A 71,376-nucleotide genomic window follows, 5' to 3' on the forward strand; every position below is an offset into this window, starting at 1 on the left:
CACCTGTTCTGGTCAACATCCTTTACCAACCGCCTGGGTCACCCTGACCCCTCCAGCAGCCTGCCAGCTCTTGTATCCTGAGCTCAGACTCTGCCATGTGGAAGGACCCCATGGCACCCTCACTTACTTAGGAGCAGTGACAAGCTATTCTCAGTATCGAGGACAAACCTGGACAGGAAAGAATTCTTCCAGAGGCCAAGGAGCCCTTCCAGATTTGAATCATGGCCCACCCTGCCTGTGATTGACAGCACAGCAGTCTCCAAGAAGAGATGCAACCCCTGGCAGAGTCTTCCAGGCATGACTCACCATACCAACCCATACGTGGAGACGTGAATGGGATGGGAGTGGGTCCTTTGGCATCAACTTAGCCAAGTGCCAGACTGAGGTCTGCCCACCCAACACCCATTCCTCTCAGCTCATAGTTCACAGCTGTCAGCAGCCAGTTCCTCCCTGGATGCCATGCCTAATATCTTGAAATTAAATGAAGACCTTTTGTTTTTTTGTTTTTTTGTTTTGTTGTTTTTTTAATGAAGATTTTTTATAAAGGCGAATCGTGTCCCTGGTTAAAAGCTGAGTCTAGAAGGCAAGGCCGTGTTTGTATAGAACAAGCAAACTGAAAATTACATCGTAATACGCATTTCAATTGTGTTCTCTATAAAAAAGATCTAGGAGTGTAAAAAATAAAAAGCATCTCTAGAGTTCCAAAGCACGTCATCCATGCGGTAAGTAAAATTCGGACCCTTGTCATTCTCTACAGATAAGATACGAAAAACGTCAAGGCCACAGCAGAGGAATCTCAGGACCTGTCAAGACAAGATCTAGTGCAATTACTTACAGGTGGGGAAACTGGGGCTTGCAGGGGTAAAGTACCCACAAAAATAGAGACTTTTGTAGGAGACGAATCCTAGGGTGGTGGTGCTATGTTTTCTTAATGGGGGTATCCATGGTACCTCCCCTTCCACTTAGCCAGCCTGCCTATCCTTGACGCCCCATTGCTTTCCCTCCCCCCACCCCCCAAGTTTGAGGGATATACCCGATGTGTCCCCAGGCCGGCTTCCCAGGCTCGGTGGAGGTAGTTAATGTGATTCACGAAGAAAGGGAAAATAATCTTTCAAAATCGACAGAGTGGATCAAGTATTTCTTGGGCAACATGAAAGTGGTCTGGAAACTGAGGAAGAGTTTTAAGCCTATCTGGTTTGCTTAAAATAAGAAGCACATGAGAAAGAAAGTCTGGAAGGAACCTACCAACTCCCCCCAGCACTGTCTGCATTGAATTGCCTCGTGTTAGTCCCTGCTGGCCCAGCGCAGCTGGTGTGGTGTCTCCCTCACCCGGAGCCTGCGTTTGACCTTTTCTGGTTTTGTCTGTGAGCCCCACTCGGTGGCTATGTTTGGACTCTTCCGTTTCTAAGCATAACACATCTTTTACCCTGAATAAGTCCTCAAGAAGTACTAAAAAGATACAATCTCTGAAGTGAATGAAATTCATCGACTTTGGCTCGGAAAGTGACTTCTTCAGAAATGAGAGGAACTTTTAGACGGCCGAGACCTTAAGAGAAGACAGTCAGTCTCAGGCGGAGTCTGCGCCCGCTACGTGTGGACTTTCCCCCAAAACATCCACCTCTCTGGGGACCAACTTGACCAACACTCCTCGTCCAGGGCCAGTGTGTTCTGGACTCTGGGAGCAATCTACCGAAGAAGCCTCTTGTCCCCAGCTGGAGCAGAGGATGACCTTCTATGCCAGTTGTATTTTGAATCCCACATGTTAAAAAAAAAAAAACAAAAACAAAAACAAAACCCAACCATCCTACATCTTCCTAGTTAGAAAAGGAAACGAACAGTTCCAACCCGGCGGGCAGAGGCTCCGAACACTGGTCATCGTCAACCTGCACGGCCTCCAGGTTGGGTTGGGAGAGTCTGTGTCACCAGGAGCAGGTGCGCTGCTACTTCCCAGCAGTGCCCTTGGTCACAATGTCTGCTTTGCCTCGTTGCTGGCTTGGAGGTGTTTTTACCTCTCAGCCCGGATTTTGTATCTGAGGACGAAATAGGCGATGAGCCGTAGGGAGATGAAGAAGATGCCCAGGACAATGAAATCCAGGTACAGCTTCGCATTCTCCACATCCAGCTCCCGCAGGATGGCCTCCGACTTCTGGAAGTGGCACGTCTCCGAGATGTCGCAGTGCAGGTCCTCTCGGTCCAAGCCGTAGATGGACAGGATGACCCCCTCGAAGCCGTATCTAGGGAGAGGAGTGCCAGGTGTGAAGGGCAGTCCTGGCTGAAGGCCACTAGGCTGGCTCTCCACGCTCGGCGGGCCCCTCCCCTGCACCACTTCCTGACTTTATGGGAGCTTCCTAAGTTGGCCCTTGATCGGATCAGCCTCCTACCTTTGGTCCCAGTCCTGTTTCTTCCAAGGTCACCAGAGAAAATACAAAATGGAATGAACCTTGCTTAAGGCATTGGAGCGATAACTAAATAAACCAACAAACATATCTGGCTTCCTTCAGAGCCTGCACACCTTTTCACTGTTAGGTCCTGTTATGGGTTTGGATCTCCTGGCAAGAACACTGGAGCATTTAAATAAAGCCTCTTTGGACCAGCCTTGTTTTGCAGAACAAAAGGAGGGATCTTCAGATGAAAGGCCCTGGTGTCCAGTTTCCCAGGATTGGCAAGCACACAGGCAGCTGAGACTCTGCACAACGGCTTTGTGTCTGTCTTGTTCTCCTAAACAATGTAGTGGGGTCTAAGCTGACACTCTAGGAAAGAAACACTTGTTCCCAACGTGGACCTTTGTGGCTCAGGGAAAGAGCTGCAGCTGAGGGTCGGGGAGGAGGACACAGGCCAAGTACTAGGGGGGCAGCCATTGACTGCCCAGGGAATGCACAGTGTGCAGAGCCACTCAGCAGAAGGATAGAACTCTTGTAGACCCTGGACCCAAGTTGTCAGAAAATTCTTGTTGGAAGGCACTGGGGGTGTTTCAGAGAGGGCATAAGGTACCCTGGGTGCTTTGTTCTGGTTTTATAACCAAGACCTCATTGTGACACTTTTTCCATAAACTACAGACACTCCCTTGGGAAGCCCCCGGAGTATGAGGGTATGCCATAGCATCTTCAGGGTATGAGACTATATTGTGCTTGTGTGCACTGGAGAGGCACAAAACAAAGAGAAACATAAAGATTTTTTGTAGTCGGGATGTTGACTCAGCTCCATCACCGCTCAGTTCTTGGACCCGCCCCCTCCACCCCCATGCCCCTGCCGCCACCACCCAAAGGTACCTGACGTAGGAGATGTAGGACATCCACTGTAGGTAGGCTGGGATGGTGTCAAAGCTGACAAAGAATCCGGAGAAGAGCAGGACAGGGATGGCTGTCACGGGACCCACAAACGTCGCAACCTGGAGTGAGATGCAAGTGGGACGTGAACAGCGCTCACTGCAGGGGGAGGGATCTCCCACCCACTCAGGTGACCCCAAGGAAATCCCAGTGGCTGAAAAGGAAGTGTGTCAAAGGGCCAAGACCAGGATGGTGGCCAAGAATTCTGTTTCCTGGTAGGGCCAAAAGTTGATCTCCTGAAGAGAGGCCCTGAGACCCCAGCTGAGGAAGGGTGCCCAACACAATAAATAGCATTTCCTTAGGGCAGAGGCCATTTTCTGGGAGTAGTCTCTGAGGAGTCTTAGTGAGCAGTTTATAGCTGTCCCTGGAGCTGACAATTGAGTAGTGCCACCTCTTGGGGGGGGGGGGTCCCACCTAGAGGCAAAGATGCTGTCATCAACCTGCTGTGACACCAAATGCCAGAGACAGGTTCCAAGGACCCCATGGGGACCCACTAGATGGACCCCTCCTCTGGGGTCCCGTTGTCCCCTGAGAGCGAAGAGCAACACCCAGCAGGCTGGCAAACAGTAGCTCTGACTGGCCAGGCTCTGCGGGAAAGACTCTAAGGTGTGGCTGTGGTGTGTGTGTTATATGCTGTGTGTGTGGTGTTCATCGTGAGCTAAAAGATATCTAGCACTTAGTCAGATAAACCCTCTGGGGTCCAAAGCTCTAGGGGAGGCTCTGAGAAGGTGAGATGGGGGGGGGGAGGTGGAGAGGTCAACATTAGGGGATAAAGCCATCTACGGAAACAGCATGGCTCTCACGTCTGTGTGGGACTGGCAGGGTGCATAGGTCACATTGAGGTGAGAGGTCAACATGGCGGTGACAGATGCTCTTCCATAGGTCTGATCTGGGGCTGGGATGTCCCACCCCCTTCTCTGGGGTGCTGTCTTTGGCCCTTATGACAATAGTATGAGACAGATACCAATGATACCTCTGAGTGAGGAACCTGGACCCTGGAGGCCAGGAAGCCACTGTTTGGGAATACTGATGGGGATACTGAGATGAACTGGAAAGCGTGTGGTACCCAGGAGCTCTTAGAACATGGCACAGGACCTCAAGAGCCTCCGATGGCTTTGGTCTGTAAGGGTGGGGGTGGGGGCAACTGAGGATTGGAGATGAGACCAAACTCAAGGACACAGAGAAGAACTATGTGAGGCTCTGGGTGAGGTGAAGAGTGGGTATCTACCATTGGTGTGCCAAAGGGTGGCCAAATGAGTCTACTGAGGCGAGGGTAGAGGTGTGGAGAGCTTGGCCTCTATGCCACTTGTGTGATGCCAACCAGTCAAGGCATCTTTGGTCCTAAGTCTTCCCTACCTTTAAAATGGGGTCTTGAGGTGTGCTTGGTATGGCAGGAGCTGACATTTAGAACTCATGTCTAGGCATGTGCAGTGCGTAGGCACAGCCACCCTGCAAGTCCCTATTGTAAGGCGGCCATTCTGATTGTTGAAGGCAACACTAATTCGTACCTATGAGAACAGCCTAGTGAAGACACCTAGAAACTAACAACAGAGTTAAGGGTCCAGGGGACCCCTGAGCCCCATAGTACCACATTAGACCAAGGAGACAGACAGAAGCCCAGCGCCGCTCAACACTTCCTTGGCTGTACCTGCAAAGATGTGGACGCGGCTCCAATCAGTAGGCCTAAGGACTGGGCCACCAGCGAGGTCATGGTGCCCAGAGCGGCAAACAGCACAAAGCGCACAGCGTCCGACGGCTGCGACGTCATCCAGTACACGATGCTGCAGTAGGCCACGGGGAACATGATCTGCAAGTACAAACTGTGTCCCTGGGGGCTCTGCTCGTCTCCCACCCCTGCGGCCCTTTCTCTTGCAGACTCCACAGATCCCAACAAATCCTGCCTCGCTTCTCAGCACAACACTCGTGGAGACCGGTCCCACCCAGCTCTTTGGGGTGTGGAGAATGTCTGCTCCCTCTTGCAAGTCACTGGTGGCTCGCATACCTGAAAGGGGACATCAGCCATGGTCTTTGCCAGGTAGTAGGCCTTTAGGCTGTACCAGTAGTTCAGGTGCTCTCGGAGGAAGACACTCATCTCCAGGGGAACTACAATAAAAAGGCAGAAGAGACTGGTTTGGGTAGGTACAGCCAGGGATTCAGATACACACATGGATGACCTTGGACTGAGCCCTGGCAGTTCTGACCTATGTCACAGTGTGGGCCCTCAACACTCCAGTACTCAGACTTAAAAAAAAAAAAAAAGATGAAACCTAAATTCACTGGTCTAGGGAAAAAAAAAAAAACCCACCAGCTGTTTCTCGAATCTCAAGAGTTACATCTTTAATCCTAGTACTTGGGAGGCAGAGGCAGGTGAGTCTCTGTGAGTTCGAGGAGAGCATGGTCTACAGAGCGAGTTTCAGGACAGCCAAGGTTACACAGAGAAACCCTGTCTCGAAAAACTGAAAAGGTATGTTCCATGATGGTTTGAAGGAGAAATGTCCCTTGCAGGCTCCTGTATGTGAACACTTGGTCCCCAGTTGGTTGTGCTATTTGGGGGGAAGTTATAGAACCTGTAGGAGGCAGAGCCTTTGCTGGAGGAAGTGCATCACATGAAAGGGGGTGGGGCTTTAAGGATTGATAGCCTTGACCCATTTCCTGTTTTCACTCTCTGTTTCACATGTGCAGCCAGCTTCCTGTCCCTAGGGGCACGCTGCACCTTCCCCACCTTGACAGATGCTGGCTCTGGGACTGTGAGTCTAATAAACCCTTTCTTCCCTAAGCTGCTTTGTCTATGATATTTTATTATAGCAGCAAAAAAATTAAATCAACCCAAGTGGTCCCATGAAGACCCAGAGTGGACCAAGTCTCTGAGAACACCAAGTATCCTCATGGTTGCTAGTGGGGTCATTCTGGCCAGCCCTACCTCTGATGGACACATCAGCTCTCTAATACAAAGTAGCCAGAGATGGCCATCCAGGCTATCTGAATAGCTGAACTCTACTGGTTAGGTGAGCACAGCCAAATTGAGGGATCTTTTAAATAGAAGACTTTGGGGGAATTACCTTTCACCATGCCTAGCTGCCTTTCATTGAGATTTGATCATTTGTGCTAAACATAGTATTTGTGTATTTGTGTGTGTGTATGTGTGTGTGTGGCAGAGCCCATAAACCAGAGTCACTGGATCCCCTAGAGCTGAAGTTACAGGTGGCTATGAGCCATTCAACACAGATGCTAGAAACCAAATCCAGATCCTCTAAAAGGGTTATATGTTCTTTTAACCACTGAGCCATCTCTGGAATCTACTATACTATGGTTTCTTATCCAAGAGTAAATACAACACAACCCGTTGTGTCAACATATAAAGGTTAAATTTGAAGAATCAAGACACTGTGGGTCTGTAAAAGCCACGCATGGTCAAGGCAAGGCCTCAGCCCCCAAGCCTGGGCAGGAGTCCCAGCTAGAAGGGAAGGGACACTCACAGGTCAGGACGGTGGGCATGAGGGCGGCAAACATGAGGAACAACATGGAGAAGAAGAGGAAGCCAGAGTTGCTCAGAACCTTCTTGGCTTCGTTCCCAATCCCCAGGTACAGCAGGCCGATCAGCAGGCCGATCCCAATGTGTGAGGTGATTCGCAGGTGTGTCAGGACCTAAGGGCAGGCACAGCTTTTACCCAGTGCACAGGAGAGAGAGGTCAGGGCCAAGGCCACCAGAAGCATCCAATTCTGACTCCCAAGACAGCAGGAGCACATGCACACACTTGTGCACACACACACACTGAGCTCATGTACTTCTGAAACAGAGATTATTATGTTTTGCTGCTTCTATTCAAATCTGGCAAACGAGGCCAGTCTCCCTGCAGAGGAGACCCTCACTAACTGTACCTTGGATTGCTATGAGCATATGAGGCCATATGATGAGCTGCAGGTCTTCCAGCTCAGGGCCCTGAGGCTATATGGGACTTCCGGCTCCCCAGGCAGGCTGACTAGTGCCCACCAGACCACAGTGTTATCAAACCTCCATCATCTCCTGCCTCCCTCTCTGCATGATCCCAGTCCTCGGTCTCCTTCTAGAACGTTCCCATAGGTTCATACTGGAAGTATCCAGTTTGGGGTTTGGAGTGAGAAGAGAGATGAGGCCAAGCCCACCTCCACCCTACACAGCACACGTATGACACCAGCAAGACACACACTGGGTCTTGCGAACCCAAACGTCTTGGGGCCTTTTGTTACCGCAGAGCAACAGTGGTAGCTGACTGATGCAAACTGAGAAACAGCAACTTGAAATCGTGCTTGGAGGAAGGGGGCGAGGAAATGGACACCCTTACCGAGTCCCGCATGATGCTGAGGAAGGTCCTCTTGAAAAGGATGCAGAACTGCGTGAGGCAGCTGGCCGAGAAGCTGTGGCAACCTTCCATGGAGGCAGAGTCCTGAGGATACCCAGTGGAGACGGTGAGTAAGCCACTTGCTTGCCACACCCTCCTTGCCCAGGAAGGGCCCTTATGTAGTAGGGGCACCCACAGGACCCATCTCCAGGCCTCTCCAATCCCTTCGCTTGCTTTACCTCTTCAGCAGGTCGGTGCCAGAGAAACGGGTTCACATCCGTGTCACCTCTGAGATCTCTCTTATAGTCAGAGTCACACATGCCCTCCTGCACGGCTCGCACCAGGCGACTGTTCTGATCCCCATACTCCCCTGATGCCACTTCCATGACTGCGGGAGACACAGAAGGTGAAGTGAGGCAGGGGCTCCTTGGGAAGAAATCGCCAAGGTGCTGGGGACCGAAGCTATCTATCATTTGGTAAATAGTACAGCCCAAATGGCAATGGGAAAGCTTTTAAATGAGTTATGGTGCTGGCTGACAGCCATAGAAGCTGGTTGGCAACTGATATCTGCTCACAAGCCCCCAGTAAACCATTCATGGTGTCGGGATGCCAGAAATACAAACCCACAAATGTGCATGCATCTACACCATGACCACCTATCTGTACAGCATACACCGAATGCTTGCTCTGGACCGGCATGGGCTGGAGCCTGAGACCAGCAGGAGGAAGCAGGGCTCCTTGCTTAAGTGCTGAGTATATAAAATGGTCCACAGTAAACAGCTGGTCATAGCACTCTGAGTCTCCACTACCCTGAGGCTGGGGACCATGGCCTACACCCCTCACCTCCCAGCAAGCAGCTCCTCTCCTGGCTTTCCTCACTCACTTCCTCTGCCCTTTCTTGGACCTTGTCCAAGTTCCCTCCGCCTAGACTTCTGTGGTTGACTAGGCTGACTGTCCCCACTCGCTCCATGGTGGCGACACTTTGCTGCTGTCTAGACACCGCTGTATCCTGCTCCATCCTTCAGCACCTCCCTAGGCAGCACAGCCCTCATCTGAGTACCATTTTGCTGATGTCCAGACATCCCTCCTTCCCGGTACCCTTTATTAAACTGGTGACTGCTTTTCTAAGTGCACACCAAGTGGAAGCCAGGGCACATCTGGACCAGAGCCCTGAGCAAGCCCCCAGCACTGCCCAGTCCATCTCCAAACTCCTTGGCTATTCACATCACTCTTAAGTGCCACCAGTCCCATCTTCCCTGCAGAGGACCATCAGGGGAGAAGAAACCCCTGCGAAGGGGCATGTTCACCTTACCAGATACCTGCCATCTTCCCATAGGTCCACGTTTCTCCCTCCTCCTACTTATCCTCCTCTCTCCGATTCCATCTCCCTCCAACCCCTGCTCAGTGGTAATCATCATTGCTGCTCTGTTCTCGTGTGAGGGAATAAGCCAACTGCGAACAAGGCCTTTCCCTTGGCTTTGAAATATGCCCAGTTCTTCCCTTGAAGGGGGGACTTTCACCCCCCCCCCCCGCTTCCTCTCCTCCCCACTTTGTGACAGTCTGCTTCTAGTTGGTAAGGAATTTTTGACCAGGGCCAAGGGCCCCAGGACACAATTTGGGAAGTGACATATGGAACCCCAGGAGCTGGGTGGCCAGATGTCTGAGAGAGATACAGATATAGGAGAAAAGCCATAAATGAGGGCTGTCCTAGCTGGTTTTGTGTGCTAACTTGACACAAGCTGGAGTTATCACAGAGAAAGGAGCTTCCGTTGAGGAAATGCCTCCATGAAATCCAGCTGTAAGGTATTTTCTTAATTAGTGATCAAAGGGGGAGGGCCCATCATGGGTGGTGCCATCCCTGGGCTAATAATGTTGGGTTCTGTAAGAAAGCAAGCTGAGCAAGCCAGGGGAAGCAATCCAGTAAGTAACGTCCCTCCATGGCCTCTGCATCAGCTCCTGCTTCCTGACCTGCTTGAGTTCCTGTCCTGACTCCCTTTTGGTGATGAACAGCAATGTGGAAAGTGTAAGCTGAACAAACCCTTTCCTCCCCAACTTGCTTCTTGGTCATGATGTTTTGTGCAGGAAGAGAAACTCTGACTAAGACAAGGGCTGTCCAGCTGGGACCTCTTGGTTGCCCTGAGTAGCAAGGTGTTTATACGGAAGCAGTCACGGATGTAGGGTTGGTCCTAAGTTTAGTGACCCGTGTCCACATAGAAGGGTGAGGCTATGCAAAGACAGGGCAGATCTTGGTCATCAGGCAAGTCTTCCTGGAAGAGAGGACTGCCTGGAGTCCTCACAGAAACTACCACAGGATGGGCCCGCCTCATTGGTTAAGGCACGGCGGTAACTCCAGATTCACACATCAGATCAAAGTGGGACACACAAGACTGTAGGAGATCCCCTTTCCTTCCACCTGGGCAGGATCTACTCACCAAAGTCTGCCGGGTTGTGGTAGGTAGGGCAGTTCAGACCCAAATCCCTCAGATACGGCACGAGATTCGAGACCTTTCCCCGGTATACGCATTGTCCTTGACTTAGGACATAAAGCTGAGAGAAAGCAAGAAAGAAAGGCATCAACTACATCCTTCACCTCTGTAGAGGAATGGTGGCTCTCACTCAGTCAGTCCTTCAAGCATGTGGCCAGTGATTGATTGATTGATTGATTGATTGATTCAGTCAGTCAGTCAGTCAGTCAGTCAGTCAGCCTGCCCATGAATCAGCCAGCTTGTCAGTCAGCCAGTCAACAGTTATTCAGTCAGCCAGTCAGCTAATCACCCTGAAAACTAGTTGAAAGAATAAAGATCCGGGGTCTAAGTTTTTCGAGCTATGTCTGCCCTGTCAGGGATCTTAGGATGGAGTCTTGGGTAAAAAATCTCAGGTAGGTCAAGCACCCGGATAATAGAGGGAGCCATGTACCTGGTCAAAGAGCTCAAAGAGTTTGGCGCTGGGTTGGTGGATGGTGCAGACGATGGAGCGGCCGCCCTGGGCCAGCCCTTTCATCAGGGACACCACTTGGAAGCAGGAGGCGCTGTCCAGGCCACTGCAAGTCAAAGACACCATGAAATGCTGAGTGTGAGGGGCTAACCCAGAGCCCCAGGTCTTGAGGAACTGGGCAGTCACTGCTGAGAGAAGACTGTAGCTGCACCCCTGAAGGCCGGGCTCTTCTCAGCCCCTGTAACTGTTCAAGGGTGACACTTGGATAGGGGCTGTGTGCGCTGGATGTTATTTCTGACAAGAATACAGGAACCCAGAAGACTTGAAAAGGCCTGGCTGTGGGATGGGGGAGGGGAATCCCCACCTGTCTTGGCGAGAGACATCAGAACTGTCTGGGTAAACAGCTGGCCTCCAAAGTAAACAGGGAGACCTGGCAGTCAGTGGTCGCAATGCCGCGCGCTCGTGCGCTGAGGCTATACTCCTGATGTTTTATTGACTCTATTGATGCTTTCCATGGGGAGGCAGAGCCCTGAGGCTTGCAGGGTTTTACTACTATCTGGCACCTCTGAATGAGTTATCTCCTCTCCTGCTTGAACACTCCCAAGCCTGTCTTGCTTCTACTAAGTAACTCCCAACAAGGGGAAGGAGTCACGGTGGGCACCCCCTAAGCACTAGTTCCCCGCCCCCCCCCCAGGGCAGTGAGCCTGTGAGAGGCAATTTCAAGGGTTCTTGAAGTTGTTTTTTGGGCCCACTGTGGGCCAGACATTTGGCTGGGCTGAGGTAGCTGTGAGCCTCCCTGAGATGCTAGGGATGGCTCTCAAGTTCACTGGGCATCTATCTGCGAGACGGGCACCCAGCAGGAAGGAGATGAAAAAGTCCACATGAAGTCAGTCAGGAGCAGCCCTGTTGGGAATGCCTGAATACAATGTGCCCGACAGGAGGGCAGGCTGATTAACTAGTGACCAGTGTGCCCTGGAGCCAGGACTTGAGACCAGCATCTTCCCACATGTAAGCAGGTGTGTCTGGGACAGAAGTCAGGATTCACATGGTCACACAAAGGCGGTGCTTCACTGGAAATGGGAGGGATTGCTAAAAACATAATACTCCAGGCCCCTTTCTCAGAGCACCTCGTAACACTAGCCTTAGGATGCTATGCCATCTGGACTGCTGACCAGAGAGAGAGAGACAGGAAAGAGTCACTTCTGGAGTCTGTTCTGAGGTTTTAGAGGTGGCCTTGCTGTCTTCTTGCTGACCTTGGAGGAACTACAGGAGACTCTTCTATTTGTGGGATGGCAGGACAAAGCCACTGGTCCAGACACCAGACACAGGCTTACCTGGTGGGCTCATCAAAGAACATGACAGGAGGGTTGTTGACCAGCTCCAGTGCAATGGCCAGGCGTTTCCGCTGGCCACCTGAGAGACTCCCCGTGCGGGTGTTGGCACAGGGCAGCAAGCCCAGGGCTGTCAGGATCTCCTTGACCTATGGGCAGAAAACCAGAGTCTCTATTAGGAAAACTACCTTCCAACTTTATGGCCATCAAGAACACATGCTGAGAGCCCGGCGGGATGTCCTGCCCTGCTGGGTATAAACTTGACAGTTCATATACACATGTCTACAGTGCTAGGCTGTCCCAGGCTACACCAAGTGAGTGGCCCTGTGTGGAGAGACAGGCAGAACTGTCAAGAGGCAAGAAGTAGCGTTGAGGGGTCAAGCCAAGGGCTGGAGTCTTCGCACATCCTCTGACTGGTGACCTAATATCATTCTTTCCTTCTAAGCTGAGCCTAACACCTGACACGAAGAAACATCCTATAAATATTTGGTCAGTAGATAGATTAATGGACACACGAGTAGGTGGATGATCAGGCCTGTGACCAGCACCGATGGTCACTGACTATCATGCGGTGACGACCTCAAAGTGTTTTGTTGAAATACTGGGCACACAGTAAGTACCCCACCCCCAACAGCTACCTCCCCAGTTTCTCATCTCACACGAAACATACGAGCAATTCCCTTGCAAGTTTCCTAACATGCACCCGGAGCCAGCTGTGTCATGAGGCCACTTACACCGTGCACAGGTAGATAGCTCAAGGCAGTGATCAGATCTGTATTTTAACTAGCACAGTGGCCACCCCATGCCCAGGGCCCTGGGATAAAGGCTGAGAATAGTATCAGATATGGTTAATTATACGTAGAGTCCTCTGATTGGCCCACGATGGTGACCTAGTATTGGCTGAGGGAAACAAACGGGTCAGCAGGCTCTTGGGAAACAGAGACTGACCCAGCTGCCACATCTCTACCAGGCTCCTCTCCAGGGCACTCAGTGATTCCCTCCAGAATTTGCCCAGAGGCAGGACATCTCTGAGGCAGCCAGGCCCTGGTGGCCATAGCAGGAGATTGGCCAATGGCTTCTCTGGGGAGATGAGGTCATCCAAGAAGAGAAGAAGGCACAAAGGAGAAACTTTCCACTCTGGACATTTGAATTGTTTACTCGTGGTTGGTACAAAGTGAAACGCTGGTGGGAGAGCCCCTTAGAATCCAGTGCTGGTGGGGCCAGGGACCCGGGTTCAAGTCCCACTCTGCCTCTTCTTGCTCATACCCTCAACCCAGCATCATGGTCTCCTTCTGGAATGCCATGGCTCTGGGAGATGGGTGTCAATTTGGGAACAGCTTCAGTGTGGCTGTCCAGGAAGTGCCAGAGAGGCATGGCCAGGATAGGAAGCCCTTTCTTTTAGGCATTTTTGCTTCTTGCCGCAGTGTCTGTTGATTTTCTCAGCACAAGGCTCTTCCGGACAGCTAGCGGATCCTGCAGGATGGCTATGGTGGTTCCCTCTCATGGGGGAGCATTCCATACACAAAGTGCACCCTGTTTTCTTCACTTTTGTGACAGGGAAGTAAAAATAGAACCCACCGGTTGATGGCTGTCCTTCTGACCACAGGATGTATCTCTACAACTATCAGGCTTGGTCCGTTCTCTCCAACCTCGTCTTAGAAGTGACACTGTCTGTATAGGTTGGTTTTGGTATGAAAGTAGTCATAAAGAAAGGAAAAAAAAAAAACCAACAACTCCACAGGTTCGTTTCTATGTTTCCCTAAATAAGCAAACAGAACAATACAAGAGAAAACAAAAGTCCCCATGGTCACTTGAAATCCAAGTCTTCCTGGAGCCTCACCCTCTAGGGATGGTCTCAGCAGCCTAAGACTGCCCATGGTGATCTCCCGCTCAAGGAAGCAGCTGTACCAGAGAGCTCCTCAGGGCCAAGGTATCTTTTCTGGGAAACAAAGCAGGCTACGAACAGCACACTCCACGATGTGCTAGAACATTCCATTCCATTGTCCTTCCACACCCTATACACAGCATTCAATGAGGTGCTGCAAGGCCTGATGGGAAAAGAGTCAAGGTAGTGTCCTGCTGCAAATCTGTCCTTGAGATGCCTGTACGGGCTCTTGGAAAAGGCAAGAGCTCTATTCATCCGAGAAACCCCATAGCAAGTGGAATTTCTGGTAACGCACACATGCCGGACACTCGATGGCCTCCAGCCTACATGGCTGGCTTTCTATGACACGCGGCACGAGCTGTGATTGGAGGACCAGTTTGGGCTTGGCTCTCTCAGGGACCTTTCTTAGGGCAGAATAATGGAGACTGGGCACATGTTGAGAATCCTGTCAGACTGAGGCCTAACGATGACTTTTTCCAGAAGGTTCCAGGCTTCTCTAAAAGATGCCACTCCAGCAGCAGAGTAGGCTCCTGGGACCCTGACCAGCACCCAGAAGAAGGGTTGAAGCTAGAAGTTAGACTCCAGTGCCAAAGAGCATTAGAGGCAAAGATGTCACAGGAGGCCCAATGCCTGCCTCATGGTGGTCACCTGCTCAGAGGCCTGAGTCCAGTAAATTCTACTTCCCCAGGTGCATGGGAAAAGGTTGGCCACAGAGCCACGGCTGTGGAAAAACAGCCCGCCTCCATCTCTCCATCCTACACTCACAGTGATCTTACCAACTTGAAGATTTGAACGATACTGTCTTCTTCAGCCGATGCTGCCTGAAAGATGGCAGGGCCCCGAGCATGGGTTACATAGGCTAAGTTATCTAGAGAGGGTCAGAGAAGCCAGGGCTAAAGAGGCTGGCCAACTGTGTGGTTAGCTCTAGTTTCCCATAGGACCCTCCCCTTCTGGTCTTCTCCATCTCCACGCTACGAGAGTCCATGGCTGGCCCTGACCTTGAGTTTCTAGTTTGAGTCCAAGAGATGAAGCACCTTTCCCAGCCGTTTACCCTCTAGAGAGACCAGCGTCTTCGGCATCAGGGAAGACAATCAACACAGTCACTATTACTTTACTTGGTGGCAACCATCAGATACTGGTGAGGCATCACAGAGGTTAGATGGTGCTTTGGGCCCCTGTGGAGCCCGACAGACTGGTAGATGGGAGGGACCAGGGATGGGGGGTGGTCCCAAGGCTACCACAGTCTTCTGATAAGTCACCAGGAGCCTCAAAGGAGAGAGCTCCCTCTGGACTCGCTTCTGGCTTCTGCCAGGTTCACCATTGTTCCAGCATGGGTGGTTTTTCCTCCTTGCCAGGGTAGACAGAACAGAAGGCCAGAGAGTGCTGGGGCAGGCGTCAGATAAAGGACAAAGGACCCCATTCTTTGGTGTAGGTCATCTTGGGCTCACCTTGGCACACCATGTTCTGACACTTCTCTTTCCTTCTTTTTTATTTCTAGAGCTTTCTTTTGTCATCCCAATGGTTGCTCGACTTAAGTCAGCTCGGGTTGCCATGACAAACTCTCCCAAACTCAAGGCATAGACACTGGACATGCCACCTTAGAGTCTGAACACTGGTTGGTTGAGCTCAAGATATGGGAGGTACTGGTTCTCCCAGCCCCTCCTGACCCCTCTCTTCCCGGCTTGCAGATAGTGTCTTCTCCCTGGGCCCTCAACAGAAATCCTTCTGAGTGAGCCTATGTTCTGACCTCCTCTTCTTGTAAGGACAAAGTGAGATTGGATCAGGGCCATGCCAATGACCTCTGCAAACAGCCTGTTAAGTCTGAAGTACTGGGCTTAGAATTGTAGCATACTGTCTTGGGAGGTCAGCCCCTAAGCCTTGTCTCTTCTTGAAGGAGGGATGGAGGTAGGTCTGGGGATGGGGAGTCAGTGGGGACATGTGGTGGTCCCTTTCTAAGTCACATGATTTAGAGAAGACGAGGGGACCACAGAGGCTCTGGAAGTCCATCCTACAGGACGAGGTCACAAGCCCCATTCTATGATCACATGGGGCCCCTGTGCTTTCTGTATTTTTGTGTTGGATACAAATGGTCCAGCATCTTCCCCTCCATCTCAGAATGAGAGAATTCCACAGGAAACATTTTTTAGTAGTTCCAGGGAACTGTTTTCACCTCAGAAACAAGTTCTTTGTCTCCATAGTGTTATACCTCACTACTGTGACAGAGAACCCCAGAGTGTGAGGGTCCTGTAAGAGAGGAGAAGTGGGGACCCTCAGGCTGGCCTTTCCATAGCCAGCCACTGCAATATACATTGAAGTAGCCATTCTCAGCAGTGAAGGGGATGGGGCTGAGGGCGTGAACAGAAGGGCAGCAAATACTGTCCCTGGCAACTGCCAGTCAATAGCACTACCCCCATTGCCTGGCCTTGGAAGGTGACAGAAGGCACAGATAAAATCATGTAAGGGGGCCTTCTGTGACATCTCTCTTCGGCAAAGCATCTCAGTAGCACTAGAGACAGGGAGGGGGAGGCAAGACCTTCCCTAGGTGGCCAGTGAATACGGACTGAGAGGCATTCCCTCCACCCCACCCCCGGGGACCTACTGGGTATCCTGCTGAGTCCTGCCTGTTGCCTTCTCTACTCCTTGGGGACTGGGGGGGGTGGGGTGGGGACTGGTAAAAGGCAGGAGAAGAAGCCTCAGCTAGGCTGAGATGTTTTTATTTTCTTTGTAAACGGCTGGTTAATAAGACGCAAGAGCCCAATTTCTCCTTGCGAAGGTATGTGGGTGGAAGGGAGTTATTTTTAAACCAATGACTAACCACCCCCATTGTCAGTGCTTCTTTAAAAAAAAAAAAAGAATAGTTTGATCTAAAATATATTAAATACCCAAGGAGGTGGAGCCCCCAGCCAGGCCCTGAGGTTTGCATCTTCTGGTTATTGGGGGATGGGGAGGGGCTAAGGCTGCAGACTGCTAAATGTAAAGATTAGTCTAGCCCCAGAATCATCTCTCCTGGACTCCAACCACACATGTACCTTACCACACATGTTCTGATGCACCGCCCCAATACACACACACACACACACACACACACACACACACACACACACACACACACTCAAGGGGAGGCAAAGAAAATCATGGAATAAAAATCCAGAAGGAAGGAACAAGTCCCCTTCCCTTACAGTTCATGTGTGCTTGCATCAAGCTCTAGGCCACGTGTGGCTTGGAGCAGCAAACTCACCATCTCCCGTCTGCCTTCGTCCTTCTCCTGCAGCTTCAGATGCGCCGACACCTGTGGGCAAGAGAACACCAGTGAGGCGGTGTCTTAGGGTTTTACTGCTGTGAGCAGACACCATGACCAAGGCAACTCTTACAAGGACAACATTTAATTGGGGCTGGCTCATAGGTTCAGAGGCTCAGTCCATTATCATTAAGGTGGGAACATTGGCAGCATCCAGGCAGGCATGATGCAGGAGGAGCTGAGAGTTCTACATCTTCATCTGAAGGCTGCTAGCAGAATACTAGCTTCTAGTCAGCTAGGATGAGGGTCTTAAAGCCCATGCCCAACAAGGCCACACCCACAGTGAAACACCTACTCCAACAAGGCCACACCTCCTAATAGTACCACTCCCTGGGCCAAGCACATTCAAACCACAACAGGTGGCTTCAGGAAGTATGAGGCTCACAAGATCCAAACAAGGTCCACGGCCACACTATGGTCAAAGTCACACAATGATCCACAGACACACCACAGTCAAAGCCACACCATGTTCCAAAGCCACACCACAGTCCACAGTTCACAGTCCCATTAACTTTTGAGCTACGTGATGGATTTACAAGCCCCAAGAGCTTCCCACATCCATGGCCTGATAGAGGTGGGTGTCCTGGGAGAGCCATATGGGTCTGCTATGCTTCTGGTTTGCCCATGAGATAACCCAGATGCGCACAGCACAGAGACAAGGAAACCCGAGGCAGTAGGGTTTGGAAATGGCCTGGAAGGGGACTAGTAAGCACACTCAGGACCTCCACGAATCAGCTGATAAACCATTGCTGACTTGAAGTTGTCACACTGGGAGGATCCCTGTTGGGCAGGTATGGGACAAAGGGATGAACTTCCTGTTTACCAGGATAGTGGGGGGGGGGGTCCCCAGCCTTGTTTGGTTAGACCCTGAGACAGACACCCCTAGCCCAGGTTAGCCCAGGTTCAGCCCTGTTTAATTTATACTAGATTCTGTGTTCTTGGGCACACCTGGGCCTCGGTTTCCCGAACCAGCATGACAATACGTTTAAAATCTACCTCATTAGTTAGTGAACTTGCTGAAGGGGTCAGGTCAGAGACTGAGAGGCAGGGGAGGAGACTAAAGAGGCCCTGGGCCTCAGAGTGAGATAAAGGTAGTCCTGCACTGCCTCCACAAGGCCAGCTGCCCATCTTGTGACACTGAGTGTTGCAAGAGCGTATCAGGATGGTCATGAGTAAAAGAGCTACATAAAATTGTCTAACTGCCATAGGTTGGCAGCCAGCGGCCAGGAAGCAGGGCCCCTGGCAGACAGGACCTCTAAGTGTCAAAGGTTAGAGAGAAACATTCCAAAGGTGCTGTGCAAGTCCCCAACTGTTTATGTGATTACGACAACATGTATTTCACATCAAGACCTGAAGGCGACACGGTCACCACAGAAAAGGACAGTGAAGGAGCTGGAGAGTCAAAGCGACCACACAACCCACCAGTGCCTCACCAAACACTCTGTTCAGGTCACCCAACACACAGAGGGTCACTCAGGGACTCATAAGAGTAGACAAGTATGTGAAGAACAAGCCCAGAGGTGAGGGAGACCTTCTCAGTAGGCTGCCTGGCCCCGTCTGTGTGTAAAGCCTTTTGCATCCTCTGAGCTCACCAAAGCTCCACTAGAGGCCAAGAAAGCAGGCAGATCTCCCCCAAAGCCACTGCTCACAGAGACTGGGTGATGGAGACCGGTGTCCCCTTACCTAGTACTAAGGCAGAAGAATAAGTTGTAACCCTGCCGGGCCCCTCCCTTTCTCTTTCCCCACAAAGCAGGTAGAAGAATAGATCTCAGATCTGAAATCTTAACCCACTTTTCTTTATTGATCTACGACTCCCCTGGAGTCACACAAAGTGCTGTGTGGTGGCCACTGTCTGGGCTTTGCCCGATTCAAGTCGTGAACATGAGGGCAAGACGTCTCCATGTAAGGCCACCAATAAGAGCTTCCCATCTGCTACCAAAGTACAGAGCTTCTTCCGCTGACTTCTTCAGGACCAGGGGAGGCACAATCCTACTGAGACTCGACATAGTGACAGGAAAGCAGAGGGACAGCACCAGCTAGGCACAAAGTGAGCCGTGACGGGCAGAGGCTACCAACCAGAGCTCAGTGCTGGTTTTTAAATCGCCCATTAATGAGAGACACTCTAGAGGCTTCTTCTACCGACAATGAGATCATATGGGCTGTCACTGCCTGTGGAGTAGGCCTTTATAAAATAAATGGCCCTAGAGGCCTAGAGTTCCTGCATTGGTGGGGACACAGTCTGTGCAGAGAGGACACCCTGGTTGTTCTGGAAACCTATGACACAGGCTCCATCTGGACACTTGCATGGTCCTAGCAGGGAAGGTATATTTAAATTCCTCCCGGACTTATGCACTGGACTCTCGTGTGAAGATATAAGAAGACACAGGAGAGTGGAGATAACCAGGGCAGATGTGTAAGGACAGCATTGATGAGCCACAAGGTCCAGGTCTTCCTGCACTCCTTCCTGTGATGTACATCACTATACCAGTAACACCAGGACAGTCTCACAGATGAGGAAGCCACAGCCAGGGGGTTAAAGAAACATCATGGAAGGCACATGGAGTTTAGATGGGAAACTCAGAGACCCTGGAGCCAGAGCTCCGCCCCAGAGTCCCCACATGGCTTTGGCAGACCTGTAGCCCTGCCTCACAGCTTTGTTCTTAGTCGTTCTGCTCCTCCCTGCTCCCTAGAGCCCAGGCAGCCTAGACCTTGTGGGTACCCGACAATGGCAGTGGCTGACTCTGTCTTTTACCTGGCAGACAGAAGACTCTGACGAGGATCTCAGAGAATGGTTACTCCACCAAAGACAGAATGGTGCAAGGACAGAGATGGAGGGTGCGCCTGCTAGGCTATGTCAACCTGAAGTAGGCTAGAGCCATTCAGAAGAGGAAACCTCAATTGAGAAAATGGTGGTCAGATGGACCTGTGGGCAAGCGCCACCCCCAAGGCTGGTGGTCCTAGGTGCTAAAGGAAAGAGGCTGAGGAAACTATAAGAAGTAAACTAGTAAGGAACACTCCTTCACGGCCCTGCTCTAGTTCCTGCCCCAAATTCCCAGGATGATGGACTACATTTGTAAGGTGAAATAAACCCTTTCCTCCCCGCATTGCTTTTCTTCATGGTATTTTATCACAGCAATAGAAAATGCTAACTAAGCGAGGGGGGAGGGGCGGGAGAGGAATTGTTTAGCCAATGTGGAAAATAGGAAGGGGGTTACCATGGAAACAGTCATTCAACTTAGTGACCAATGATCTCAGGAACTTGATTGTGACTTTGCCAACCAAGATCTATTAGAACACTGTGCAAGCAGCAAGACCAGGGTTGAAACTCTGGGAGAGAGAAGAGACCCGATGTGGCCACGTGAAGCGGGTCTGGGTAGTTGTCAAGGGCAGGGGTGGCTCACCATCATGGCCTCCTGAACAGTGAGGTGAGGCAGCAGCATGTCATCCTGCATGATGTAGCATGACACCTTCCGGAAGCAGCGCAGGTCCCGGGGCATGCCATTGATAAGGACTGCCCCCTTCATGCCAGTCTCCCTGCCAAGATATGAAGAAAGGTGGCCATCAGCCAGGTCCTTCTGCATCCCACCTCTAGGTAAAACAAAGCAAACAAGAGAGGGGGCCTCCCTCCCTCCTAGACTCTTCCCAGTAGGACCATTCACCATGGCAACAGGATGGAGCAGAGGGACCAAGTGATGCAGAGTACCGCACTAGTACTCTGCCGGGAGCAAGCGATCAGCAGGGAGACAAGCCACACACCAGGCCTCTCCCAGATGGCGTGTTTATCACACCACTCGGAAATGGCTTTTCTTTGCCTGCTACACAAAGATGCCTGGGGAATGTTCCTCAGTACAGCCACTGGGCAAAGATGAATACCAATGGCTACTCTACCTGCAGCCCAGACTACACAAACTGCCCCAGGACCACAAGTGTACCTGGCAGGTGCCTCAGGCTCAGGTGGGTCAGAGACGTTATCCCAGCCATGACAGTTAAGCCCCATGGCTGGTCCAAGTGCAAGAGCAGGACCTTATGACTGCTCATGAGAAGGTTGGGAGCCTCCTGTATCCTGATAGAAATGGAGGGCCACCCAATCACCCCAGAAGCCACCCTGTCAGTTCCTCTTGCATATGTCCATTGGGCCTGCTGCCTCTCAGGTACTTCTAAGCACCAGAAGAGCTAGCTTCCGGAGGCCCTGGAGAACAGCAGCTTTATGGAATCTGTAGGGACAAATAAACTCATTCTGGATTCCAGCTTCCCATGGCTCACTGCCAAGGCCTGGGGCTTTGTAGTGGGTCCTACTTTGCTCCCAGGAAATGGACAGCTCCCTTTGGCTTCCCCTGGGTACCCCAGCATGGGAGGGCTGACTCTGCATCTCTGAGATACACAATTACCCTTGGTCTTCTAGGAACTGCTGTGGTAGTCTGAAAAAAAAAAAAAACAAAAAAAAAACAACCCAGCCAAGCCCAAGAAACTATCCCACTCTGCTCCCCTCCCGTCTCAGCTCTGGGAGTTGAGAAGTTGGCTTTGATCTTTAAATGTGGATGTCATAAAGAGGAACATATAGTGACGATTTCGAAAAAAAAAAAAATTTCTAGTATTAGGAAACAGTTCAGCACTCTAAGAGGTGAGAATTAAACTTTCTCCCCGTTCCCCCAGTAATTGAAATCAGTAGTATCACAGGTGTCCATTATTTTTCTCAGGAACTATACACTATATTCTGGCTTGCAGCCGAAATGTCTCCCACAGGGTGTGCTTGAACTCTTGGTCCTCAGATTGTGATGCTGATATAGGAGGTTGTGGGGCCTGGGTGGACCAGGGCTCTGGGGCCTGGGTGGTAAAGGAGGGTCGCTGAGGATAGGCCTTTTAAAGGCTCTGCCTCTGGCTCCACTCTATCTGCTTTCTGGGCAGTGCCAGAAAGTGAGAGGCCTTCACTTGCAGAACAAACCCAGTTGCTTTGGCTGCTGCCATGCCTGCTTTCCCACCACTGTGCCTTCCCTCTGAGTCTGTGAGCCAAAACAGATCCTTTTTCCCTTGAGTTGCTTCTGCTACAGGGATTTGGTCACGGCAACAAGACAGTAACTGACACATATCCTAGGCAGATAATGAAACCACACAGAATGTTTCTATGTATATCATATGGATTGTGATTTTTCCTATGCTATGTGTATGTGTGTGTTAAAGCATAATTTATAAATTAAGCATGGCAAGAGATTCATAATAACCACTAATGGAACAGAACCATTACCATGTGTTGTCTAATAGTCTCGTCCTCTGGGGGACATGATTAAGGAAAACAAGGGTCCTGTGATGGCTTGTATATGCTTGGCCCAGGGAGTGGTGGGATTAGAAGGTGTGGTCCTGTTGGAGTAGGTGTGTCACTGTGGGTGTGGCTTATAAGTCTTCCATTCTAGCTGTCTGCAGTCTTCTCCTAGCAGCCTTCAGATGAAGATGTAGAACTCTCAGCTCCTCCTGCACCATGCCTGCCTGGATTCTGCCATGCTTCTCTGCCTTGATGATAATGGACTGAACCTCTGAACCTGTAAGCCAGCCCCAATTAAATGTTGTCTTTATAAGACTTGCCTTGGTCATGGTGTCTGTTCACAGCAGTAAAACCCTAACTAAGACAGGCCCCTTGAACAAAACTTCACATCACTCCAGCCTGTCTGATAGCCTAGACAGTTAATAGGCATAGAGTGCCGACACACTGATGCATGTCTGGAACAAATATGGCATCAGATTTCATTTAAAAAAAAAAATGTGTGCAAGTAAGGTTTGAATCCTTGAGAATGAAATTTTAATTCTTTCTGATCACGGTTAACTATGGATTACTGCTGCTGCTACTCTTTGCTCTAGTTACCAAGCGGACCCTGTGAGAACAGGATTTTTAGAAAGCCTTTCTTAGGCATGTCAGTATCATTCACACATGAGCAACCTTGGTGTGACCTTGGTATGACCTTGGGGATGGTGATTCCCCAAGTCCTGGCAAATTCAAGCCTTGGACATGGCAGCTCCTCATTCTCTTCTGTCTAACTGTCCAGCATGCTGTCCTTCTGGCTCTCTGTCTTCTGACCATTGCTTCTGACCAGATCTTGCCCTTGGTACATTTTTTTTTTTTCTGTCCAGAAGGTGAGCTTATTAGGAAGCTGCCTTGTTCATCTGCCTATGGTCTCTTCTTCATATCCTTTGCTTGTGCAGCCATCAGTAGGTGCAGACTTTCAGTATTGCTTCTCTGTGCCGTTTCCTTCATGGATTCTCAAGGATGCAAACACACACACACATACACACACACAGAGGCATGCAAGCACGCATGCACGAAGGTACTCATGCACACCCGTGGCTTGCCATTAGCCCATGTGAGCGGAGCTTCTGGTAGCAAGCAGTTGACAGAAGGTTCTCAGGGACTGCACAGAGGCAGCTCCATCCCTCGCCCAGCTTTCTCTGCTGGCATCTGCTCACCTGTATCCCGCCAGAATGTTCATGAGCGTGGACTTCCCAGCTCCAGAAGGACCCATGATGGCCACCAGCTCTCCACTGTTGAATTTCCCAGAGATCCCTTTCAAAAGGGTCTTGTATCCTGCAAAATGCAGATTGGATTCATTTTTCTAACTGTTGCGTGCTTTATTTGACCCCAGGGCTGAACTGCTGAGGCCAAAAAAGCACAGTCTCCCACCGGCGCCGCATGAAAGACTTACAGCGACATTTGAGGCTAGAAGCAGAATTTGTGGTTATTTTATGTACTGTCTGTTTCCCAGACTGACCTCACGCCTTTTATCCACGATCACAGCACATGCATCTTGCTTAAGGTTTTCAGTGCCCATGTCCAAATGGCATCCAGGAAGATCCACCATTCCCAACTCAAAAGGAGGACTGACAGATAGAGCCTATTTATCCCTGGACCAATGGTCATCTCCTTTTCCCAGTTTGGTACACATGTGCCTGTACTAACAAGTAATTAGCTCAGCATCTCATCTGTAAGTTGTTTACCTACCCCTTATAGACTTACACAAATACAAATAATTGGCATACAATTTATAAACAATCACTTTGTGATCCAATCATAAATCAAATGAATTGTTGGTTGGTTTACTGGGTAATCGAAAGGGCTTATTGTCACACAAGTCACACCAAATGTCTAGGGAACGTCTGGCAAGTGTCTTCTGCCTGGATCTTTAGAAGGGGGTGCTGGGAGTGGGGTGGGGAGCCACACATCCGAAACAAGCCAGAGCACTCCAGCATTCAAGCAGACTGTGGAAATGTGCTATAAATGATAAATGAGAGTGACTGGTTCAGAGATAATGGTGCCAGTTCAGTCGTGGTGTTTGGTGTGGTGTCAGATAAGAGCCCACCCTAGCTCCACAGGCAAGCTCGGCCTTCCAGTTCCTGTGCGTAATGCCTAAAGAGACCTCATGAGCCAGCGACATGTGGAGAACTTACCTGTTTTCCCCAGGCTCTGGCGAGCACCCAAACCTCCAGGTCTGAGAAAGCTGGAGCCCAGGAGAACGCTCTCTACATAGTCTCACTGTTTTTTCACAGATGGGACACTTGGACGTTCCTACCTGTCATCAGGTGCCACCTTAATTTGGATTTGGAATCCCTGGAGCCTTGTTTAAGTGAGGCAGAGAGAAACGGAAGCTAGAACCAGGAAGCCTGATACTCAGAGACTGAATCATTAAGCAGAGGAGGCTGGCTGTCAGCTGTCACCCCAGAGGGCTGAGAATCATCCCAGTGGGAAAAGGGGACCCTGGAACAAAGGGAAGGGCACTGAGGGAAGCTCTAAGCTGAGGAGGAACCAGTTCCCTAAACGATGGCACAGGAGAGCAGAAGGATGTGACCGAGCGGGGAAGGACAGCTAGCTGTGTCTGCCTTTAGTGAACAGACAGAAGAGCATATGTAGACAGAGCTACACAAGAGCCGGGGATGGCAGAAGCTCTTTCTGTACACAGCCAAACTCCTGCAGGCTCATCAGACAGAGTTCTGCTCCTTGGAGACACATGCGGACCTCCAGGGGCCCCAAATGACATCACCAAGGGGGTAGTAAATGCCCAGGTGCCAGCTCATTACTATACTTATCTGCCAAGGCTGGAGTTGGGGTTACTGTCGAGCAAACATTGTCTTATGCGGTTTCCACTCCAAGATGAACCCTTACCCTGTCCTGAGCCCTTAGGAGCTGGGAGCTGCTCAAAGCTGGAGACAGGTCCCCGAGATGGCCACCCGTTGAATGAAAGGTGGTGCAAATTCTCTCCGTATGGCTCACAGGAGAAAACCACAGACGACTGGACACAGCTGGGCTTCCAGCCCCCAATTAACAGATGGAATGTGTATGATGACATGTAGAAGCCCCTCCCCCTGGACCCCCAACACTTCCCCTGACATAGCAGGCAGCTGCTTTAGAGTCCCGGCTTTACACAGACAGGGCAGCACCAGACAGCTTCATCTCTTAGAAGTCAAGACTACATACATTCCTTTGCCTAAGGACAAATCAGTTCTTCCTCTTTTCTCCCCCTTTACCCATTTTCATGTGCATGCCTACATACATGTTTGCATGTGCACAGAGGAGTGCATGTATGTAGAGACCAGAGGTGGATGCTGGAAATCATTCTCCATCACTCTTCCACCTTACTGAGGCAGGATCTGTCAATCACACCCAGAGATCACGGACATGGCTTGTCTTGTTCAAGCTAGCTTGCACCAGGATTCCCTTTCTTACCTTCCCTAGGCTGAAATTATAGGTGGCTCCAGCATCTACATGGCTTCTGAGGTTCCAACCTCTTTCTTCATATTTGTAGGAAGTCTTCTGACCACCAAGCCATTTCCCTAGCCCTTTCCTCTTTAGACAGGAAGTTGCTCCCTAACAATCCCATGAGCCTCTGCTTGCCACTCAAGCCTCTCCCCAGCTGAGCTATATCTCTCACAGGACATCACCTCTGAGATGAGCTAAAGCCAGATAGCAGGAGGCTGAGCAGAACTGGAATGCAAGCACCGTTTCCCTCTCCTGTGCTGATGGCGTTTCACAAACTTCTCAGTCCACCAAACAAGGGGACGCCGGTGGTGTGACTCAGTATGGGAACTCCCTTTCTCATTTTTTTTGTGGAACAGGACCTGTTTACTGTCCCAGAGGGCAGTCCACTTGGGTTGGCCAAGGCGTCAGCTTTGCCCACACTGTTGTTTGCCTAGGGTGTTCTTCTGTGCATTGTGCACACATAGAAGGATTCAGAGAGGGCTGGCAACTGCCAATGCCACCTAGCAGCCCAGCAAAGGAGGAACAAGGTCCCATAGCTTCAGCCAGCCTGAGGCAGTCCTCAAACCTGGGGCCGCCTGCACCTCTGCCAGCCTGGGCAGAGCAGCCTGCCACTCTTCCTCAGACTCCTGTGAGCAGACTCAAGTCCTCACAAGAGTGTAGCTGCTCAATCCAGTCATAAAACATGCTCTGTGTGTCATTCCCTTACTCGCGGTGCCTTGTGGTCAGAGGCTACGCTAGGGCATTGAATGTCAAGGGCCTCTCTTCATTTCAAGTAAAGGGATGATCACTCACGCCCGTGTGGGTTAAGGGTCCTGTCTGTGTCTGGGGTACATGCAGGGCAGCAGCACCAACAAAGAAGCACTCACAAAATTGGACAGCTCTGATCCAGCTGCTTAAGCCTGTGGTCATTTTCAAGGAGCCAGAACCATTCATGGGCAGCCTGAGAGTCACGAGGACTTTTCTGTACAGAAGGCTGTCTGGAAGAAATCTTGTCCCCAGCACCTGCCCTGAAGTTGATCTGTAGCTGTGAGAACCTGCCACTACCACAGTGGATGGACACTGTCCCACAGGCCAGTGTCTGCTGACTGGCACTGCAGGGGACCAGCAGACAGAGGTCACCCCATATGTGGCATCTAGAAAACCTACCCACAAGGAAGGAAAGGGAGAGGTATGTTTTGACAGCATGCTATTTGCAGCTTTGTTGGTGGAGAACCATTGTAGATTTCTCAGGCTATTCATAGGTGGAGTGCAATCTATGACCTCAGCACCCCCAGGGGGTGAAGCAGAGAGCACTGCTTTTCTGGTTTTTTTTTGGGGGGGGGGTGAGGGAGGAGAGGGAGAGGCTGTGGAGGTCAAGAGAACTTCCCGAGCCTCAGGGAGGAAGTGTCCATACTGCCTCTGGGTCCAGCTACCTCAAGGCAAAGGCCACTGGGCTCCACCCACTCATCCTGGGACAGGCAGACAGATTGTCAGAAGACAAAAGCTCCCAAGGGCTGGATGTTAAACCCTAGGCAGACTCCCGATGGAGCCAGACAGTCTGAGGTCATCTGCTAAGAGGCAAGTGAGTGTAGACCCCAGAGCCTCAGGGCCTGGAGCTGGTAGAACCTGAAAATGGTTGGGAAGGCAGGACCAAGCATTCCTTCCCTAGGCAGACAGGTGGCAGAGCCCAGGCTGAAGAAAAAGAATGCAAAGAAAACAAAGAGAGGCTGAGGATTTATTTCTTCTTATCTAAATATCTCAGACTCGGTGGGGGAGCAGTGGCAGGGTCGGGGGGGGGGGGGGGGGGGGGGGGGGGGAGAAAGAAACAGGCATATGTAAATGCTAACAGCACTCCAGCCTATCCGGACTGCCAGCATGTACACAGGGACATTCTCCATCTATACATGAACACACCAAGTGCACTCACATACCTGCAGTTTGTCATAAACGCCATAGGGGCAACAACCTATCCTTGCTACGGTGTATACCTTCATCCATCACAGACAGGCACACACCTGAACCAGATAAACCGTGTACACACAGGGTAGGTCCTGAGATCACAGCCGGGCTGGCCCTGTCCCAGCATGCATAAATCGGTCAGTCCCTCGCATCTGCCTGCAAGAAGCAGCTTTCTATTAACACAGAACTTTTATGCTTCTAAGAAAGCAGACGTAGTCTGATAGGATCTGGTTCCAGAACACATTGCCTGACTCTTCTGAAGCAAAAGACCCAAAAGACAAAGGAACACATCCTCCTCCTTCTCTTCCTTCTCTTCTTCTTCCTCCTCCTCTTCCTCCTTCTCTTCTTCCTCTTCTTCCTCCTCCTTTTTATTTTTAATTCATCATTTTATATGATGAGTGTTGTGCCTGCATGTATGTCTGTGCACCGTGGTGCCCACGGAGGCAAAAAGAAGGGTTTAGATCCCTTAGAACATGTAGTTGTGAGTGCTGAGAACTGAACCCAGGTCCTCTGGAAGAGCAACCAGTGTTCATTATTGCTGAGTTTTCCAGCCCCAGAGGTATACAATCTTAGTACCCGGTAGCATTTCTTTCCTACCTTCTTTGGGGGGCGGGGAGCTTCTCCCCCAATGCCCAAGGACTTTCTGAATTGCCAGTCAGCCACAGTATGAGACAAACCTAAGCCTGTCAATCAAATGGATGCTCCTGGTATTCTGTGCTTCCTGGAGGACAGAGGGGCTTTGAAGCACTGATGGTGGTGGCCGTGGGGCCTGGGACATTTTGTTCTGGTAACAGAAATGTGAGTCTGAAGGTACCAAGGAATCTAAGAAACGGGGAACCAGTACCAGAGGAAGACGTTGTGATGTATTCCCAGATGTGCGAATAACACACAGCTCCATTGCCTGTGCCTCTCTTTGGAAGAGGCATAGGAGATCTCCTATGCCAGTCTATAGAGATCCACCAAGGGCTTATACCAGCACTGTGCTCTGTCAAGCAATGCATAAGTACAGAGCAGGGAGCCCTGTGTCCCTCTGTACCCATATCTACTTTACAGGCTTAGCTGGGGTCACTTGCCCCCCCCCCCCCCAATTCTCTGTCCTGGCCAATGATTCCCCTTTCCTTCCCCTCACCACCTCCTGCTGTGGATTGGGGTGGGGGAGCTATGTGTATGCAGAAGCCTTTTGCCCTGCTAACCCAGATCCAGGATGTCTAGTTGTACTATGCACAGGGTGACATCAAGAAGAGAAAGGGCATAAATGTGTCGGTAAGCATGAAGGGAGATGGCCTCTCTTCTTCCCCACACCCTCACGAGGCAAACACACCCGCCTCGCTTCTAGCCTTCCTCTATCCCTAATGCCAACAGCTGGCCGATCCATATAATTGCCCCCTGTATGTCACTAGGCAGCTTCCATTCTGGGTCCTAGACAGAGAGGCCCATGGGTGTTGGCCAGGTCCTCTAAACGCCTCTTTCCCTATGAGGCTCCATACTGGAGGCCCAAGGCCCGGTGGGTACGCTTCAATGACATCATTGATCTCCAAGGTGACTCAAGGGCTCTTTGTGTAGAGGTCCATGGAGGAACAGAAAGTCATAGCTACTAGACTGTGCCTCGTTCTGGGTCTTCCCAACTACCAGCTCTCCATGGTATCTAAAGGACGTGCTGATTCACCTGGCCTGGGCCAGAGCTTCTGGTCTGTCCCCCCAGCTCAACAAGTTCTGTAGAACAACCCTTTCCGTAGTTCAAGACCCACTGTGGGAAGAGCATTCCCTCGATTTAAGCCAGGACCCATGTATGCCCTGAGAATAGCCTGTGTCTTACCAGCCGTTGGTACAAAGCCAGCATTGTGAACATGCCTTGCCCTCTGCATGCTGAGACTCTGGTAGCCTCTGACATGGCGTGTCAGGGCATGGAAGGTACCCTGCAGCACTGTGGTGGCGGCTGCTGGCCCAAATCTCCCTTCTATGGCAACACTGGCCCTGGCTTCCCTGTCCTATCCTGACACACTTGGCTTGCACTGACATTGGGGAAGGTGCTCTCCTCTGACAGCCTGCCCAGATCTGACAGCAAAGCAGGGTTGAAATCTGAGCGGTGATCTGGGCTTGGTAGCACACAAAGAAAAAATGAGAAAAGAAGATCATAAGTTCAAGGCCTGGCATGGACATCTTAGTGAGACTCTGACTCCGAAGAGAAAAAAAAAAAAACAAAAACAAATGAAAGGGGGATGGTCTCAGTGGAAGGGTGCTAGTCTAGTGTGTGTGAAGCACTAGGTTCAACACCCAACGCTACAAAGAAACCACTAAAAGAGAAACCAAGTTCTACGCTTCAAAACTCAGAGGCAAGGCCTCGGGAGGAAGGCCAGGCAAGATTAGGATGACCTCCAACTGCCAGTCACCAAGCCAATTAGCTCCTTGCATTTCTATGCCTCTCTGCCGTTGAGTAGAGGTTTGTCTTGGGACACATGTCAGATCTGAGTGGCATCGGAGCTACATTCCACTGAAGAGCAAGAACTATGGTACAGCTTCTAGAAGGAAGCCTTGGCTGGTAACCACCAGCCATTATCATGCTGGTGGCCCTATGGGTCATGCCTTTTCCTTGTAACTTGGAGACAGGGATACCTACTTAGCACCTGGTACTACTGAGCCATGGTGGGATGATTATAAACTGCTTTACATATGGCTGGGCCCTACAACCCCCCTCTCTCAATAACCACAGCAGCTCCTTTCCTCTAGGAGAGAGGGGCCACTACATCCATCTGTCCCCTTTGTGTCTTGGCCATTTCATACCCCTTAGGGAGCCCAACTAATGTGGTGGTTTGAGTAAAAATGGCCCCCATAGGTCCACAGGGAGTGGCACTATTAGGAGGTGAGGTCTTGTTAGAGTAGGTGTGGCTTTGTTGGAGAAAGTGCATCACTAGGGGGAGGGCTTTGAGGTCTCAGATGCTCAAGCCACTCCCAGTCTGGCCTTCACTTCCTGCGGCCTACAATCCCGATGTAGAACTTTCAGCTACTTCTCCAGCACCATGTCTGCCCGCACACTGCCATGCTTCCTGCCATGACAATAATGGGCCAAAACCTCTGAAACTGTCAGCCAATTAAATGCTTTCCTTTATCAGAGTGGGTGTGGCCATGGTGTCTCTTCACAGCAATAAAGTTGAAGACAACTAATAAGCCATATAATGGGGCCAGGTCATAATCTCACCTCCCACCTCCAGAAAAGGTCAAGAGGAAGATTGTGGGGTGTGTTTGCAGTCCTGTAAGTGAAGACACGCAGGACAGCCTGTGCTGGGATCCACTATGGATTTATGTCCCTATACTTCCTCTTGTTACCAAAAGAATAATTCAGTAACTACTATCATCAGGTCTTTCACACACTCCATGGATACTGCTGATTTAAATCATGCTCATTCCTGGGCTAGCCTTTGGCTACATGCTAGGAAAGGGCATAACTGTAAGAGAGACAAAGATAGCCTACTTGGGGCAAAGGCTATTGAAGTGACTTTTCTGGAAACAGTACAAGCCTTGATACCTGTTGACCTGGCACGTGTGTGTGTGTGTGTGTGTGTGTGTGTGTGTGTGTGTGTGTGTGTGTAGAGGCCAAAAATTAACTTTGAGTGTCTCTTCTCATGTGCCACTCACTTTCTTTGTAAGATATGGCCTGTCTTTCACTGGTCTGGGGCTTGGCCACTAGGCAAGGCTAGCTACCTGACAAGCCCCAGGTATCTATCTGTCTTGAAATGTCTCCAGCACTTAGACTGCAAGAACACGCCACTGCACTTTTGTGTGTGTGTGTGTGTGGTTTCCAGGGCTCAAATGCAGGTCTTCATGCTTGCATGAAAAACCATCTTACTAAATGAACTGACTCTCTAGCCCCTGCCTGGCATAGGTTGCTTTTCTGAGATGCCCAGTGTCTTGCTGGACTTATTTTTCTATTGGCCTGACAGGAGGCTTGAACTCCCAGGTCTGGCAGCCACAGTGTGCATTCTAGCTCACTGGATCACGGAAAATGTTTTAAAGGTGGCTCAGGGGCGTTTCATGGAGAACAGATCAAGAGCAGCCTGAGGACATCTTTTTAGTCCAGCCATGGCTCTCCCTGCAGGTGCTCATTGACTGTTACAGTTCAGTGCTCCAGTCCCTTACTGTTAGTGTAAACCAACATCAGTGTCACTTCCGTGGTTCCACTAATATGAACCATCTCTCTGCCATTGTCACCAAGCTTCAGACACTACAGAGGGAAGAAGAGGGTAGGGTCTCAGGAAAACAGACCAGAAAGTTTAAAAAAAAAAAAAAAAGATCCTGAGAAATTTAAAAGGCTCAAGAGGCTTCTCCCCGAGGTTATAAAAGCAGTGATCGTCTGCTGAGGAAGGAGGGAATCTTAAGTGGAACTGTCCCCCAGTTGTGCAGGAACCTCCAGGGAGGCAGCTTCTGTGGCTTGTCACACAGGATAGGGTGAACATTTAATGATGCTGTTGTCTGGAGAATATGGAAACCCCAACAAACTCATTGGCTCACCAGGTTGGTTTGTTCTGATGTTAGTTCCCTATCTGAGACATCACCGTTAGTTAGCTGTAACTGTCAATTTGATACAATGTATCAACTGTCAATTTGATACAATGTATCTGAGAAGGGAGTCTCAATTGAGGGAACGTCCAAATCAGACTGGTCTGTGGGTATATCTCTGCAGACTGTCTTCTTAACCGATGTAAGAGGGTCCAGTCCACTGTGGGTGGCACCATTCCCTAGTCAGGTAGTTGTAGGCTACATAGGGAAACAGGTTGAGGGTGAACCTGCAACCAACCAAGCATGCAGTGTTCTTCAATGATTGCTGCTTCAGTTCCTGCCCTGACTTCCCCCAGGGTCAGGCTACAACCTGGAAGTATAAGCCAAACAAACACCTTCCTCTCCTAAGTTGCTTTTGTTAGAGTGTTTCCCCTCCAGCAACAGGAAGGAGACTGAAACACAAGAAGAATAGTGTTTGATCATGTCTCTCCAGGAAAACTCAAGCGGCAACCATCCTGTCTCCAGTCCGAGACACCCACTCAGCCTCCTAGGCCTCATCCCTTCCTGATCGCAGTCTCCAATTCTGGCCCACACTTCACTTCTACTGGATTTTTTATTCTCCTGGCTTTTTCCTCTTTTTACTGCCTAACTATATTCATCCTTAAAGAATTTGAATAATTTTTTGCATGCTTCTGGAATTTATAGAAATGGTGCAGTACTGTCTGTCCCAGGGCTGTTTTTCTCCCTTGGTATTCTAGAATATTCTATAGTGAGTGTATCTGTGGTTTGCTAACTAACTCCTCTTTCTAGTGATCACACATGGTGTTGTCCTTAGACTGGGGCACTTCAGCAGCGGAAGGGACCACTGTTAGGCCACTCCTCAACCACGAGAGTCACCACAGCAAAAAGCTCCATCTGTCTGTCCTTGGGCTGTATCCCCATTTCTCCTGCTTGGGACACATAGCCCACTTCAGGCTGATGCTGGAAGCCACCTGCCACTTAGTCCTGCATGGGCTACGCTGTGCCTCATTGTTTTCTAACCCGCTGTGTGTAAATCTTCACCTGGTCCCCATGGAGACTCTCCTGCATCTCAATCAGCTGTCTGCCTCCACATTCAGGGTAACATCTCTATAGCCGTGTGACATCTACTAATATTAGTAATTAAAACAGGAGTAAATAAAGGAAGTTAAAGAAATGGCCCAGTGGCTAGGAACATCTGCTGGTTTTGCAGAGAGCAGAAGTTTGGTTCCCAGCACCCAGGTTGGAAAGCCCACAACCACCTGTGCTTCCAGCTCCAGGGGACCAGATGTCCTCCCCTGGTCTCCGTGGGTAGCCACATACAGACACATACATGAAAATAAAAACATGTCATTAAGAAGAGTAGAATAAAGAAACTGGAGCCTGCCAGAGGTCATAAAAGATGAATTCTGCCATTCTTGGTGAATTTAAAGGCCATGAAAGTAATGTGACTCGTAATTTACTGTCAACCGATAGATTTCGACGTGTAGAAAGATACCAACATGTCCATCTATGCTCCTGACACTGGACTCATAGCACTTTATAATCTACAAAATGAGCATGGGTGGGCAAGGGCCTTTTCTAACTTACGGAAATATTCATGTTATAGACACGGCCACGCACGCGAAGACACACACGTCACTGTACCATAAGATGACATTTCTTACTAGCTACAGGGCAAAATGGCAAAGAAATTGAACTGCTCATGGGGTTATTTTTCAGTCTCTCAGGTCAGTGAGTTAAAGCTATGACTGAATCAATTTCTTTCCTCTACTCCATCCCCTCCCCCCTTCCCCCTCCCCCTCCTCCTGTCCTCTCCCCCTCCTCCTCTCCTTCCCTCCTCCTTTTCCCCCTCCCCATTCCCCCTTCCTCTCTCCCTTTCCTTCCCCTCCCTCCCCTTCTTTCTCCCTCTCCCCCTGTCCCCCTCCCCTTCCTCTCTCTCTCCCTCTCCTCCTTGCCCTCTCTTCCCTTCCCTCTCCCTCTCCCTGTCTCCCTCTCCCCCTCTCCCCTCCCCCCTCTCTCTACCCTGGAGCAGAGCTGCCCTGGCTATTGTTTATGCTTATGGACTGAGGTTGTTTTATGAAATATTTATTAACAAGTAAATTACCAGAGCAGCATAGCTGCTCTGTCGGTATCTCTCAGAGCTGAGAGGCTGCCTTGATAATAATTCTTTTCGGAGCTGTTCTAGACCTACTGAAGACTCTACAAAGCTGCTTCCCGTGGACACCCTCCTCCTCCGTAAGAGTCCTCCAATTGGGTTCTGTGGAGTGCTCGCATGGCTGATTCACAAATCCAGAGACCCTGCATCTGGGATGTGAAAACCACACCCCACCACATTGGCACTACTTCAGGTAGTGATGGCCTCTGCTTCAGCCATCCACATCTGCCCAGAGTCCAGTCCCTGACCTGAAAACAGGTTGAGTATGGTTGAACCAGCCCTTTTGCTGGCTCCATCCTGGCCGTTCCATCGACAAGTCTCCAGAAAGGATAGATCTCAGGAACAGATAGGAAAATGCATTGGAGATGCTAGGTTGTCCCCAGGATGGGACAATGACCGCTCTGCCCTCATCTCCACTTTGGGCTGCTCCTTCCTCTGGCTCTGGTGAGGCTCCCCACACGCTTATCCAAGCTCTGAGCCTCCCCATGCTTTCTTCTCATGAATGACAAGCCAGCTTCAGTCTCGTTTCTGTTCTGTTACCTGCCCTCCTCCTGTCTTCACAGTTGGCCAGGGAAGCTACCTGGCCTGTGTTCCATTGCAAGCATCAAGAGCCACTCACACACACTTACAGAAGGCTCGGTTGGCCCAGGAGGGTTCCCTGGGGCAGCTGCTGGAGCACACGGGGTTAGGAGTCTCCCTTTCCCCAGCTCTCTCATGCTGAATTCGGCTGCTTTCGAATTCCTTAAGCATCTGTATAACTGCAATCCTCAATCCATCAGTTACCTTATGGACTGAGTGGTGGGTCTGTACATGGACCGGCTCATTCCTTTCCTTTGGTTGCCTAATCTGTTATCTCTCAGAGGTTTTATGACACGGGCATTTATTTCATCTCACACACCTTCTGGTACAGAGAACAGCCACGCAGACTCCTTAGGAGACCTGGGGTTGCACCAAGGTACCTAGGGTATACCAAACTGCCACCTTTCCTCCAGGTACCTGGCACCTCCCCCTCACCCACAGAACAGCATTGGGCGAATGACTGAGGAGCACTGTTGCCAGACAAGGGGTGTTCACACAGTTTCTCACCCACCCCTCTGAGTCGGACTCTAATAAGTCACCTCCTGGTACCCATCCGATCCTGTGCTAGGTTCTGTATGTGAGGATACGTCGCTAGGCAAAGGTCACCTAGAGCCTCAAGTGGGTGCTTCGCACACCTTTCTTGGTAGGGATATGAGTTGCTTGTGAACAATCCTGGCCCTCCATCAGCAGGAGTAATAAGCAGCCTCTGTGGTCCCCTCCCCCTGCACACTAGGACCAGTATAGCCATATCTACGCCCCAAGTGCAATCTTTAAAACTGGGGGATTATGATCCTTACACATTAGAATCTGTCATTATTTAAATAAGGAAACACTGAAGTGTGTTTACCTAGGAGCGAGAACTGAGAAGTTAGATAATATGGAAACCGGGCTGCAGGAGACACAGGAAACCAAGCATCTGAGCTTCCATTGTAACAATTAGCTTCACTGGACCCAGGGTCTGTGCCTGTTACAGAGGTGTTCTACCATTGACCCACACCTCAGCTCTGTCTGTTTCTTACTTGATCCTAAGACTGGAACAGAGGAGTGTGGAAATGTTTAGTGCATTCTGTCCTGGCCCATTATAATCAAGTTCTGAGCAGCTGGCTCAGTGGGGCTGGGCACTGAGAGAGGCCAGTGAGGCATGGGGTCTGTATGCCTTCTATTCAACACCTGCCAGCCCCTGCCTGCGCCCCATGACACATTCCTATTCTAGGGCCACCTGGTTATGTCATTTCCAGTGACGGAGGGTAAGTTTTCTTTCAGCCAAAGATAGAGAGGGTTTACGGATGAATACAAAGAACTCCCTGGTCAGAATGGGTCCTTCTTTAGACTTCCTTCCTGCCTCCTTCTGACCGGACAGGGCTCTGGAGTTCTGGGACAGATGAGTGTCCTCTGTTCACAGTACATCCTCTGAGGCAGTCCTTGGTGCTAGCTGTTAGGCAGGAGATCAGAGCTGCCTCATCTGGGGATTCAGCAACATGTTTCCCAAACCGGTAGATGGAACCCCATCTCCAGTCTCCCCGCCCACTCTCCGCTAAGCTCCACCCTCATCCCACCAGCCTAAGGACCACTATGTCAGCTCATTCAAGTCCATACAAGGGGGAGTTAGAATGTATCTCTGGGGTCAGTGAGACAGAAATCAAATACGCCCTGGATTAAATAATAGTAGCAGGAATTGCTGAATCCAGGAGTTTTGCCCTCCCCTCAGCACCAATGTCTACTGTCCCTGATAGATGCCCTGGGGCAAATGATCCTCATCCCAGAACCCCAGGAAGGAAAGGGACTGAGCATCTCCTTGGGTTCACAGTGGAGACAGCACTGGGCCCTCCCCTCCCTTGGAAGGCACCTTCTGCATTTCTCTCCGATCCTCCAATGCTTTCTAGGGTGGAGGAGCCACTGGCATGGAGGGTCTGCCTGGACCACTGTGAGTGGTTCCCCCACCCTGGGGGCCTCCAGGGGAAGGATGAGCAGAGACGCTTCCTGACCCTGCTTTTCAAAGGATCATGTGTGGGCTCCCAGGTGGCCATGCACCCCTCACGGATCTGAACCAGCAGTTCTCAAGCTGAGGTCCCCCACAGACCAGATCTGCATGGGCAGGATGATGGGAATTCCCACTGCTGCCATGTCCCATATCTCAGACGCACTGGGGCAGCACAGAGTCAACATCACACCAGCAAAAGAAATATACAACACACAAACAACGTCATGGGTCACTACCCCGTCATGTCCACTCTGAAGGGCTATAACAGTGGGACTGTAAAGCAAACTGAACGAACTCCTGGGGGCCATGAGTCCTCCCCAAAGAGAGTTCACTCTGTTGCTCTATTAACATCCATAATGCTCACTTAGCTTCACTGTTTCATTCCAGGGTCAAGATTTATCATGATTGGCCCAACCTCAGTGTGTGGCCTCATGCAGCCCAGGATAGCTATGCAGACAGCCCAGCACAAAGTTGTAAACTTACTTGGAACATTGTAAACTTGGGGGGGGGGCGGATGTATAACTTGGTTATGGTACTCTCCAGCAACGTTATGGCAATATCAAACAGTTGCCCACATGCCTGTGAAGTGCCTGGTTCGGCATCCCATCTCAGGGCCCAGGTTTGAAAAAAAAAAAAAAAAAAAAAAACAGTTTTCTATGTGGAAATCTAAAAGTCAAAGTATAGGGTGAGAACGGCATGCATCTCCAGAACTTTCTACCTCATTCTTGCCCCTCCCCCAAATCCTGGGACTTTTTTTTTTTTCTTCCCCTGCTCCATCATTGATAGGCAGGTCTATGGAGCGAGCACAAGGCTGTGGCCTTCATTTTCTAGGGAATACACAGGCCTCTGGGTCTGACCTCCCCGTGGAACATGGCCAGCCGCCACATCCCCACTCCCACCTGTGGCAAGCTTGCTGCTATCCTGGGGATAGGAGGGAATCCACTGCACCCGAATGTCTTGATCAATGGGTGCTGAGAGGTGGTAGGTAAGCCTGGTGCTCCATCAGCATCCTGAGGGGCAGCTGCTCTACCTAGGCTCAACACTCTCACCACATACCTATGGAAGGTTTTCAGAAACTCATATACTCCCTGACAGACCGAAAGAGTGCTGGGGTGAAGGCTGCGGATGCCAATGCCAGCCAAATTCCTTCTGAGCCTGCCCACAGCCTGATGCCCTCTTAAACCTACTCCCCATGCCCTCTGTGCCATGGGTGGATCTGAAGGCCACGCTGGCCAAGTGTGAGTAAGCCTGGAATGTTCTGAGCGTGGTTGTTTGTTCTCTCCAAGCATGGCTTGCAGGTGTCACCTGGGGAGACCTGCTTGGGGGGGAGGGGTCCACCCCTTGAAACATCCCAAGCTTGTCAAACCTGTCTCTAGACTAACTGCTTCCCCCTCACTGAAAGCTACTGGAGGCAGGAAGCACATGAGTGTTCAAGGTCCCTGGGTGGCCCTGATCCTTGGTGGTCACTGACTGTTTCATGTGACCTCAAGGGTCAATCTGGAGGAACTCAGGGATCACGTCATGCTGGGCTTTGCCTTCAGGGTCCCTCCTGTCATTAGCAGGGTCTCTGATCTTCATGCTGTGGTCTCTTCTTTGACAGGATGAAAATGGTGTTTACCGGGTTGCTGGGGGCATGGTCTGGCTGGCAGCCTATCCTGACCCAACACTGCACCACCATCCTCAGCTGCCTTTCTCTCCTACCTCATCTGGCTCCCCTCACAGTCCAGGATGAGCACACATAGCATTCTCACCACCATAAGAGGGTAACCTGGTACAGAGGTGATAGGGTATCATCACCATCCTACACCCCCTTCTCTGGGTCTGATTTGAGGAATGAGGTGCTAGACACCAGAACATCCAAATGACTAGAAGAACCTTCTAGAATAGTCTGTGCAGCTCCTTGATTCTGAAGATACCATTTGGCCAAGGCTCTTAATTTGAGTGCCATGAACATCTGTCTGCCTGTGGGAGCTGTTTGGAGGGCTAGCCAGGCTGAAGGATGTTCTGTTGCCAACAATGGAGGCCACCCTAGAAGTACATATTACACACAGACATGTTGAGGTAAAGTTAGAGTGGAGATGTATCCAGGGCTTAGGAGGTGGCATCCCAGGTCACTTTGGGCTCTACCACATACAGACCCGTGACCTTGATTGATCGGTCTTGTACAAATATCTTGTTATAAAAGCAGTAGTGACACACAGGGACTTTGAGGACACATGGCCCGGGAAAGGTTGAGCCAGCATCTACCAACGACCATGCTCTTTGGCTTAGAAAACCTGGTATCACAGTAGACTTTCTTTTAGAATGACTACAGGGCTTTTAATCCATTTTATTGATCCTAGTATTATTGGTTTCTAATGTCACACACAATACTGTTTATTCAGCTATGCCTGTGGGACATAACACTTTGTAGGTGTCAAGCTGTTTGACCCACTAAAATATGGTTTATTGCTGTTCTGACGCTCTGTTTTATAGGGGAGGTAAAGACTCCTCCAGCTCCCTGCGAGTAGAGAGTTTTACACCTGCATCCCCCAACCACTCAGCACTTCCTTTGGTCTTTTCCTTTACTGGAATGGTCTTAAATGGTGTTAAGACCTGGAACCATTTTATTAAGAGACAGAGAAGCGAAACTGAAACTAACTTCAGAGTGTAGTTTAATTTATTTTACGCACCCCCCTCCTTTTGAGAAAAAGAGAAATGCATTTTCTGTAAATGTAGAAGACCACAGAATTTACTGTAAAGATTCACAAACCCAAAAGTGTCGTGTGCACTGGGCCTGGCCTCGGGGGCTACGGCTGCTGTCCTGCCCACAGAGCCGCTGTCCCCATTGCCAGTTAGAGCAATGGGTGCTGTTCTCTCATGTTCGATCATGAAGATCCAGCCACAAGACAGAAATACACAGGGCCCGATAGTCTCACATCCTCCCAAGATGACCTACATTAACCTCTCTCAGAAGGCAAACTCTGAAGTGTAATGTTGCTTACCCAGCTCCGTTTCAACGGTGGAAATTTCCACCCAGCCACTCACAAAATGCCGATGCCTCAATATAAATAGTCTCCAAGATGCAAAACTCATCACCCAACGACCTGAGAGTTCTCAGAGGGCCTCTGTGGGAATGACACAGCTATGACCTGTCCTGTACAGGGCAGGGCCAGGTCCTAAGGAAGACATGTTTATCAATGGCTCTGAAATGAAGGTTGATTCCATTCTGATATTCACCACCAGGGAGACACAAGTGTAAGTCTTAGGAAGGCAGCAGTGAATCTCTGAGAGATACATCCCTGGTGGTCCTTACAAGCCACGCTTAGCCACCTGCCCCCAGTATGCTGATTAAAGAGAGAAAATAATAGTGACAGTTTGGAAAAGGAGCCTTACTCTATGTAGCCACATCGGGAAGAACACTGATATGTTCCAGAACCCTCCAAGTCTGCCTTCGGGTGCTGACATGAGGCTCAGGTTTAAGTCGAGGGAAGGGTCTCTATAGAACTAAATAGTTCTAGTCAAATGTCTTCCCACCCACCACCCACCAAGACCCATTATTGTCTGGGCTCTCCTGCAAGGAGGTCTAGTAAGTTATCAGAACCCTGTGAAATCCAGTCCTAGGGGACAAGTTCCTCTTTGGCTTTTTCCTCCCCCCCCCCCGAGATTCCTGGGGGAAATTCCAATGACTTGGGGACTATTATTAAAGTCAGATGGCCAGAGGGAGGGTACAACTGTCTAGAGTCCCGTGTGGCTTGAGGCTCCAAGTGTCAACATCTCTGTCCCTCACAAGATGGAGCTAAGGGCACTTCCACATGGGGAGACTGTAGTTATCACAACATGCACACTTCCTTCTTTTGACAGAGCTTTCCGCCTGCCTCCCCCCCCCAAAACCCCCCAGGAAACAGAAGAGGTCTTACAGTGTCACTGTTACTTCCCTCCACCCATCTCCAGCTTGCTTCTATCGTCTCTCTTGCAAAATGTTAACTCTACCATCACAAAATGAGGTGGAGAAGCAAGCAGCAGGAAAAAAAACCCACAAGCCGAGAAGTCACCAGCCCCAAGGGGTCTCCTTGCACTGGGCAGGAACCCCAAAGGTTGAGCAGTCCATATGTATGACAGTACTTAGCACTTCACAGGGTGCCTAAATTAAGCCCAAAGGAACCATCAGGCCAGCATCTCAAGAAGGCCCTGGTCCCCAAGGAGGACATGACTTGACACCTCCTGTTCCGCCCTGTCCTGGGCCTTCCAGTTACCTAAATGAGAGAAATCGTGCTTTTCCTACACCTGTGAGCTCACAGACCTACAAAGTGCCCTCCTGGAGTTGAGCTATTGTTCACTCTCTGCAGTTCCCAGGATGGAAGTGACTCAGTTGGGGCAGGGAGGCCCTCCGGATTCCAGATGGCTTAGTGGATCCACAGACCAGTCTTAAAGGGAAATTCCAGGGTTTGAGAACCCACCCTGGTCCTTTTCCAGAGCTGGTCCAAGAGAAAAGGTCTGCCTCTTATGCCTTTCACTGCTCTGAACATGAAGCAAGTAAGATCATTTCTAAGGAGTCCCAGACCCGCAGTGTCTCTTGGGAAAAGGTGTGACCTGGAGCCATGAGCTCTTTGACTTTAAACAGTAGTATAGCACGTGCATGCATGCACACTCACAAACTTCAAGGTCATAGCCAGCACACAGAGAAGGCTTCAGCCTTCTGGTATCTGCTGTGTTATTCCCACTCAACCACATCCCCCAATTAAGCTTAAATAGGAAACAACCATGTGCATCAACACATTCATCCGGTAATATGTCCTGCTTCATCTGCTTCAGAGTCTTCCTGTTGGAGAAACTCTGAAGTTTAGGGTGTCTTTTGGACCTGTTGTGGAGAATGTGACCAGGGGCTTTGCCCTTCGTAAGAAGGCTGAGCATCGGGACCTCTTGAGCCCCCTAGAGCAGCAACATCCTCTTAGCAACAGTGCCAGCGCTCAGCCAATCGCTCAGCTCCCCGCTGCCGCCAGCAGGAGGTTACTAGCGAGCATTGACCGATAGTAACCCCGGCGCGGGCGGGCGGCACTGACAGGCAGGCACACACCGCGCCTGCGCAGCAGCGCACACCTGCCCCGCCCGCACCTGCATACAGGAGGAGGCAGCTCCTTGCTGCATCTCCTTCCAGTCAGTGAGAAGTCTAAAGAATTCCTGCAGGCAGCCTCTACCGAGCCTGCAGCCAGGGTTACTTGTGAGCAATGGAGCCGGTGCGTCCTGGCCGCCTGTAGGATGCTCACAGAACCACAGAAGAAGGGAGAGGGAGTGCTCTAAGCAATAAAAACCCATTATGGGGCTGTCACTTGGCCAGTGTCTCCACAACTGGGCCATGTAGATGACAGTTGGCTGGAATGAACTATTCTCTCATTCGTATTTCTCTCTCTCTCTCTCTCTCTCTCTCTCTCTCCCTCTCCCTCTCCCTCTCCCTCTCCCTCTCCCTCTCCCTCTCCCTCCCCCCCTCCCCCTCCCCCTCCCCCTCCCCCTTCTCTCTCTCTCTCTCTCTCTCTCTCTCTCTCTCTCTCTCTCTCTCTCTCTCTCTCGCTCCCTCATTGGGTGAACATATGTAACTCCATCTTGGAGAGTGAGCAGAGGTCTAATGTGCCCAGCAGGCAGTGGTGCAGTTCTGGATTCCATGGAAGAGGTCAAATCTGCCACCTGCCCAAGCCTGAAAGACCCCCACCCCACCCCAACCTCCATTGAAAACAGGTTTAAAAAGGTCTTTGTGTGGACACCCACAGTGTTTATCTCCTGAGCAAGAATGTAATGCTGGTCATCGTACGTGGGTCTGGGCCTCCTGAAACATTTTGAGACAGAGAGTTGAAGCTCTGGGGTAATGAGACAATGTGGGAAAGGAAACAGCAAACATTAGCTATTTTTAATTGAAAATAAGTATGACTCCCTCCAAAGTGGGAGAAGAGGCATCAGACTGAGACCTCCCACAATGCATGATGGGATGCCTGGCCCAGGGGCTTCTGGGCAAAGCCACCAGTTGCCACATGACAGATACAGAACAGAAGACTCACGCTGCATCTCAACTGGGCTCTTACCCTTACTAATAACAGAGAACCTTCCAGGAGGCATGCCTGTCAGGAGGCATGCTACTCACAAGTGTCAGTGTGCCATGCAATCTCAAAGCAAACCTGGGCCTCGTCTCTCTTGGCCCGTATTCCTCGTGTCTCCCATCAAGGCTGCTCACCCTGACAAACTTGGTTACTGTTTTGTCCCTGGTCAGTCTCTTATTCTGTCCAGCTTGTGGGCCCACTTCGAGACCAAGATGACTTGTTCCACAGAGTCCAGAAGCAGGAGCTGGATCAACTCACGCACCTTACCCAAACACTGATGTTTAGCTCAGAAGCATTTTCTAAGAACAGACCTTGTACGAGCATAGCCATGCTCTCCCGGGAGTTTCCCAGTGACTGCAGTAATCAAACAGACTGACTTGTGGGGAGGGATAGTGTAGATAGTTGGCCCCAACACGTGGGAGTTCAGACTAGGGCAGATCCAAGGCTCCTGTTGGCGCCAAGATCTAGATTCTAAATATAGGTCTCAGCTGGACCTAATCACAGCCTTGATAGGCCTCCTGGTGTGTCTTACTTTTCACACTGAATGCCATTTGCCCCACTGCACAGAGAGGTAGCTGACAACATGCAGCGAATGGCGAAGTGATGGCTTTGGGTCATATGGGCTAGAACAGCCATATCAGTCACCCCTGGAAAAGCCCTTTAACACGTTTTCTCACAGAAGCAAAACACCAGCATCAGACATATTGGATCTGAAGGTAGCTTTTTCTATACACTTGTTTCATGAAGAATGTGCCTTGTGGCCATCACCTCGACTTGTGTGGTGTAGTCTTAACTATTTAACTTGGCTCCTCATGGTTACCTCTTTTCCTTAAAGAAGCCAATCTGTTGCTGCCAGAACTCAATGGGAGCAGGTGTACGGTTACTAACCACTATTCTCCTGCCAGTCTGTAAACAAAAGGAACGGTTTTGTGTTCGGCAAACTGTCAGCTGTCGTTATTTCTTGAACCAGGAGAGTGGGCTTCTGTTTAAGAGGCCTTTCCTCTCAGAAGGTGGAGGTTTCTGGATGCAAGCCTGCTGCTGAGGTGCTAAATGCAAGCAGGCAGGTACCCAGGACACCAGGCAAGCAAGCATGGCAAGAATGTCCTTGGGAAATTAAATAGTGACAACGACACCCGTCGGGCAGCTGAGTACAGGCCTGCAAAGCCATCCTGCAGAGGCCAGATGGCTCAAGAACAGGGGCAACCTTGGGAAAGTGACAAGGTCACATAGCCAGATAAAGAAACTGCCAGACAGAGTGCGCAGAAAGGCATGAACCCGGGGACAACGGCATCAGGGCATCTAACCCATGTCCAGATGTGTCATCCCGAACCACACAGTGCACTGGAAATGCATGCCTCTGACTCCAGAGCTCAGCTGGAGACAGCCAGCTTCTCATGTGAGGGGACTAACAAGAGAAGGCATGCCAGCCAGAGGAGGGGAAACAGGAGAGGATGGATGCTGAGAATATACTAGGAAGTAAATGGCTCTTGGCACTCTCAAGAGTCACTCCCCCCCCCCACGGTTGTCAACAGTTCCTCAAATACTATTTTTAGACTACCAAAGAACTTCTTTATCATGAAGGGTGCTGCTCTCAAGACCCTGAACCTATGGCCTACCCATCTGCCCCCGGGAGTCACCAAATACTCAGAGAGCAATTACTGAGGCAAGAGACAGCCACTGCCGGTACTCTTTAAAACCCTTGAGCCACAAGAAGTCTGCAAGTAGCCCTGGGGCTATACACTGCCTGAAAGGGTTAGCTACCATCCTAAATAAAGCAAACCATGTATTAAAAGCAATCTCCTTTGAGGCCCAAAGGGAAGCCTAGCAGCACAAGAGAAGCCAAGGGGATCAACAGAATTCTTCCATGCTAAAGGGAGTGAATTCCCCCTTAAAACCTGAGCAACCCATCACCGGTCCTGGGGCTCTCTGAAGCTTTTCTTTGCCGGGTTGGGTTCCCCTTCCCAGCGCTTGGTTGAAGTCCAAGTTTCCTAATGGAATTCCTAAAAGGGGCTTATTAATGGCTCTGTCCACTCATTTCAACCAGCCTGTAATGACAGGCCCTGTGAGAGGGCGATGGAAATTAAGAGAAAGCAAACCTTAATTTGAGAAGGGTGTTGGGTGTTCAATGGCCTTTTATAACTCAGAAGCAAGCCAATATATATAATCTGGCTTGGAGCTCATCAGGCTGCTTACCTCCTTCCTGGTGTTTTGTTGTTTTATTTGGGGTGGGGAGGGGCAGGGCTGAGAACTGGAAGATTCTGTTTCCCCATAGGCTGTAGTGTACTCTACTCTGTCCATGGAATGTGGCATGTGGGACGTGGCCTGACCTGTCTAAAAGGACAGTAGAGAGAAATGTCCTGAAGCCCCAGGTTTGATGGCATTTGTTCTCAACCTAAGCTTCACCACTGGCTGGTCTTTACAGGTGTGTTTAATCCCTAAGAGCCCTGTCATTTGCTGGGGAGAGTATGTTCTCTGCCATCAGCTTCCTCCACTGACAAAGACACAGCACACACACACACACACACACACACACACACAGCACACACACTCACAAACACACACACTCCACACACATCACACACACACGTCTCTCCGGAGGAGGATGGGCTTGCAAAGCCCTTGAGATAGCCTTATCAAAGGTTACATCCAAGCAGGGCCATGAGATAGGAAACAGTATAGATAAATCTGTACTGCAGTGGTCCAGGATGAATCTCCCTCAGGGGTAAACACTCCTGGGGTTCCTGCAGGTAACTGATCTTGGTTTGAAATACCACAGACAGAGTTTCAAGTCGGCCTTTCCTACGACCATGACCTGGAGATGGGTAGACAGGTCAGAGCCACTTCTGAAGCAGCCTAATGAGCTAAGCAAACTAAAGAAGTCCCCTCAGTCGGACAGCTATGCAGAAAACCACTCAGCGGTGCTTGGATTGCAGAGGGGACGGTATACAGAGTCCCCCAGCCATTCATGACCGTAGCACACCACATCTAAAAAAAAAAAAAAACTTCTGGGTGGCATGAGACCCCATCATCCTCACCTTCCCCATTTTGCCATGTGTATTCTCTCTCTCTCTTTTTCCTCCTTCCCTTCTCCCTCTTGTTCCAGCCCCACTTGCTCCAGGCCCCCACTTGCTCCAGCTCCCCCCGCCCAGATCACTCATATGAGGGCATCAAATCTCATTACAGATGGTTGTGAGCCCACCACGTGGTTGCTGGGATTTGAACTCATGACCTCCGGAAGAATAGTCAGTGCTCTTAACCGCTGAGCCATCTCACCATGACAGCCAGTGTGATGGCACCAAAGGTGAGATTGTTCAGAGTCATCTGTCCCATCAGCTCACACTACGCGAGTGGGCTCCTTTAGGGAGAGTAATTACCAGATCAGAAGCCGGTGAGATGCTCCTTGGGGGAGGCTGTCCCCTCCTGGGACTGGCTCCTCTCACAATTGCGTTCCCTACCAGGAATCTATTACATGAACTAGTTGTTCCTCCAAAGACATCATTAATCATGAGATGAAAACTTAAGCACAATTGAAAACACATGTTTGGTTAAGCGTCACTGTCAGTGCTTAGGGGTCTGTCAAGCTCCCAGATATTAGAGAGACAGAATGGGCTTCTCCTAAAGCTATGGATACTGTCCCTGCCCGGATCCCTTTCCTCCCAGCAGGGAGGAAAACAGGCATCGCTCTGTCTGCTTTCTTTAAGATGACAGTGTATTTATAGTGACATTGTCTTCAGAAGGCCCAGTATGGTAGCACAACATTCTGGGGGGAAATCCAGGAAGGAACTGGTTTCCATGAAAGGAACTGATTTCCATGGGGGTTGGGGGGGGGGGGGGGCTACAGAATGGTCCTGTATCTATCTAGGTAATGGAAGAGAACAACTGGGCTTTGACTTTGAGCAAATTGCCTCTGTTCTCACCTGTTGCCTCTACCAATCTATAAGTCTGAGCAGCTAGATGCTCCCAGAGCTCCTCACTCTTACAAGTAGTGAGTCCTCCCTCCGGCAGTCCTCCCTCAGCAGTCCTCCCCCAGCAGTCCTCCCTCCAGCAGTGCTATGGCAGCCAACCCGGAAGTTACAGTCAGCTCAGCACATCAGGGTGAATCTCAAAAGCCAACAACCAATCATCTTGATATACAGACAGCAAAACTAATCAGGTAGCAGCATGAGAAGTGGCTTCTATCCTGAAGGTCACCTTGGAGCCACACAGAGAGGATGGTGGATCCCAAATCACCCTTGTGGAGAAATGGAAAGAGTAGCCAGGATATGACCCCCACAGCTCCAGATACTGCTGGAGCCCATGAGGGTCACTAGCCATATGGGGGACAAAGGAAGCAGAATTTTTAGACATTCAGGGGCAGAGGGGTAAGGACAAGGAATCCAGAGATGTGCTGCGCATGTCAGCCGGCCTGCTGCCTGGTCCTGGGTAAAATGCACATTTTATTGATTGCCCGCTTACTGTGTGTGGTTCCTGGTTGAGGACATTGAACCCCTAGGGTCAGAGTCACCCCAGGACGTAGCACTGGTGCTGGGAAGGAGGTTACAAGAGTGTCCATGGCTTGTGTCATTTGTAGCTGATGAGACAAATGACCAGGTTTTTCCGAGATGTGGCCTGCGGGTTAATGGATTATTTCCCAGGGCACCCGAGCCTTCAGAAGAGCCTTGTTTCCCTGGCAGCTGAATGAAGATGGCCCACAGTGGTCAGAGATGGGCAAGACCCGGCCTCCATGTTGGAATTCACAGAGTTAGCAATCACTACTGTGGTCTCAGGCAGGAGTATGGACCAGCCCTCTAACTACCCTCTGTCTTAGTTTCCCTTCTATTCAGTGAGGAGGAAGTTCAGACTGTCTTGATAAAGCATCTCAATTCTGACAAGGCACACACAGAGGAGAGGGGCACCTCAGAGATACTGCTGCAGAGGAAGAAAAGCAAAGCCATGGAAGACACCAGACAGCAAGCCATGGCCAGCTGGGTGAGAGGCCAACAACACAACATACCAGACTCAGCATATCTGTCATCCCTCTGACTCATGGGCAAGTCCCTCGGGGCTCATGTGCGACTCCTCCCATGCCTGAACCCACAGAGGTTACTACAGGGCAAACAGCCACCTGGCCAAGTGTCCTCGAAGGTGCTGAGAATGGACACTTGTGTCTCAGCCTGTTAGGAATCCATTACTGACTGGCTGACTCTGATAATGGTGAACGGGACCTGTTTGTGCTCAGAGGGCACGCGGCAGATACAGCACCCGGAAGGTTGCCCTTCCTGGGCACAGATTTATGTTCTGGGTTTCAAGTCAAGATGCTGCCAGGGTGTGACGGCTCATCTTCAGTGACAGTTTAATGGATTCAGAATGGCCATGGGGACAAGTATCTGGCTGCTTCCGTGAGGGATAATTACCTAGATTAGATTAAGTGAGATAGGAAGGTTCAACCTAAATGTGGGTGGTGCCATCCCATGGGCTGGGGTCCTAAACTCAGTAAAAAGGGCAAAGGGAGATGTGCCAGCATCTATCGCTCTCTGCTTCCTGAGTGTGGAAGCCACTGACCAGATGTCTTCTTCTCCTGCTGACACGATTTTTCTGGTGGGCTGTACCCTGGACCTGGGAGTCAGAACAAACCCTTTCTCCCTGAAGTCCTTCCTGGTCTGGTATTTTGTTGCAGTAAATAAAACAAGCAACCGATACACAGGCTTCAAACATCCATCCGAACCCCTGGATGGCAAGCCATCTTTATCCCACAGCCTGGATTTTCAAACCTCGCCATGACACCTTCAAGATTACATACAACACACATGTGGAGATCACTGAGTGCCTCACAGGTCTGTTGCAGTTTGTCTATACTCACCAACAAGTCCCACTGGGTACATTTTTCTGTAGAATCTGTGTATTCCTACCTTTCGATTCCAATGGGTCCCACAGCATGGGCCCATGGCTGACCCTGGCGCAGTTTCTTTCCTAACAAAACAGGCTGGTGTGAGGAAATGGGAGTGTCAGATAACAGTGCCCTACAATCAGCCCTGAGAGGGGACAGGGCCTGTTCTTGGTTGTGCAAACCCAGACACAATCGTTTTACAACCACTGAGCTCAAAGTTCCTGGGGATTGGCTTCTCAAGTTTCCAAAATTTTGTTTACCACCAAGACCAGATTGCTTCTCCCAGTGAGCTTACTGGCTTAGCTTCAAGAGGCAGAAAAACAAAACAGGGTGGAGGGGGGAGAGAAGATGACAAATTTTTTAAAATCGCTAACTTAGCCTTCTCATAAAAGAAAGGTTGTGTCAATATTTAAGTTTACAAAAAAAAAAAAAAAAAAAAAAAAATCAATCTTCCGGTGGCACCTGAGTCACCTCGCATATCCCAAGTTCCCTTCGGGTTTCCAGTTTGTGTTCGGCGATTCAGCAGATGCCATGGACCGCCTGGTGTCTTCCCTGAATACCCCACTTCTACAAAGAGCAGACTGGGCTGGGAAACAAGAACCAGTCAGAAAGGTGTGAGCACGAAAACCTCAGCAAGCATGGTATAGGGAGGTAGAGAACTCGGGAAGGTGGACGTCGGCTTATGGTGAGGGTCCCTCATCCTACGGTGCTCCAGGGGCCCCCTCTGCTCCATTCTCCCATTTTAGTGGGCAGAGCTTACTTTATGACCATTCAGTTTTTCTCTATAGGAAGCGCGTACTACACACAGAAGAGCCCTCCAAGATCTCAGAAACCAGCTGGATCCCAGAAAGGCTATGCCAGACCCTGGAATGCTCCTGAACAATTGAGACCTGGAAGGCAACACACTTTTTCTGAATGACTGGAAAACTATCCTACCTTAAAAAGGGGGCCATCCATGGAGTGTCCACTAGGGAGGACCCTCATGCTAGGAACAAGCAAACCCTGATGCTGGGTGACTCTGTGAAATCTTTATCTAGTCCCCGTTATTAGGAATCTAAGATACTTAAAACCCTCATTCTTCTGAGCACTAATTGGAATGTTTCCATGTGACTGGAGGTGACAAGTCGCAATCAGAGGATAGGTGCATGAGAAAATAAATGCATAGAATGCAAATAAATAAAATAATTAATTAAAAATAAAAAAAGAAAAGAAATGCATAAAATTATGTTCAGGTGTGTATCTCATAAGTGTCCAAGAAACAGGTGGGTACCATGGCTACATTTGGGTGCTGCCCCCAAGGTATCACATTACAAATATATATATATATATATACCTGTTGCCCCAAACCAAAAATATATACGTAGTCAGAAGCACTTTTGGTCTCAAGCATTTTCAACAGGGGACACTCAACCAACACGACCGAAGTTTAGAGCCTCCGTGAATGTTAAGAGTGTCTAATTTAAGCTGTGTATTTCACAGGCGAGAAGCCAGCAATGGAAACGCAAAAATAAAATTAGCCGAGGCAGGCCTGCATCAGAAGAGAATACATCTCAACCTTCCAAACTGCAGACCAAGACTCTCCCCGAACGACCTGTGGCTTCTTCCTTCACCGGCTCCCCGCTACCCAACCACCAGGCTGGCAGCTTCACTTCCTACCTTTCTTCCTCCACCAGGGTCCCTCGGGTACAGAATAGGAAAGGTCCTTGAATTCGATGTTCACAGCTGCCCTCCGCGGCAAGGAGGAAAAGCGCTGGGCCTCTGTGAAGTTGTTGTCCACCTTCTTCAGGTGCCCATTAAGCAGGTCTGTCTCAACCTCATCCACGTTGCTGGACACAACCTCGTCCACCGACACGCACACGGACTTGGGCTCTGTCATTGCTGCAGAGTAGCTGCTGGCATTCTAGAAGGCAGAGCAAAGGCAATGAGGTACACTGGGTGCTCCCTGGAGAGAAGGAATTATCAAGAGACTTGCTGCTGGGCTCAGGGTCATCGATCACCCATAGAGGTACGTTCTAGACCTTTCTAGAACAACTTTGGCCCCAGAGGAACTGTCCCCTGCTAACTACCACTTTTGCTTCTAATAAGAAGACACCTCAGATGAGACACCAAACACATCGACTGCCTTCCTTTAGGGTCACAAAATCTAATCATAAAACTTCGATAAGTGACTTGCTCTCCTGTATAAAGAAGAGGCGGGACACCATGGAGACTCACCTCTTCCCCGTCTACGTATAAAAACCACGGGGAGGATGCACCGGGCTTATTTAGAATGAGCTGCTGTCACGTGGTCCTGTGTCAATTCCTGACGTGTCTCAGGCAGTGTTATTAGAACACTGGCTTGTGGGGGCTGACATATCTCACTGTCACATGTTCTAGATCCCCCGTAACTCCACTCTCATAATAATATCGGAGGGGTGGCATAGTGTGTTTATTTTCTGTTATGCAGGCAAGGAAACTGAGGCACAGGAGACTTAAGAAAGCTGTGCTGGGTACCACAACTAGGGGTGGGAGTAGGAGTGAGATCTAAACTTGAACCACTAAGATACAGGGAGGTGCTTTCATCCGTAGCTAGCCTACTACTCACTATAGTATCCACTGAGCCTGTAGCTTTAGCTTTTAAGCCTTTTGCAAGGAATCAAATGCGTGTAGCGGGTGGGCCAAAACCCAGGAGTATTTATGCAAAGCAAGGGGTTTGCTTTTCTAATGGCTTTGGCAACCCTAGCTTGATCAATAAGCTTCAGAAACCCTCCAAACACAGCAGAGCCTTAAGGGGGACAAGCTGTACTAAAGTGTTTCTAGCTGTCTCCTGAAGCCCAGGGAAAACGGCCAGAAGAGTGGGTCATCTGCAGGCTTAGCCAGGCCCACTGATAATGGATGGGGGAGAGCCCACCCCTCACCACTTCTGGTCACCAAGGTCACCACGGATGACCTCTGTTCTAGAACGGATACACATGCTGTTCTTCTATGCTTTGTTTAGTAACTGTTTCTCTAGTATCACTTATTATTTCTTTAAATAACATAGAATAAAACCATAGCAGACTGTCCACAAAAAAAGTGCCCTAAAGGGTCGAGGAGGTGACTCCGTCGATAGGATGCGTCCCTAGCATGTGCCAACCCTGGGTTAGATCCTGAGCACTGTGCAAACCCTCTCTGCTAGTGCACATCTATAACTCTAGAAGCTTGAGAAGTGGAAGAAGGAAGATTAGCCATTCAAATCCATCCTTGGTGAGCTTGAGGCCAGCCTTGGCTACACATGACCCTACCCCACCAACAATAATCTCTATAAGCCCAGCGACTCAAGTCTCTTACCCATCCACCCACTGAGAGCAGGCAATTGAACCATGGAAGAGCTGGCATCCCTGCCATTGAAGCATTTGGGGGTTCAGGGCCTAATGGTAGGTAAGCTTTGGGGTTTTGAGTACTTAACACAACAGGGCTTGGTAGAGGTGGGTCTGGGAATGAATTCAGAGTCTCTTAGTGATGGAAAACGGAGCTTTACACTTAGGGTGCATGAACCACAGACCACACCCACCCTCGTGAACACCTCCTAAGTCTCACAGACACTCCTACTGACTGCCTGCAAGTAAAGATCCAGAGGCAATTCTTGAACCCCAGCTTGAGGCACCAGGCATGAAGCATGGATGCTCCTTCCGGTGCCAACAAAGTGGGTTCATAGGTGCTCCAAAGGATGTCTGTGCTCAAGACCCACAGAGCCCAGTGGAGAGCACCCACTGGTGGCCTCTGTGTCCACGCATAGGTGCCTTCCCTGATGGGCCTCATAAAGGGGTGGGTCACTCTGTCACACCTCTGTAGGAATACACCTATGTAACTTAGAAAGCACCCAGAATGCACAGGGGCATTCCCTCGACCCATCCACTGCCCTTTGTGGCTACAACTGCCATGGCGGATTCATAACAAGGGCACTGAAGGAGCCTGGGAAGCACCAGGTGCTGCCTTTAGGGGCAATGTGTCCTGTGGAAAGGCAGTCAGATAAGGCCAGGTTACTCCCACCTCACCTTGCCTCTCATAAGTTTGGAATTACTCCTGGCTTGGTGCCAACCCTGAAAGAGGTGGGCAGGCCTTCTCCATCGAGGTTCCCAGAACTCTACCCCTCAGGTTCCAGCTGCTGTGGGTAATCCTTCCCTCTCCACAGGCCCTGACCATAAGTGTTCAACCCCAGGGAAGCCAAGAAGGGATTGCCTCCTTCCCTGTTGAAGCCCACAGGAGTAAGAGGCCTCACAGCCATCATTCCATCCATCACTAGTTCTGCCAGACATCAGACAGGCATCGGGCCTGCATCCTGACCTTCTCTCCAGACCTATCTATGTGCATGTTCATTCCCTTAACAGACTGAACACTAGATAACACCAGTCAGCTAGCCTGGACACAGACATAGCCTGTGGCCCTGGTGAGCTCAAGTTCAAAACTGGGCCCAGGGAAGAGAGCAGCTGTCACAGCAGGATTAGGCAAACTGTGGGGGGTTTATTCGATTCAGATCAGACCCTGGAGTGGAGGCCCAGAATAAAGTCTGTCTGCAGAAATAGCCCAGGCTGAGATTAGCAAGAAGAGATGAGGGGCAGGGCTTTGTGTGCCCTGCTCCCTGCAGAGGGCCTCTGTGAACGGTGAGTCTCCAACGAACATGGAGACATAGACCTACTGCAGAAACAGCTAAATGCCGGGCTGGAGTGCAGAGGGGGTAGAGGAAGACAGGAAACAGGGTGCTTGGCATAGACTAGAAAGACAAACTCCATAAAGAGAGTTTGAAGATTGTTGGTGACCCAGAAAGGGAACCCAAGCCCTGGAGTTCCAGGCTCAGAAGGCTGTATCTGTCACAAGCAGAACTAGACCTGGGGGGAGCTTAATCAGCAGGTGGTAACTAAGCTGGAGCCCACTCTGCCAGGGAGACTAAGCTGGGTGATTAGAACTGAGGAGGGAGCCAGAAGAAGCCAGAGTTGGCTACTTAGGATGTGAAGGGTTCAAGAGCAAGACCACGTGCGTGTCCATGCTAGGCAAGTGACTGTAAACAACAGTGACTAAGATCCAGCATGCTTAGTACACTTCAGCCTGCAGTCTGTGCTCTTAGCATTTGCACGGTACCAGTGGTGGGAGGGAGGTTACCGAATCCAGTTGGAAAGAGCACAGGAAAGCAGCAAAGGGGGCTTATCTGGCTCAGAACACCTCAGTCAGGAGGTTCTCCTCCCACCCAGCCATTTGACCATGGCTCACTCAGTTCACTGTATAAAGCAAAGGTGCCGGGTTGTCCTTTAGACTGAAATGCACAGCAAACAGGAACTCATGTAGTCTCCCTCAGCAAAGAGGACAGTCCCACCCTTCCTCCACCGGTATCCAGTGGCCTCACCCAATTAACAAAATCATAGAAACTTATGTGATGAGGCAGCGGCCTGTCACTCCAAAATAGACCGGCTCTCTGGAAACACATCCTCCGATGAGAGCTGCTAGCTAACAATGTAGGTTACAGCAAGCTCTGCCTCAGCCTCCTGAGCTCATTAAAAATAAAACAAACACCTATCCGCTCCTGCTCTCCCCCCTCGGCTGGTCCGTTTCCCTACCTTCCTGTCTGGACACTGTACCCTCTCCTCATGGAATGTGTTTTTGAGGACTGAACAGATGGTGAAGGCAGGAAGTCCATTCCTGGGGACTTTGTGTAGAGTGGGGGACCCTGTTGGGACCGTTGCTGGGGGCTGTTCAAAAGATTGCTTTCTTGGCACAGTGTCCAGTGAGTTCTGCACAAATGTGGGGAATCTAGAGACACCAGAGTAGTAGGGAAAAGGTCACACACAGCCAGCAAGCCTCACACAGGCCACTGGAAGACCCTTTTCACTGAAATAGATGCATTCTGACACAGAGCTTCTCTCTGCACACTGGGCCAGGGCTCATTCCCATTCCTCTGTGCTTCCTCACGACCAACTAGGATGCTCACCCAGATGGTACCCTAGGACATCCTGGGTTCATCCAAGGAAAACACACTAACCCATAATTAGAGCAATTTCCCACAGGAAAGTGTCACACCTGGAGCTAGGCTTTAGGGCAGGTTACACTTGAGTGACCACTCACAATGCCACAACGCTCCAAAGCTCCATCCCTTGGAAAGATATGCCCACCTCGTGTGTCTTTGCCACCTCAGAGACCCCAGTACTCCTGGATACTCTGGTCACTCTCCAGGACTCCCCCTGAGACAGTATATCAGCAGAACCCTAAAGCAGGTTTTAAAGATTTGCTTAAAAAGCAAATCTTGCTTTTGAGGTCTTGCTATAACTAAGATAGAACATTTAAAAAAATTAACCTCATCTATGTTTTGTGCCTGTAGCACCTGGTATTCCTAGTGGCTGCCACCTCCTATTCCCAAACAGGTCCCAACCAGGCTGACCCTGCTTGGCTTCTAAGATCCAGACAAGATCTGTGGACCCAAGGTGGTATAACCACAGACAGATAAGACATTTAAAACTTAAAACAAAAGTGCCAAGTTTCCAGGAAGAAAATTCTTTTCAAATGTATCAATAGGTTTCCTGGGAAATAAAAGATAACCCCAGCCATTATGAGATCAATAACCTCATAGCAGGGGTCTAGACTGTATTAAACCATGATGTTATAAATCAGTATAAAAATCTATATCCTACGGCATTTTGGTTCATTTATCCATATGTTCAAACAAAGAACCCACCAAACTTCCTCTATTTGCGAAGATCGTCAATTATCTTAACTTTCTGTTGCTAGTATAAACCTCACATTGATAGAGAAGTACGCAAGGGCCAACCAAGCCGCCAACTAGAGCCAACTAGATAAAGACTCGAAGCGATTCCAGTTTTCATTGACTCTGACGAGTCGGAAATGGAGCACACCCCAAGGATGAGAACCAGCCTGGGGGGTCTTCCTACCCGCCTCACTCCACCCCCTGTTAACCACCACCACCACCACCACAGTACATCTTTGCTCCATTCTGTCAGTTTACACGAAATCATTACATAATGAATAGGAGGGTTGGGCTCCAGACGAGTTCTACAGTAACCTGTTTGGAATCACAGGATGCGGTTGTCAGAGCAGAGCATGCGCACAAAGCCGGGTGCTTTTTTTTTTTCCTCTAGAGCTCAAGGCAAGAGGTAACTGTCGGTCAAATCCTGCTGAGCCTTGCTGACTTCAAATACAGGATGCTAAAAATGAAATAAAGGGGAGGGACTGTGCAATGTGGGCTTCCAGCGTATTGGGAAGGAACAGGCAGGCTAGTAACAGAGCTAAGAGGCAGAGAAAGGGACGATTCGGGTGGGAAAACGGAGGGCTTGCTTGCTGTTTGTATTCAACACAGTCTGAAGTCAGCCTAAGAGGTTATTAACCGCAATGTCCGCTTGTTAGACAGAGCCGGCAGGGCCAAGGGTGAGACCAGACAGATGGTGGGCTGCTTTTTGTTGTAGGTTAGCTCTTTTTCCTGGAGCATTGAGTGACCGCGCAAGAGGAGGCGCTTGCCCACCTCTGAGGAACAGTGCTTGTCTAGCAATTCAGTAGCGCCCAGGTTTTGTCCTAAGACTGGTATCTGGGGTGCGGGGGGCGTGTAAGTGCCACATCCTGCCCTCACCCTGGCAGGGATCTGGGCTCCTCTTCCTGTCTCCCCTGTGATTCCGCTGCCTCCTCCAAGAGTAGCTGTCCCTGGGGAGCGCAGGAGAGCAGGCTCCGTTTCTTGGGGCGCAGTTTCTCTTTTTGTCCCCCACTGTGCTCTGCGCTCCGGAGGGTGGCGCAAGAAGTCCCCCGCCACCTGCCTGCCCGGCAGAGCTCCCCCAAGGAGATCCGACCCTCCCTTCCTTCGGTCTGAGCCTGCAGTCCCTCCCCAGTGCGCTTCCACATCCCAAGCCCCTCACCCAGGAGGCGGACAAGTCAAGGCCATCTACCTATCCACTTGTGGTGCTGCTCGCTGCCCCGCGCCCCACTCTGGGTCCCTCCACCTTCCGGATGCCCTAAGCTATTGCAGGAGCATCCCGAGGCTCTAGGTGGCCAGGGCGGAGGCGGGCAGAGCCGGGCACCTCTCTAGAGCGCCCCAGGTCAGCGGCCGGAGGATGCTGGTGTGAGGCTGGTGGAGGCGGCTGGTGTGAGGACCAGATAGCCGGGCTTTTGAGTTTCCTGTTTCCTTAGATGATCAAAGCCAGCCTCGAGTGCAAAGAATGTGCAACTCACCATGGCGGTGCCGACCGAGAAAGCGGCCATCAGACAGGCCATGCCCCGGGGGCGGCGGCGGCGGCGGCGCTGGAGAGGAGGCTGCGGGCGGCGGGGACGAGGTTGCAGGAACGAGGCTGCGCTTGCTCCTGCTCCACGGCGGCGCTCTGCGCGGGTTCCGACTGCGCCCCGGCCCCGCCCCGAGCCACGATTGGGCCGCACGGAGGGGGCGGGGCGCCGACAGGTGCGCGTGCTCTTGTTTTGCTCCTGTTGCAGAACGGCTGGAGGATGCTCTGGACCCGATGCAGAGGATGCTCTGCAAGGCCTCCACCAACCGCCTGGGCCTGGGAAGCTCGCCATTACAGGGACCCCGCAGGGGCTCAGCTCAACCCCTGACAAACCAGTCGGGGAGCCCAACAAACTATGGGCTCCTGGTTTAGGAAACCTCCCGAGATCAAAGGGATAGGGGAGAAGGCAGGTGGCTCTTTTGTTCTGCCTTTGTTATGCATGCCTTCCAGGTGGAAGCCCCAGGGGACAAACGTGGAAGACTGTCGCAGGGCTCGTCCCACAGCTCTAGTGTGGGGTGACCCCTAAATTGAGGCAGCATGGGCGTTCATATAGATAGCACGGAGTCCTCCATGAGCACCACTGCACCCCCAAATAAGCCACAGGGGTGTTTCCAGTGTCTTACACGGCCATGTAAGACCCTGGGACCCTACTGAAACCCCTGTTATTTTTAAATGGGCCGTTATCCGAGAACCCTGGTGAAATTCTTTAATCCTAACCTCAGATGCTCACCTAAGGCTCCTGTTGAAAGTATTCTCTGTCACCAGTAGGACACAGTAGAGCCATCACTTGGGTGTGCTGGGGTACTTTCTGCTCTCCTAGAAAGGGGCAGGCAAATGGGTGTCACACCTTCAGATCCTTGACCTTGGCCAAGGTTTTCCCTAGAATCACAGAAAGCAAAGCGGACAGACATGGCTGAGTTTGGAGGGAAAAGGGTGGGCTTCTATGCTGGAGGGGCTGATGTCCCTGTTTGGTATCAAGAAGGCTGACAAAGCCAGGTATTTTTGAAGAAGGTTAAGAATACAAACCTCTCAGGGAGTAAGAAAGGTTTCTGGGGCCTGGGCTGCTGTCTAGCCTGGTGCCCAGCCACTTCTGTAGAGCAGCCTAGATAGACAAGGGGAGACTCTGAACAATGTGACCAGGACAAAGGCCATGGTATCAGCATGCCTATTTTTGCAGATGTCTATCTTCTGTCTACTCTCCCTACTTCCAGAAGTTTCTTCTGGCGGTTTCTCTCTTTCTCAAACCCCTTCTGCTCAACCCTGCCCCTCCCCCATTTCTCCGTCCCCTTTGATTCACGTGCATTTGATGAACCTTTAATTCAAACACCGGCCAGTGACCATTCATCCCTCAACACCTCCCATGCAGCCTGGCCACTGGAGCTTCAGACGGGAGGCAGGGCTTTCTGGGCTCCTGAGAATGTACAGGGCTCAGTGTGGAGCCAGAGAAGGAAGTCAGAGAGGACAGACAAAGACAGCCATGTTGTGTGTGTGGGTGGGTGGGGGTCCTCATTGGTGTAGCTTGAGCCACTGAAAGGGTTTCCACTCACACATGTGTCTGTGGGGTAGTGATCCTCCTGACCACAATAGACCTCACAAGTGATGGTGCATCCTACCTACAAGCAAGAAGTATCTATTACCACTGTTTATTGCTGACATCCCGCCTGAGTGGGGAATGAGTGAGCCCTAGAGCTGAACGGATTTGTGTTGTGAGTGACAGAAAGCCAGCTTCAACTGGTTGAGTATACTGCTTTCCGTAGTGAATAGGTTCCGAACACTGGTTTCAGGCATGGCGGGACCAAGGACAAGTACACACACACACACACTTTGATTTCTCAGTAGCTCTGCCTTCATGTGATGGCTTCTTTACCTTCTGTACTGCCTGGTCTTGTGTTGATCTGACACACAAACTAGAGTCATCTAAAAAAAAAAAAAAAAAAAAAAAGAGGGAACCTTAACTGATATGGCTGTGATTGATGGGGGAGGGCCCAGCCCATTGCGAGTGTTTCCATCCCTTGGCTGGTTGGTGGTCCTGGGTTCTATAAGAAAGCAGGCTGAGGAAACCAGGGGAAGCAAGCCAGTAAGCAGCACCCCTCCGTAGCCTCTGCATCTGCTCCTGCCTCCAGGTTCCTGCCATGGTTGAGTTCCTTTGGTGATGAACAGCAATGTGGAAGTGTAAGCTTGATTAACCCTTTCCTCTCCAACTTGCTTTTTTGGCCACGGGTGTTTTGTTGCAGCGATAGAGACCCTAAGTAAGACTCTGGCTCTCCCATCCTATCTGATGCACACAGTCAATGGTACCTAGTCCTGATGGGCCCTCCCAGGCCAAGTCACATGGAAGGAAAAATCAAGTAGCTGAGTCCCAAGGCACTCACTACAGAGGGAGCTGCAGCCTGGTTGCTTCTGTACCAGTTGGAAACCTTCTAACCACAAGTAACAGGCCAGCCAATGTGAAGTGGGCACAACTCAACACTGTCCAGTCTAGACATAACCCCACTGGGAATTTCTGCCAACACGTGGCCATACATATATGGACCTAGTTGGCCTTGAGGACTTCTGGAAAGAAGCCACTTCCTGTTTCAGCAAGAAGGCTTTCCATTAATACTGCCATCTCTGGTACCTTTGGGAGACTGGTTTCCAGACCCCTATCCAATGCCAAAGCCTCATATCCCTTGCAAGGATGCAGGGTTTGCCTATAATATACCCATCCCCTCCTGTGTGCTCTGAACTGTCTCTGACTCACTTCTAACATGATACAATCATATCTAATGAGATGAAGTTGTCATTTCAGTGTTGGTAGCACTTAGAGGAAGACTTCTTAAGCTACAAGTCTATTTTCCAACTAAAGTTGCATGATAGAATGCTTGGGTCATGGAAAAGTTGGCAAAAGTTAATTCAAAATCAAACGTATAATGAACCCAAGGGTGTTTGTTTGTTTGTTTGTCAACACTCACCTGTGATGTCATTACAGCCTGGATTTTTAACACACAACACACACTATGCACTACAAATGCCATCACACTAACAACACATTACTTCAGATTTCTGAATACTGTACCTTGAATTTTTACTGTGCATGCAAAGGTGTGGGCTGTCATGCAAACATGATGTTTTAATGATTAGAAAATGACATCTCTTAATATGTTTTCTGCCATGGCTCCTCAGCACGTGTGATGGTTACTTTTGTCAGCTTGATGCAAATCTAGAATCACTTGGGAAGAGCATCTCTGTGAGGAATCGTCTGAATCGGGCTGGCCCGTAGGCCTGTCTGGGAAGTGGGGGGACTGTCTTGATTACACTAATTGATATGGGAAAACCTAGTCCACTGTGGGAGGCGCCATTCCCTGGGTTTGGGTACTGAACGAATAGGGATAGAGAAAGCCAGCCAAGTACTAAAAGCACCCATGCATTATGCATTCATCTCTCTCTGCTTCTGACTGTGGATGTGCTGGTGCTTAGCTGATTTCAATTCCTCCTGTCTTGGCTTTTCTGCTATGAAAAACTGAAACCTGGAATTTGTGAGCTGAAACAGACCCTTTTTGAGTTGTGTCTTGTTTTTTATAACAGTGGGAATTGAACTGGGTTTCATGCATGTTAGACAAAGAGTTCTACCAAGAGATACATGAGATTAATTTTTGTGCCAGAGTATTTTGTCACAGCCACAGAAGTGAAATTAGGACAGCACATAGGTATCAAATTCATACACCTCGGGACCAGATTAAGTTAGAAACACATTCATCTCATTTGTACGCAAATTTGCTTTCCTCTTTAATAGATGGTAAGATGGCATATGTTAACGAACTGTTTTAAAATAAAGTTGTGATTTATTATCCATAACTGTTTGGCTTGCAGACCTATTTTATAAAATTATATACCCAGACTCGTGTAAAAAAAAAGTCTCAGGCTAAAAAGGATAATGAGTGGAAAAATTGCAAGAAGCTGATTTTAAATAATAGCATCGCGCAGGGTGGGGCAGGGCAGGGCCAGCAGGGCGGGGCATGGGGAGCCTGTAGTGTCTGATGTAGGTGCATGCTTTTAACACCTTTGATCCAAGGTTACTTGAATCTACAGATGCAGAACACAGCGACGCAGAGGGCTGACTATAGATACCTCCAGTAGCAAGGCACCCCCGTGTCTGCTTCTTTCTCGTTCCTGTTACTTTCAGTCACAAGGCTACCTGGTCTGTTGGCTCCTGTCTGGCACCACAGGCCCCAGTGAAGCAACCAAGCCATGATCCATCTGTTCAGACTGTGCCTTTGTCCAATCTCCGCATTCCTAGCTCTCCAGCAAAGCCTCCTGCCCCTCCTTCTCTGGACATATGCCAGTTCCCAGGATCCTTTGTAAAATGCTGGGTCTACTATGGAATGCTATTTGGTGTAGTCTGACCAAGACAGAGTGGTTAGGACAGTCCATTCTTAAATCCAGAAGCTCTATTCTGCCAGCACAGCCAATCTGAGTTGACAGTGTGGGAATCTGAAGCAGCCTGGAGGCCTTGAGTGACATCTGGCCAGTCAGAGCCAGGTCATGGCCACGAACTGCTGCTCTGACATTTCTCTATGGCAGGCAGACATGTGTTGTTCTGGGTTTTCATAAGCTAAATTCAGGCTTCACATTTATGTCTAATAAACATGTTCCTGTATCTCATACCATCTCCACGTCTAGGCTCCATGGCTGCAGTCCCTGTGTGATAACGCTCAGGTAGTCACCTCAAGCCAACACCTGTTTCTGTGGCTGGGCTGTCCTGCAGCAAACCACTGACTTGATACCCATGGTGCTCATAAGTAAGTGGACCCTCTGCCACTTGACTGCAGTCACCACCCTTCCCATATGGACTCCCACTGGTCCTGTGTGTGTCCACCCTTCCCATATGGACTCCCACTGGTCCTGTGTGTGTCTTCTACTCAAGATCTAGTTCTAAGGCGTATATAGTTTCTCCATGATAGACAAGTAGCTTGCTGAGTGTGCTGAAAGGGGGTGGGGGAAGGGATCCTGAGGACTTAGTCTCTGAATCGAGAACTCTACAGTCAGTATATGGTGTCGATGGGTCCATTCAAGACAGGCACCTAGGATTCTCCAGGGGGGCTGTGGCTCCCCTGATGAGCGTCTGCAGGTAGCTGGACAAACACAATGCTGGCTTGGCCTCTTAGAGTGTCCCTTTCCTGGAAAGTTCCAGCAACAGGTCCAGTGTGCCTCCAGAAGAATCTTCAGGGACAACCGTTGTACCAATTTGCCTGTCCCTCCTCAGCCAGCCAAAGAGAGCTCAGATGAGTTATCTCCTATGACTCAAGCCTTCCTTGTAGCTGGATGATGTGACTTTCAACACTGACCTGGAGTTGGCTTTGTCGGGACAGGGCATGCTGCTCTGGATGGATGGGAGCCAACTACCATGGCCCACTTCTTCTAATTAGCTGTAGAGCTGTGTTAATATAAACAGCTCTCCCTGACTAAGATCACACCTTAGGCTTAGCAGATCCAGATGTGCTGGGTACCAGAGATATTCTCAGCACTGGGGATACAGGTAGACTAGAAGAATTGTCTCATTCTCAAGGGATGGGACAATTTTGGAAACCAAATACATAGCTCCAACTCCCTCCAAGAACCCAATACTCTGGGGCAAGGGGTGGCATCACAACTTGGGGTGGGAACTGTCCTGTGTGCGCTTCTGCCAGAGGCAAACTGAGGATGTGGGTCTCTCACCATTGGCATTCCCAAGTCTGCCCTCTAGGTATCCATCCTGAGGATTTGATCTCTGGGGCTATCTCACCCCTATGTAGCATTCTTGTAGTCTATAAATACATAGCATCCTCTGAGTCAGCTCTACTCCTCATCCTTTCTGGATGTCAGCCTCGAGATGCAGGTATGTTTATCCATAGCCATGGGACATAGTTCCCACCATGGAACAGTGCCAGCCTGGGCTAGAGTGTAAGAATCCAGCTGGTACCCAGAGACTCTCTGGTCCCTTCACTCAAATGGTCTCTCTCTTGCTAGTGTAAACTCTACGAGTCAGTGTGGACATGTGGCTGCCAGTGTAGACACTGGATGCCAGTAGAGACACAGACCTGTTGGTATAGACATGCGCCTCTCAGTATTGACACACCTCTCAATGTAGACACACTTCTGCCTGTGTGGACACTGTCCATCCATGTGGACACACACCTTTGGGCATGCATGAGTGTGGACACATGCTGCCCAGCACAGACTGGTCCCTTGTCTTACCACTGTGTGCTGGGGACATTTCTTCATTTGGCTCCTCTTCGTATTTTGAAGAAAAAGACACAACTAAAGAAAGCTGGTCACTGTGTGCCCCAGGTATGTTGCCCAGGGCAGTACTAGGCATGGCGGATTAGAAGGCTTCCTTTCTTCTCCAAAGCAACAAGTCTGGGCAGAGGGCTGGTCATAGGAGAGGTGTTTGCATGCACGATTGCAAAAGCTCTGGCCACCCTTCGCTCCCACTTCCTACCACACCTCGCAAAAATCCAGTGGAGTCTCTCTGTCCCCCGGCACAGCTAGACAGCCAGAAGGTCAGGGATGTGAGCTGTGGAGACCATAAAGAGCAGGAGCTAGGCACCTGGGAAGAGCCTGGAAGGCAGCGATGGAAAGGTGGGATTAATTAGCGATGCCTCGAGGGAATGAGAAAATACACATATATGCTTTTCAGAGAGTAGCCAAGTGAAGAAATGTCCCCAGCACACAATGAAACACACACGCTGGCCAGCATGTGTCCACACCCATGCATGCCCAAAGGTGTGTGTCCACAATGATGGGCAGTGTCCACACTGGCAGAAGCACGTCTATGTTTAAAGTCTATCAACACTGAGAGGCATGGGTCTACATCAACAGGTACGTGTCTATACTGGCATGAGGTGCCTACACTGACAGCCACGTATCCATACTGACTAGCAGTGCTATGCTTTCATAGACTACAAGAATGCTGCATTTATGTGTGGCTATGAAATGCACACTGCTAAGGGCTTGTTTCTATTCTTAGTAGCCCACAACATGGTAAGGAAGACTAGGACAGACATGCCAGAGACAGATGGACCCTGGAAACTTCCTGGAGGTCACCTTCCCACTCATAATTAGAACCTCCTGTCCCCTATAAAAGGTTCTTGCTCAGAAAGCCTTGGTAACCTACATTGCTAGTCTTCTTTTCTTTAGAAGAATATCCCTATGTAACTCTAGGGACACACTCCACCCCGAGTCAGGTAGCATCTTATGTTCTAGCACTTCAGGGGTCCCATACATTTATATGCCAGGAGGTCTTCAGATCTCCAGAGACTAGCCTGGTCCCCAGAAGAAGGCTTCGGGACAGATAGAGTGGCCCTCTTGCTTGCTCTAAGGGCAAGATGGAGCTGAGAACCCGTGAAGGCAATGGACCCCATCTCCCCAGGGGAGATCTCCCATATTTGAAAATGTGGACCCCCTCCTACCCCTCGAGAGTTGCTTTTCCCCATCTGTCACTTAGGCTAAAGTTTAATTTATAAATTAGGCTCAGAGAAAAATAAACAACAGCAACAGTAATGAATTGGAACCGTTCCAATGACACACTGTCATGAAAGACACACATGTGGCCACTTTTTCCTTAAAAGGGTTAATGTAACCAGAAAATACCACAGTTCCCACTGCCTGCCAGGACTAATGCCAATGAGCAGAGACAGGACCTAATCCTTAAGTTGTGCTTTAGTTAGAGAGTAGAGACAGGGACTGAATCTTTAGCCGGGAAGGCAGTGTGAGGTGACACCCTAAAAAACTGCTCTGTTCTACTCTTCAGCCTGGCAGGTTTTAAAGGGAGGGGACAAAGGACATCAGTCATTCTGGAGCCCCAGCTCCCCAATCTGGCCACATGGTCAGTCGACAACCATCTCTGACATGAGCATCTGACATGTCCTGGTATCATCCCCTGTGGTCTTCTTCCTTTACTTTCTGCACAGTCCTCAGGCACTCTATGGAAAGCTGGGTCTAGTCAAGTGTCTGCTGCTGTCAACCCTGGGCCCTCCAGTCTGGAGAGTTAGCCCTGGGCAAGCCAGTCCTCATTAGTGTGTGCACGCTGAGCTACTAATAACATTTATGTACAGATATGGAATGGAATATGAAAGTTCTCCTACCAGCTCCCTCTTCCCCTTCCCCAACATTAAAGCAAATAATGAAACTTTGCAGAGCAAAGGCAGTGATGGGTAACTGAAACATCACAATAACACGGGGAGGTGTCTTCTGCACTGCTTAACAGTGTTTATTCTTTGGCAATTTGATACTTGCATACAATGTATCGATACAATGTATTGTCATCCTTTTTCCCCTTCCTTCTTTTACGACTCTTAGGCACTCTTGCTAGGAATAATAGCCAGTGTGACAGAGCAAGAAAAAGAAATAAAGGGCCTATAGGTTGCTTCTGTACTTTCAAATAAAGCAAGAGTCTGCATGCATAGGGAATCCACAAAAATCCCCCTGGAGTGGTGGTTTCAGAAGGAGAATGCCCCCCCCCCAGTGGTGGCTTCAGGAGGAGACCCCACCCCCCCAGAGGTGTGGCTTAAGGAGGTAAATTCCAGTTGTGAGCAAAACATAAGAGGGAAAAAAAAGGGGGAAAAGTTGATCTTTATAGTCTAGAAGCACATACATAGACACTGACCAGAAAAGGGCTGCAGCGCTTACAGATGCTCAAACGAAACTAGCACGCTTGCGAGTAAACCTCATACGATTCTTCTCCAAGGCTTCACATAATAATAACTTCAAATTCTGCTTGAAAGTCGAACAGTAAAACATTTACTAGGAGAAATAGGAGAAAAATAGTTTCGGTTCCAGGGCCAGATAAATACTTCTTAAAATTCACAAAAAAGAATGACCCAGAAGAGAGGTTGATAAACAGGGTTCATCACCATGGAAACCATTTACTCTGAGAGGATGGTTTTTAGATCAGAAGAAAGCACTTGAAAAATCTCTCAGCCGGTGAAGGGCAGGGGCGGGGTGTGTGTGTGTGTGTGTGTGTGTGTGTGTGTGTGAATTTTAAAAAGTCTTCAAAGTTTGGCAGTAAATAGTCACTTACATTTCAATATAGAAGCAATATAGAATATAGAAGCAATATATATTTCAATGTACCAACAGGCATTTTATGGAAGGTTGCCAGATAACGAAGAGGCTAAGAAGACATCTAACCTCATTAGCCACTACAGGAATGTGCATTCACGCGTAAGGAGACAACAGTCCACATCTATCCAAATGCTGGGGGAAAAACAACAAACAAACAAACCAAAACAGAATTCCAAGAGCAACAGCCACAGGTGTAAGGATGTGAAAACCCCATTGTGCAGGCATGGCTGGAGATGTGACCCAGTGTAACCACTCTGGAGAAAGCCTGGCTGTCTCTTTAAAAGTTCATATGATTACCATCCAACTCAGTAGCTTCACTACGGAGGCACAGAAAGTCCTGTGTGCACAAAGCCCTGGATGCCTAGATTTTGAGCAGGTTTGTTTGTGAGAACCAGAAATTGAAGTCAGCCCAGCTGTTGCTCAAAGTGAAGTTAGGCTCTGGCTCACCTAAGGGCGAAGAATACTATGTAGCAAGAATTCTGGAAACAAGATCTACGTGGAGCCCATCTCCAGAGTATTCACCTACAAAAAGAATCCCATGGGTATATGCTGTAACATTCTTGAAAGGAAGGTGTTATACAGATGGGACATGTTAGCAACTGGGCTTAAGAAGGAGATGGAGGTAGAGGGGTAGAGGATGGGACCACAAAAGAGTAACAGGATGAATCCCTTCAGGGTGGTGTGTTTTGTCTCCAGGCGGTTGCCAAGGACAATTTTGTGGTTGTGACATTAGATCACCACTGTGCGAGAAGTCCCCGTTGAAGAAACTCAGGCAAAGGCTATATGGCTGGTTTTCTACTGCTCTTTCTTAAACCTTCAGTATGAACCCAAATTGTCTCAGAAATAAAAAGAAATTTAACATCTGGGAAGTCACAGGACAGTGAGGGAGGCTCACACCCAGTCTGGGGAGAGGAGACATCACGTGGGGTGTGGTGTTGGGATGGGTTGTGTTGGGAGCCGACTTTAGTAGAAAGCGGCTAGATCAACTTTGCAGCCATCTGGAACCATATACCCTGATGAAAGACTTGGTTGTCAAAAGCCTATAACAGCTGAAGCACACTCTGATAAATATATTGTTTATCCCACACAGCTTGTTTTGCTGTTTAGTGACCTCAGCTGTATGGTGCACGTGGTAAAGTGTTTTCACCTGTGTTCTCCTGCTTGTGTATATAAATACCTCAGAATTCCCTTCAATAAGAGAGACTTGAGAAAAAAAGAAGAGACTTGATCACACCCTGTCTTGTCTCCATTCTTCGAGTTGCCTGCCCCTGCAGCCCCACTCTCTCTCTTGACCAGAGCACTTAGCCCCAAAGCGTTGAGGCAAAGCATTAAGGCAGAGTAAGATTCTCAACAGGTTGGAAGAGCTGCGGGAAGATAGGGAAAGGCAAGTACCAGGCTAGCCAGGACCAGAATAGGTGGGCTTCAGGTCAGGATCGAAATACACAAAGGTCAACAGTTAAGAAGGCCATGCCATGGTCCCAAGGGACACTCTTATTGGACCCGTCCTTAACTGACTACCAGTTGATGAGGATACTGGGTGTAATGGCTATCTCTGATAATTTCTCTGGAATAGTACTGGGCCTATTTCTGGGATCTTCCAGGGAAGGAACAATCCAAAAGGCCACACCAACTCCCTATACATGCCAACATCCCCGTGGCAGGGACCCCTAAATGTCTAACTTGATTAGATCCATCCATACCACACTAAGTACAAGGCCCTCACCCCACAGACCAAGTCCTCAGGGGCCGCCTTTATCCTGATTTTCTTCAGTTCGCCCTCAGTGGGCCACTGAAGTCTGGCCTTGCTTTTCTCCTGGCCACCTCTCACTGTATTTGTTGACTGACTTACTGAAGTCATACAAAGTTAAAATTCCCACAATTCTTTGCTGCCTAAAGTGGACTTAACAAAATTTTTTCTTGGCTGCATCTAATTAGTGACACCACACATTTAATTTCTTTTAAAACAAATTCACATTGCCTTAGGCATAGATACTTCTCACAAGACTGCACTGTTGCAAAACATCTCTGCCATCCAATCTAAGACTCTGCAAATCTCCAAGGGAAGGAGACCTTCCCAGTTAGGTGGGACAGGATTTCACTTTGCACTGCACACATGCAAAACCAACCCCAAACCACCCACGAGGACTCAGCTTCTGTTTTCTGTTTCTCAGAGAACAGTTTTAAATTGAGGCCCGATGCAGTCACGTGTTGCAATGGTATTGCTTAATGGCGCTGTCTCTGCACAGGCAGGAAGGGTTGAGGTTACTCCAGGGCAGTTCTGAGGCGAGCAAAACCCAGTTCACATCTCCACAGCTGCAGGATGAAATCCACCTGTGCTCTGCTGTCACATTGTCACCTAGACTGAACCGTGCATTGTGAACATGGCAGGCGGTTCTTAATAAACACTGCAAACCAGTGGTTCTAAACCTGTGGGGGTCAAAAGACCCTTCTCCAAGGGTTGCGTACCAGATATTTACAGTGCAATTCATAACAGTAGCCAAGATGACCGTTATGATGTAGAGGTGAATTTTTTTTTTTTTTTTTTTTGGCTCAGGGGTCATCTCAAGGCTTGTGTGTCTTGTGTTCTGTTGTGTAAGTTGGCCGAGAAGGATATCTGGACCACCTTAGTCCAGATGTACACTTGCACTTCTAGAATGGTCATCCAGTGGTTTTTTTTCCTTCAAACTCCGTTCTCACTGAAACACCCTTTGCACCCATCTTATCCAGCCTTTCCGTGTAAGATGTCATCATTGTTCCTAAGTGTTGTGTTTTATAAAAAGATAAAGGAAGAAGAACTATGTCTGGTGGATGTGCAGTCAGGTGTGGGGGAAGGGGGTACCTCCATGGACCCATGCTAAGGCATCTTCCCCCTGAGGGACCAACCACACGACGATGGTATAGTAGGTATAGTATAGAATAGAGTTTATTCAGGGCATGGGGAGGGGAGTTGAGAGGGTAGTAAAGGCAGAGAAAGGCAGAGAGAGAGAGAGAGAGAGAGAGAGAGAGAGAGAGAGAGAGAGAGAGAAGAGGAATAGAGGCCAGCCATGAGCACGTGGAGAGAGAGGGGGAGGGAGAGTAGAGGGGGGAAGCAGGGTGAGAGAACAGAGCTAGAGCCGGAAGGCAAGAGAGAGAGAAGGGGGCAAGCAGCCCCCCCCCCTTTTTGAGTCAGGCATACCTGGCTGTTGCCAGGTAACTGTGGGGCAGAGCTTAGACAAAATGCTAACACTAAATCTTTGGCTATTAGCTCTGTTCTCCACAACATACCAACATACTGTCTTCTGGGAAAGGGGCAGAAGCTGTCACCCATAGCCGAGTTGCCTCTCCCCCATTTCGTGTTGCTGTTTGCAGTTCCTTCCTTTCTCTGGGCATCAGTTCTCAGAGCGGTTCCCAAATACCAGGAACCCAGATAGCAGCTGCAACTACCCACCGCACTGAGGTTGTTGGCCTGTGACTCTGAGTCAGGGGGTGCCAGCCCTCTCCCATAGCCAGTCTGGGAGCCCATATAGGGCAGTGCTGGGAGTATGCCAACTACTACTTCCCCACAATTGGCCTGTCTACAAGGAAGCGCACCAACACACCCAATTACATAATGAGAGTAAAATGTTCTGAACTGAATTGACCTTGGTATCTCTTGGGGTTTTGTTGTTGTTGTTTTGTTTTTGTTTTATTTTGTTTTGTTGATAAAGGGTCTCACTATGTAGCCCCGGTTGGCCTAGAACTCTCAGTGTAGATTAGGCTAGCTTCAACCAGTGAAGATTTAATGAACAGAGCTATAGTGTAGGCTCTAAAGAAGGAATCCATTAAGGACTATGGTTACTGCAGACAACCCCATATACAAACGCACGCTATGCAGGTGAGACTGTGTGAGGGAGACCCTGATCTCAGGGAAGAACCCAGAGTCCCTCAGTCCCATGTGGCACAGCTCTTAGCGTGATGCGATACAAACGCTTTCCACTTCAGGACACCGTTTCTGATCTCAAGCCGAGGAAGACGAGAGGCGTTACTTGGGCTGTCGGGTAGCTGTGCCCAGGGAAGGGATAGATGGGGAAAAGGACAGCCAGTCTAGGACGTAGCTCTGAAACAGAGTCAGTGAGGGCTGTACTGAGAAGGCCTGAGGTGAGCCTGGTGATGCTTGCTATCCCGGAAGACTTTCTGGGCTAAATGTTACCAGGGCAAATGCATGCTCTGTGCTATGGTTTGAATACATCCCCCAGAGTCCACATGTTAGGATAGGATAGGCGAGGCCTGTAGAAGACAACAAACCCCTGCAAGCTCCGCTCGTCTAGATGTGGGAGTGGCCGTCTGATGAAAATGTGGGTCTGACCCCTTCCTTCCCTCTCTTAAGACTTGAAACCCAGGTGCTTCCTGAATCCTGCACCTTGGTCTTGGCCTCTCAAACAGTAAAATAATACAGCTCTGTATTTAAAGTTTATCCAGTATCGGGTATTCGATTACGGTGGCACAAACCAGACCCAGACACTAAACTGCCCTGGGCTTGCCCTTACCTGCACACCAGCGTCTTAACATTCCCATGCTGCCCCTGTGTGGCTCCAGTGTGGCCACACATGCCTTCTCCTACACCCCCTACTCTCACCTCCAGACACCAAGCTGTCAGGCCCTCGCTCTCCAGCCATCCTGCTATGGAGCTGACCGGACAGACATTTTGTCCAAGTCACACACATACACAAAGACCCAAGCGATAAAACAATGAATAGGTAACAAACACACAGAGATTCGTCTTTATCCTTCCTCCCTAAGCTTGATGGTGTAGAATGCCCTTGACTCCGTATTTGCATGTTCAGCACGGTAAGGAGCCCCAAGATGACTTGCAGTCTACCAAGGACCTGTGTGAACTCTGTGCAAATGCTGCACACTTTATATAGTGGACTTGAACGTCCTGGGGGTACCTGGAACCCACCTCTACAGAGGCTGAGAAATAACCATACACAGGAGGAATCCACTAGTCCAGTGTGGCAGGCTGTTCTGTTCCGATGGAGCCAAGCTGCAGGGCTGTTGGCTCCTCTGTTCTCATCAACCACCACTAAAATTCACCCTGCCATCAAGGCACTGGTTTCCAAAGGCTTTTGTCTCTGGAAATCAAGGAACCTTAAACATCAAGCTGAACCTTATTATCT

At 49.9% G+C, this 71,376-nt stretch overlaps 1 protein-coding gene across 1 annotated transcript; it reads right to left on the reverse strand.

Annotated features, from left to right (window-relative positions):
* Positions 1 to 1,119: 1,119 nt before the first annotated feature.
* On the reverse strand, positions 1,120 to 57,269 carry Abcg1 (ATP binding cassette subfamily G member 1). Its single transcript, XM_034524185.2, has 15 exons — positions 57,114 to 57,269; positions 50,589 to 50,832; positions 23,547 to 23,664; positions 20,495 to 20,627; positions 17,034 to 17,084; positions 11,914 to 12,059; positions 10,562 to 10,685; positions 10,078 to 10,192; positions 7,885 to 8,033; positions 7,649 to 7,750; positions 6,803 to 6,971; positions 5,329 to 5,429; positions 4,975 to 5,133; positions 3,270 to 3,388; positions 1,120 to 2,234 (listed from the first exon to the last, which is right to left on the reverse strand). Exons 1-15 carry the CDS (start codon positions 57,153 to 57,155, stop codon positions 2,006 to 2,008), a joined length of 2,001 nt encoding a protein of 666 aa, XP_034380076.1. The 5' UTR covers positions 57,156 to 57,269; the 3' UTR covers positions 1,120 to 2,005.
* Between the last annotated feature and the right edge of the window lie 14,107 nt (positions 57,270 to 71,376).

The sequence above is a fragment of the Arvicanthis niloticus genome, chromosome 20 (assembly GCF_011762505.2).
Source record: "Arvicanthis niloticus isolate mArvNil1 chromosome 20, mArvNil1.pat.X, whole genome shotgun sequence".
Classification (NCBI taxonomy): Eukaryota; Metazoa; Chordata; class Mammalia; order Rodentia; family Muridae; genus Arvicanthis; species Arvicanthis niloticus.

What these genes read in the sequence shown, in the direction of transcription:
- Abcg1 (XM_034524185.2), bottom strand. Translation starts at nt 57,155, where the DNA reads ATGGCCTGTCTGATGGCCGCTTTCTCGGTCGGCACCGCCATG. An exon ending in GGCACCGACCTGCTGAAGAG is followed by an intron (nt 7,751 to 7,884) that starts GTAAAGCAAGCG and finishes GGGTATCCTCAG; the next exon opens with GACTCTGCCTCCATGGAAGG. An exon ending in TCCTACATCTCCTACGTCAG is followed by an intron (nt 2,235 to 3,269) that starts GTACCTTTGGGT and finishes TCCTCTCCCTAG; the next exon opens with ATACGGCTTCGAGGGGGTCA.